Raw genomic sequence first — 72089 nt, forward strand, 5'->3', positions numbered from 1 at the left:
ACTGTGTGCCAGGCATTCTATAAACTGTTTTCCACCTAACTCATTGAATCTTCAGTATATTACTTTGAGATACATACTAATATATACTCCATTTTTTATAGCAGATGAAATGGAGGGTCACAGAGGTCATCAATAGGGCTTGAACTGAGATTTGAACCCAGGATGGTCTGATTCTGATCTGGAACAGAACTCTTAAAAATGATGCTGGCATTTTCTCACATATATATTTCACTTAAATATTTTTTGTATGAAATATTTGGTAAGAGAATCAAATTTAAAAATTGGCTATCAGGTGGTCATCTGGGAAATTCACTGAGGGATTGTCTGCTGAAGACTTTGATGAGTAGGATCGGCCCTCTTCCCGTTAGGCTTTGTTGGGCTTTTTACCCCATGACGAAACTCTGTTAATAGGATGCTAAATCAGTGGAATTTCCACTTGAGATGGGGTCCAGAAAGAGTAATGGAGTAGAGCCTGAAATAAGTTCACAGCCGCATGATAAACAAAGTGGAAAAAGACGTAGATGATAAATATAACCCTCTCTCTCAAAGCTAATAAACTACTTACATTTGTACAGTTACCTGTTCCCTGATCTTGCTCAGTCTCAATAAAACCCACTCTTTGACAAGAGTTGCCAATTGTACAGGTCCTGGTCAGTTCAGAAAAGGGGCCTGTGGGACCTATTTATCTATATGAAAATCCAATATACTAATTGAACTCCTCCTTCTTCAGAGGTAAAAACAGAAAATAACGGTTTCCCCAGTACTCCAGGCAATCCAAGAGCATGACATAAGAGAACCAGGGTACTCAAACAGAACAATTGAGCCAGCGGGAACAGAAATAAAACAGGGAAAGGAAGACAATTTAAAAATATTCTGAGAGATGTTAGAGAATATTGCATCCACAAAGGAGAACAATGTGAAGTTATAGGCGCACCCAGAGAAGTAAGGAGAGATCTTGGAAACTAATAACAACATTTCTGAAGCAAATCAAAAATCAAAATAAATGAGCAACAGAAAGTGTAGGTAAATACAAAGTTAATGTGTGAGAAAGTGTCAAAAATTACCCAACTATCAGGTAAATACGAGAAAAGAAGAAAAAAGTGAGAAAATTTAAGAGAGGATAAAGAGCTTGAAAAAGTACAATAAGAGATCCAGATGATAGAAAAGGAGAATGGAAGAGAGTGAAAAATTTAATACATAACATTAAAAAACTTTCTATTTTGGGTAAAATTTACCTTCAGGTTAAAAGTTTTCTATACTGGTTGTGTAAGAAAAATAAAAATGAATTTAACACATAGCACATATAAACACATCAGGATGACAAGCCTAAACTCTGGGGGTTAATAAGAAATCTCTAAAATTACAAAGGAGTAAGAAAGTAAAATTTTCACTACAAATCAATAACAATCAGAATAAAGTAGGATTCAAATGAGAGATAACCGACTTTAATGAACATTTTTAAATATTGAGGAGAACCTAAGATGGCAGCTAGGAGAGACAGGGTAAAAAAAACACCTCCATGAAAAATACTAGATAAAAGCCAGAAAGTGACTGAGAATACCAGTTTCAGTGATGCAACATCTGGACAAGTTCTGCTAAATCCACAGGGACCATGCACTTGGTGAAACCGGGAGTCTGTGTTCTGAAAGAGTGAGTAAGCCTGCTGAATATCCGACAGCCAAGCTGCAGTGTGGGGAAACTGGGTTTGTGTTTGGAGGCACACTAGTTCTTTTTTAAAAAAACCCAAAAGCAGCTGCAGATACAGCAGCAAGAACTGCACAGTGAAGTGTGGCAGGAATGGGCTGTACGAATGCCTCAATATGTGGCGTGAAAGATAGCCTTTTGCACACCTGCTGCTAATCGTCTCGGAACCAGGACAGTAGAGGTGAGCCAAAAGGGGGAAATAACCACGCCCCTTGCAGCCATCTTCCCAGCGGGCTGTGAACGCTCCTTCCCAGCACTGGAGCCACAGCCCAGAGCTGCACCAAAAAACACAGTGCAACAGGAAGTGTTTCCAGAAACACACGCACGCACCACAATATTGGGCATGGACACTAGTCTTTCACATACCCACAGCTAATTGTCCTGGAGCTGGGAAGGCAGAGGTGTGCGAAAAGAGGAAAATTAACACCCCCCATACAGCCATCTTTACAGCAAGCTGGGAATGCCCCTGCATGGCCCAGTGGCCCAGAACTTCCCTTGAGGGACAGCGCACACTTGTGATGTAGCACAGCCTTCCCCCAGCAGAGGCCCTGGGAGGGCACAGCTTGGAAGAGGGACCCACTCTGAAATCCCAGGAACCATATGCCAATACCAAGGACTTGTGGGTCAGCAGCAGAGAGAATCTGTGGAGAGACTGAAATGAAGGTTTAGACTCTTGCAACAGACTTAAATCTCCAGTAATACCTGGGAGGTTTGATTGTTAAATCTGCCCTCCCTCCCTAACTGCTCAGACCCACACCCCACACTCAGGGTGGATGCCACAAGAACACACCCAAACTTGGTGCACCAATTGGACCCCACAAGAATCAAACTCCACACACCACAAAGCCAAAGTTGGGGGGAACTGACTTGAGGGGAACAGGTGACTGGTGGATGCCATCTGCTGGTTAGTCAGAGAAAGTGTACTCCACCAAGCTGTAGATTTGAAAAATTAGAGATTAGTCTTTGAATAATCCTACATATCCTAAAAGAGCCCTATCAAGTAAAGAAAATGCCAAGAGGCCAAAAACAACAGAAAATTTTAAAGCATATGAAAAACCCAGACGATGTGGATAACCCAAACCAAAACACCCAAATCAAAAGATCAGAAGAGACACAGTACTTGGAGCAATTAATCAAAGAACTAAAGACAAACAGTGAGAGCATGGCACAGGATATAAAGGACATGAAGAGCATGGCACAGGATATAAAGGACATGCATGAAGAAGACCCCAGAAGAGCATAAAGAAGAAATTGCAAGAGTAAATAAAAAAATAGATGATCTTATGGAAATAAAAGAAACTGTTGACCAAATTAAAAAGATTCTGGATACCCACAGTACAAGACTAGAGGAAGCTGAAAAACAAATCAGCGACCTCAAGGGCCACAGAATGGAAAATGAAAGAACAAAAGAAATAATGGTGAAAAAAATAAAAATAAATTGAAATGGACCTCAGGGATATGATAGGTAATATAAAATATCCAAATATAAGACTCATTGGTGACCCAGAAGGGAAAGAGAAGGGTAAAGGTCTAGAAAGAGTATTCAAAGAAATTGTCGGGGAAAACTTCCCAAATCTTCTACACAATATAAATATGCAAAGCATAAATGCCCAGCAAACTCCAAATAGAATAAATCCAAATAAACCCACCCCAAGACATATTCTGATCAGACTGTCAAATACTGAGGAGAAGGAGCAAGTTCTGAAAGCAGCAAGAGAAAAGCAATTCACTACATACAAAGGAAACAACATAAGACTAAGTAGTGACTACTCAGCAGCCACCATGGAGGCGAGAAGGCAGTGGCATGACATATTTAAAATTCTGAGAGAAAAATTTCCAACCAAGAATACTTTATCCAGCAAAGCTCTCCTTCAAATTTGAGGGAGAGCTTACATTTTTTCACAGACAAACAAATGCTGAGAGATTTTGCTAATAAAAGACCTGCCCTACTTCAGATACTAAAGGCAGCCCTACTGACAGAGAAACAAAGAAAGGAGAGAGAGATATGGAGAAAGGTTCAGTACTAAAGAGATTCAATATTTGTTCACTAAAGGACAAGAGAGAGAGGGAAAAAATATATCTGACAAACATAAACCAAAGGATAGGATGGCTGATTCAAGAACTGCCTTCACAGCAATAATGTTGAATGTAAATGGATTAAACTCCCCAATTAAAAGATACAGATTCGCAGAATGGATCAAAAAAAATGAACCATCAATATGTTGCATACAAGAGACTCATCTTAGACACAGGGACACAAAGAAATTGAAAGTAGTATGGAAAAAATATTTCATGCAAGCTACAGCCAAAAGAAAGCAGGAGTAGCAATATTAATCTCAGATAAAAGAGATTTTAAAAGCAAGGATGTTATGACAGACAAAGAAGACCACTACATACTAATAAAAAGGGCAATTCAACAAGAAGAAATAACAATTATAAATGTTTATGCACCTAAGCATGGTGCCACAAAATACGTGAGACAAACACTGGCAAAACTAAAGAAAGCAATTGATGTTTCCACAATAATTGTGGGAGACTTCAGCACATCACTCTCTCCTATAGATAGATCAACCAGAGAGAAGACCAATAAGGAAACTGATAACCTAAGCAATCTTATAAATGAATTGGATTTAACAGACATATATAGAACATTACATCCCAAATCACCAGGATACACATTCTTCTCTAGTGATCATGGAACTTTCTCCAGAATAGACCATATGTTGGGACATAAAACAAGCCTCAATAAATTTAAAAAAAATTGAAATTATTCAAAGTGCATTCTCTGACCACAGTGGAATACAGTTAGAAGTCAATAACCATCAGAGACTTAGAAAATTCACAAACACCTAGAGGTTAAACAACACACTCCTAAAATAAATGGTTTATAACGTAGAATGTAGGGGAACTAGCGAGAAAGAGCAATCAATGAAGAGGGAATGATAACCCAATAAAAACAGATAAGCTATCGTGGGTAAATTTAATGTTCTGGGAATGCCCAGGAATGACTATGGTTTGTTAATTTCTGATAGGTATGGTAGGAACAAGTTCAGAGAAATGTTGCTATATTAGGTTATTTTCTTGTGGTAGAGTAGGAACATGTTGGACTCCCTTGTTATGGTTTATTTGAAATGTTTTTTTATTGTTTTTTTTTTTTTTTATATAGCTGATTTTAAAAAAGAGAGTTACTGTCCTCTCCCCTACATGGGATCTGACACCTAGGGGAGTGAATCTCCCTGGCAACATGTAATAGGACTCCCGGGGAGGAATCTGGACCCAGCGTCGTGAGATGGAGAACATCTTCTTGACCAAAAGGGGGATGTGAAAGGAAATGAAATAAGCTTCAGTGGCAGAGAGATTCCAAAAGGAGCTGAGAGGTCACTCTGGTGGGCACTCTTACGCACAATATAGACAATGCTTTTTGGGTTCTAATGAATTGGAATAGCTAGCGGTAAATACCTGAAACTATGAAACTACAACCCAGAACCCATGAATCTTGAAGACAATTGTATAAAAATTTAGCTTATGAGGGGTAACAATGTCATTGGGAAAGCCATATGGACCACACTCCCCTTTGTCTAGTTTATGGATGGATGAGTAGAAAAAATGGGGAAGAAAAAAAAAAGGCTCCCAGTGTTCTTTTATAATTTAATCATTCTTTATTCTTTGTTCTTTATTGTTATTTTTGTGTGTGTGGTAATGAAAATTTCAAAAATTAATTTTGATGATGAATGCACAACTACGTAATTGTACTGTAAACAATTGAATGTATGCTTTGTTTTGTATGACTGCATGGTATGTGAATATATCTCAATAAATATGAATAAATAAATAAATAAATAACGAATATGTTATACATAAAATCTAGCCACTTCTCTGAATTGTATGTTTAACAATCAATTGCATATTTCTATAATTTTACTACTTAATGTTTGCTTCCCTGAGATTGACATATGTTGTGTATATTTTTAAATTATATCCAGATGGAACTGTTCTCTCTGTATTTCTCTATTACTTACTCCTTTTTTCCTCAAAATTGCATTTGTGAGATTAATTATGTGTACATGTGTAATGCCCCTTCATTCATTTTTCTGTTGCACACAATTGCATTTTGTGACTGTAACACAATTGATATATCCTGCTCCCTTTCAACAAATATCAATATGGCTACTCCAGCTCTCTTTTGATAAGTTTGCATGGCACACATTTTTTATTATTATTATTTTACTTTCAATCCATCTGTTTCTTTGAATTTAAGGTATGTCTCTTACAGACATATTACTGATTCTTTCTTATCAGTCTAGCCTCAAAAATCACTGCCTTTGGTAGGAATTTGAGTCCTTACACATTCAACATAATCATTGGTATGTTTGAATTTATGTCTATCATTTTCCATCTGATTTTACATGCTTCAAAATTTTTGGATCTTCTATATTTCCTTTGTTGTCTTCTTTTAAAAATATTTTTAATATATCGTTTTAAGTTATATGATGATTTTCTAGCTATATTTTGTGCCATTTATAGTGGTTTCTCTAAAGATTATTATTTGCATGTTTGATTTGGCACAATGGTCTTGAACTTTGCACAAAAATAGTGTTGCCCCAAATTCTTGTGCCATCAGTACTATGTAAATTTCAGCTATATGTTATAAAGAAAACCATACCAGATTCCACTTTTTGTTTTAAAGAATCTCATGCTTTTTACAAAGAAACTAAGAAAACTAAATGTCTGTTTGTATACATGTATATGTGTACATGTGCATACACACACTCACACACACTCTTTTATATTTACCCAGATAATTACCATTGCCAACGTATTTCATTCATTCTTGTAGATTTCCTTTCAGCCAGCGGGACAGGCTTTAATGTATCTTCAAGGCAGATCTGCTAACAATGCAACAATGCAAACAATGTTGTTTGTGTGGAATGTCTTTATATTACCTTCATTCTGAAGGACAGTTTCACTGGATATAGAACTCTTGGTTTACAGATTTTAAAAAAATCTTTCAGCAGTTAAATACTATTTGCCATTTCACTGACTTATGCCTACCAGTGTTTCCTATGAGCAGTCTTTAAAAGCATTATTGTTTTCTTCTTTGTGATGAGACATTTTCCCTTCCTGCTTTCAGTAAAGCTGTTTAGTCTCTGTATTTCAACAATCTGACCATGTTGTGTTAGGCTTGGCTTTCTTTGTATTTATTGCATTGTGGCATCTTGACTTTCTTGGATCTGTAAGTTTCATTTAAATCAAACCGAGAAAAATTTCCTGCATTATATCTTCAGTTATTCTTTTCTGTCTCTTTCTCTGTTCACCCTCTGAGATCCCTATAATCCATAGGTTGGCACATTTGATATTATTTTACAGGTCACTGAGTTCCTGTTCACTTTCCTTTAATCTTTTCCTGTCTGTGGTTAAGACTGGATATTTTCTATTGATCTTTCTTCAAGTTCACTGGATCTTTCCTCTGGCAACTCAGTTCTATTAAGACCATCTAGTAAATTTTTTATTTTGGTTTTTATACACTCCATGATTTCCAATTTCTTTTTTAGTTTCCATCCCTATTTAACAGATTGTTAGCATATTTTCCATTAATTAAATATGTTCTCATTTACTACTTTGAACATATTTATAATTGTGGCTCTGAAGTTTTTGTTACATCCAGCAACTGGACCCACTTAAATGCAATTTTTATTGATTTTTTTTTTTCCTGAGGATAGGTCATATTTTCTGTTTCTTTGTAAATCTTTTATTTTGGTTGAAAATTGGACATGTTAGATATTAGATTTTAGCAATCATCAATTCTGTTTTATTTTCCTGAGGGATGTTGTTTATTTTTAGTTAAGTGTCTTGCCTGGATTTAAGATACAGAATCTGTCTCCTTGCTGTGTGAAGGTGCTAATATCTTGACTCAGCTTTTCTGTGTGTTTTTAATTTAAATTTTATTATTATTTTTTCCTCTGTCCCTAGGGTAGCACCTATTTATCTACATAGTTCAGTGCTCATTTCTTGATTTTTATATAGATTATGCTTTGAGTATCTTGAGACTGTAAAATTTCTAAAAACCTCTGACAACTGAACCACATATAAGTTGTGGAATGCATTCAAATATGTAGCCAGCTCCAGTCTGTAAGAAAGGAATAAGTTTCGTTTTCACATAGAGACAGCATGGAATAAGGGAAATGGAGGCAAAACCAGTTTAAACAAGCCCCAGACAAAGAGAAGAGAGAATCTGCCTGATGTAAAGAGACATGAGGTAGTATCAGAGGCGGGAACTCACAGCAAAAAAAAAAATAAATAAAAAATTTGGGGGGGCATTGGCTAATCAGTTCAAAATCTCAATAATGAGCTAGTTGGCTCTCTGGGATTGGCTGTACAAATTAAAATCTCAAAAGATGAATTAGTTAGTGTTCTCGGATAGGCTGTAACCTCTGTAGTACCCAGTCAATGGGGAAACAGGGGAGGGACTTGCGAATTAGGAGTAGGAGATTTAAACATCGCCATTCTCTTCCTCTGGGGCGCCAGCCTTCCGCGTGTTTGGCTGGACGCCCCATCTTGCAAGATCGTAAATAAATTCTTTTCTCCTCCAGAACCGAGAGAGCGTTTATTCCCTTACAGGTACCGCTTTATTTCCGACACAGTCTCCCTTATCTTTCACTTTTTCCTTTTACTCTTAGTCTCCTTCCTACATCTATGCATAATTTAACAGTAAGCCAGGGATGTGTGGATAACTTATCTCAGACCTCTCTTTGTTAAACATCTGGCTGATCTACTGCTTGTCCTGAATCAGACCTGAAAACCTGGGCTAGTGCAGCTGTGGTATTCCCCTGTATCTTCCAAAGTAAGTCTTCCCTTTGAAGCTGGTAAATTTCTCTGTTCACTGACCCCTTCCCTAAATGGAAGCCACCACCTCTCACCACTTGCCCACTGTTTGCTGCTGCTGGCCCCATATTGGAAAACCTCAAGTTTTTGCCCATCAAGTAGAGGCAAGAACTCCAAGGCAAGAAGCCCATGAACTTCTGTTGTTCTTATCAAACAAGAACCAATGCTTGTTTCTTTATGTCTTCCTTTGGTCAAGTCTTAAGGTTGCAAAATGTTCTTTTGCTTTGTTCTTGTTGTTGGCCAATTAGTCTGGTTTTGTATTTGTTTTCATTCGAGGGGAACTGTCCACCTACATTATGTCATCTTTAGTAGAAGTCCTTCACTCCCTCCACCAGTTTTGATGAGAGTCTCAAACTTACTGCAGTCTCGAGGGAAATTTCACAGTAGTAATCACAATTAATATTATGCGTGATATTGAGTGCAGTTCTATTTCTAAGCATCTATCCAGAAATATTTAAAGGAGTGTTAACTGAAGTATTTTGATACTTATACCTGAAAAAAAAATGTGTGTGTGTGTGTGTGTGTATGAGTGGATAGAAAGATAGATGGATAGATAAAAACTTGTGGAAGAATGCACAGTAAATAGTTAACCTTTTAAACAAATTTTGGGGATGAAAGAAAAGAAATGTTATGGTCATTGTAATTTTCAGTGAACACTAAGTATTTATCTAAATATCTAAAAAAATAATGAATAAATAAATATCTAAAAATATGAAGAAATATTGAAATATTTCTCCAATGTTTAAAATTATTATGATGGGAATAAATTATTTTAAAGTTAAAAACTAGTAAAACAAATGGGAACACATAAAAGTATTTGTGTCCTGCATCATCTCATCAATCCTGTTGAGTCCATGTGATTAGGAAAATGTAAGAAAATTGTGCTTCAGTTTATACAAAGCTAAGGAAAACTCATGCACCATGCTGTATGTATCCTCACAAGATTTTGCCTTCTAGAATAGCTAGCAGAGACTTTCCTTTGATATCATACTTTAAAGAGGATATTGTGTATGGGAAAGTTCAAAACAGCAGCTGACTTCACTCTAGTTCACTCCTAGAGATGCGTGTTGGCTTCATCTCCTAAACCTTTTCCACATTGGCCTTTGAGTAGGGTTTGCTTTAACACTGGATCTTCACATTTGCAATCTGTTAGAAGGCAGGAGAACATAGAATGCTGGGATGCTTCTGCAGTTGGTTATTGATGTATTGGCTCCGTTCCACAATGACTGAAAGATGTGCATGCTTTGTCTAGAGGCAGCAGCCTCTGAATGCTTTGTCTCAAATGACATTTGGGACCTTCACCTATAGCTTTCTTTGGAGAACCTCTCTTGCTTCAGCATCTTTATTTATTATCTCAAGCCTGGTTCATTTAAGTATCTTTCTTTTACTAAAATTTTGAGTCTTTCAATAGACACAAAGTTGAGTTTTGAGGGAGTTATTGGCCCTGTTTGCTTTCCACCTCTGGGTAGATATTAATATAATATACAAAACAGGCTAATTGACTTTTCTCACAGAAAAGCTGTATTTGCCAATATCTAGAGCATGTATCTCTTGAGTTAAACAGTAACATGAATAATAGGTTAGATACTTATCAATTATTTAACTTTTGAATTTTCTTCTCTACAATAACCATTAAAAATTCAAGCTCAGACTATTGATATTGAAGAGTTGGAAGCTAGATTTTGTAGTAATTTATTTCTCATTATTCTTTAAATGTTATTTTCACCTAGTGTTAGAACAATAGAAAACTACAAAACTGAGAGATATTACCAACAAGTTGCTCTCAGAATTGAGAAATTTTATTTTACCCTTTGGGGAAAATGTTACAATTTCTTGAAATGGGCAATGGAAGCTACATAAGTCATTATAATTTCTATTTTATCTGAAAAGTGTGTTCAAATGTAATATATTTTTCTTAGTATAGTTTTATAGTATGATGATTTATTTTCCTTTCTTGTTCCTCAAATGTACCTTTTATTTTAATTCTTAATGAATTCAAACTGTTTTGTAAGAAAACTGCATATGATCAATACATATCTTTAAAAATTGTCTTTTCAATATATATTTAGTGAACTAGTGATATTTATAATTATCAACATCATCAGTGTTGTAGACCAATACAGCCCTTATTCTCTTATCCTTTCTGAACTTTTCTTATATCTACAACCACCTCATCTATATCTCAATTCTCTAGAAATATTTACCAAACACTAAATATTCTTGTGTCCAGAATATCACTATTTTATTATAGTACTTTTGCACATCTAGTTCTGAGTGCAGAAACTGATACATTTATTTTAATAATAACTACAGGATGCAAACTTCCTTCTTGTTTTCAAAACATATTTATATATATTCTCTTAGAAATCACGAGAATGTGATATTTCCATTTTTCAGATAATGAAATGGAGTCTTAAGAACTTAAATAATACTGACCAAAAGTCACTGAGTTTAACTGCCAGGGCCTTTTATTCTAAAGGCCCAAATGTTCCATTTTCATTCTTAAAATAATACTTAGTATACAATTTATAAAGAAATTCTTTAACTTAAAAAAAGTCCATTTTACAAATGGAGCTACCAAGGCATATTGAAGATTATGATTCTACTCTGCCTACACCACTTCTACCCTAGAGTGTTGCCTTCAGTTCCAGGTGCCCTTGTTTAGAATGGATCAAGTTTAGAAGAATGTAACTCAGCTGGTGCATGTGTTGATTTTACAAGCATCTTCTGTTTCTCCCAGGTTGAACACTTAGCAGAGACTGTGGAAGTCTTAAGGGTCCATAAACCCTCCTTGAGTGAGTCTTTAGCTTGCTTTCTTTAAGTCCCTTGAATGCCTCCTCTTGTTTTTCTCTTTGAGCTTCCTCATGCACTTGACTGCATTTTGGCTAATGTGGCCGTTAGTCATTCCTTGTCTTCATGTAGTGAGACTGAGGTGTGCAGAGCCTTGGCCCTGAGAAGCAGTATGGCTCCTCGTATTTTACTAACAGCATTGCAAAGCTCCTCACCTTTCAGGGCAGAATGCACAGGTGCACATAAACCACAAAGGAACAGCTGAAGGAATTCTACATGCATGATCTAGTAATGAGAACAAATGCTGACGGTGGGGGTAGGATATGAAACATGAGATTTTATATATATGTATATGTATACACATACACACACACACACATACATATACACTTGTCATGTGCAAAATCTTATTCTGTATGGCCTGTTGAAGGAAATAAGGCCCAGGAAGGATGAGGAGAGAGACAGGTTTCAAATCAAAATAAAGAAAGAACTTCTCTGTTTTGAAGTGAGCCACTCTTGCTGAGATGAAGGAATATCACAGTGGACTTCGGTCATGAGACAAGGTGTGAAAGCTTGCATGCATCTTCAGAACTTATTTCTTTTCCTTCACCTCCAAATTTTTTAAAAGGTTAACTATTTAATGTGTATATTTCAAAAGATTTTTCCATCTATCATCTATCTATCTAATTATCTATCATCTATGTTTATCTATTTATCTCCACACACACATTTCCTTATTTCCATGCATGTGTATGACTAAATAAAATACTTAGGTTAACATTCTTTACAGAAGTTTTATAATATATCAAATTATATAGGTATAGAACATCATAAAACACCTACTATCAGGCTTTGAGTTTTTTCCCTTTTATTTAGCATTCAATAATGATCTAATTAATATCTTGTTCTGGTTTGCTAATGCTGCCATTATGCAAAATACCAGAAATGGATTGGCTTTTATAAAGGGGAGTTATTTGGTTACAAAGTTACAGTCTTAAGGCTATAAAAGTATCCAAGATAAGGCATCAACAATACAGTACCTTCAGAGAAGAATGACCAATGGCGCCTGGAACAGCTCTGTGATCTGGGAAGGCACCTGACGGGCATCTCCTTCCTTTACTCCCAGGTTGTGTTTCAAAATGGCACTCTCCAAAGTATCTTTCTTCTCTGCAGCTGCTTTAAGGTCCTTCTGTTTGTGAGCTTTTATAGGGCTCCAGTAAACTAATCAAGACCCATGCTGAATCGGCAGGGCCACACCTCCATGGAAATAATCTGATCAAACGTATTACTCACATTTGGGTGGGTCACATCTCCATGAACACAGACTAATCCAGAGATTCCAACCTAATCAATAGTAACATGTCTGCCCCCACAAGACTGCATTAAAGAACATGGTGTTTGGGGGGACATAATACATCCAAAGTGGCATCTATCTATTTTTTTTCTTTCACACATGTAAATATTTCTGGAAAGATGCTTAGAAATAGAACTGGGTCTAATGTCATGTATAATATAAATTGTAATTATTTCTGTGAAATTTCCCTCAAGATCACAGTAACTTTGAGACTCTTATCAAAACTGGTGGAGAGAGTAAAGGACTTCTATGATTGATGGCGTAAATAAGCCGGATGAGTCCCCTCCTCAGAAAGTAAGTACAAAATCAGACCAAGTGAAAAAACAAGATTTGATGCTGTAGGTGCCATTTAAAAAGACAAAACTGAGATGTTCAAAGGCACAATTGAATTTGAGCATTGAGTGTTTTGTGAAGATTGGAAAGGAATTTGTTATGAACAAATACGTGTGAGAGGCTTACTGAGTAGGTCACATCTTGGGCCATTTCAGCTTTTCCAGAGCACTGCAAGGTACCTTTATCAGGGGTTGGGAGATGAATGATGGGTCATCAGAAAAGTATAAATGAAGTTTAATAGATCCTTCCAGATGAACTAACAGGCCAAAAGGGAATCAGTTTTGCTTCTGGAGAAGTGATTTTTTTTTCATCGTAAGTATTTATACAAAAACATAATAAGTGCTATGTTTTTGGTAGGTGTTTGCAAGGAGGGGGAAATGTTGCAAGAACTGGGTAGATGATGAGGTCACGTGGTATATAATGACTTTTTAAACATTGACGTTATTGGATCTTTGATACGTTCTCCACATATTAAAATAAAATTCCACTGTGTGGTCTCAAATTTATTTGGTTGTAATCACCAATGCATTGTTCCATATAACTATATGAACTGGAATGAGGTTCATATCCTTCATTCAGTAACTGCTTTATGTCTTTCAAAGACTCTCCAATTAGTTCTTATTTATATGACTTTAAAGTTTTTTCAGCTTGCTCTTACTTATAGCATGTTTGTGGTACCTTCAAACCCTCAGAATTTAGAGCTCTAGAATGCTCTGAAGTGAGGAACTGAATAAATACAGCCTGAGACTAATTTCATGAAGTATTAATCACTCCATTGGAACGTCCATTTGGAAAGTAATTAACTTATAACTGAGTTGAGGGCCTTGGCATCATCCATCTTTTTATCTTCCCTAAACACATGCAAAACATTTCAATAACTGTTAGGCAAGAAATATTTGTGAAAGACATTTATTAATTATTATTTTTAGTATTTTTGACCAATTTATCTTAATGCATTCTCCACAATTACAAATTATATTGTACATTCTCCACAATTACAAATTAATTTCCTATACAACTTCACTTACTAATAAAAAATGTGGAACCTAATTCCCAAATCATATTACAAATGAGTTTACAAGCATTGGAATCATTTAGATAAGTCTTACAGTTTCAGCTTTGATCGTCTAAACTAAACTGAGCTGTTATAATATAAATCCCAATGAGCTAAGGAACCTTTCTTTTTTTTTTCCCCACACTGGGCCTGCCCTGCAATACCAGCTAATGCTTTTTTAATAAAGTATTGCTATTATAAAAAATGCAAGGAAGTCATTACTACTCTGTAACAATTTGTATGGATTTATTACTTAATTAGTTTTTTACCTTTATTTGACAGGGGTTATTGAGTGCTGCTTATGCTTCCATAAAACCAGAACAAAATCTAAGTAATCTTTTATAGGGAGGGACTCACATTAAAATGCAATATAACCAGGCAGTAAAATGTATTAACACACCTCAGAGAGTTTTCAATATTTCATATCTTTTGAGCAGTTGGGAAGATGTGTATTCAAGAAATGATGTATTTCCTAAGAGAGAACAAAATGACTGAACATGAAAATGTGATCAATTATTTCTACCCAATTAATTGTAAGTAGTCAACACCTACACAATACCGTGCTACACTGTACCAAAGCTAAGGAGCTTCATAAGCAAACAGAAATGGAGATCAGGTAATTATTGGAGAGACTAAAATTAACCATAACATAGTGCACGTTGAAGATAATTTACTGAGAAGCCTGGTCCCAAGTCTGATAGACAGTTGGAGTTCAGTAATTTAATCAGTGCTGTTGTGATTATTATCTTCATATTTATCTATATTACCTAGGGGGTGGTTTGAGGCTGTATGTTACCCAGAAAAACATGTTCTTAAATGTAATCATTCCCTGTGGGTGTGAACACATTGTAAGTTGGAACTTTGAAAGAAGTTTTGACCCACCTCAATCAGGATGAGTGGTAATCTTGTTACTGGAGCCCTTTTTAAGCAGAGTGAAATTCAGAAAGGTGGAGAGACAGACACAGGAAGTAAGAGGCTGGACCTTGACAGAAACCAGAAGAGAAGGGAGAAACCAGAAGATGCCAACATGTTCCTTGCCATGTGACAGAGGAACCAAGGATCATTGGCAGTCAGTCCCAGAACACCACAGTCTTTAGGGAGAAAGAATCACCTTAATGTTGCCTTGATTTGGACTTTATTTTAGCCTCAAAACTGGAAGCTAAAAAATTCCCATTGTTTAAGCCAACCCATTTCATGGTATTTGCTTGAGCAGCTGAGGAAACTAAAACACATAATAATGAGTAGTAGGACAAGGACCCTTGAGGCAATCATTGCAGAGAAATAAAAACATCCCAAGATAAAATAGTCAATGTAAAAATGATCATAATTTGGATATAAATATCTGTTTGCCAAAAAATGGTTACCATAGACTGCACCAGCCATCAGGCATTCCTCAGGATACCTGAGATTTACCCACAAAACAGAAACTGAAAACTACCCTTTTGGCATCCACTGAATAACCCATTAAGCTTTCCAGGAGTATTTCATGGTGATTTCCAGTTTTCTTAAGGCAACTTTAGGTTTTTGTTTGTTTGTTTTTTCTTTTTTCTTTTTTTCTTTTTTAATCATGAATGGGTGTTGGATTTTGCCAAATGATTATTCTGATGCTGTAGAAATGACCATGTGTCTGTTGTCCTTTAATCCTATATAGTCCTACAATTCAATAAAAACACAAAAAATCCAGTTTTTTAAAAGGGCAAATGTTTTACCACCAGGAAGTGTGACTCCATCAACTTCATTCTTCTTTTTTTATTTGGTTTTGGCTATTTGGGTCACCTCACCCTTCCAAAAAACCTTGATAATATGATTTTCCATTTCTGCAAAGAAGACCGTTGACATTTAGATTGGAATTTCATTAAATCTGTAAATCACTTTGGTTAGAATTGACAGCTAGATAATATTTTCTCTTCCAATCCATGAGCACAGACTGTCTTTCCATTTATTTGAGTCTTGTTTGATTTATTTTAGCAATGTCTTGTAGTTTTCTGTACATAAGTTGTGCTGGTTTGAATCTGTTATGTACCTCAAAAAAGACTATCTTCTAATTCACTCTTGTGGGGGCAGACCTATTGTGGGTGGGATCCTTTGATTAGGTTTTTTTCCATGGAGATGTGACCCTGACCATTCAAGATGGGTCTTAATTAGTCTACTGTAATCCTTAAGAGAGCTCAGGGAAAGAGACAGAGAGCTCAGAGCCAACACAAATCCAGAAGCATGGAGAGGCAGACAGAAGGATGTATGGAGATGTTAAGCTAAGAGATGAAGCCCAGAGTTTGCCCCAGAGAAGCTAAGTGAGAACCCACAGATGCTTAAGGAGAAAGCCACTGGAATCAGAAGCTGAAAGCAATGCAACCCAGGAGCAAAGGACCAGCAGATGCCAGCCATGTGCCTTCCCAGCTTACAGAGGTGTTCTGGACACAATCAGCCTTTCTTCAGTGACGGTATCCATACTGATGCTTTAATTTGGACACTTTTATTGCCTTAGACCTGTAATTTTGTAACCTAATAAATCCCCTTTATAAAGGCCAATCTGTTTCCAGTATATTGCATTCTGATAGCTTTAGCAAACCAGAACGTAAGTCCTTTGCATCCTTGGTTAAATTTATTTCTAGATATTCCATTCTTTTAATTGCTACTGTAAATGGAATTCTTGATTTTCTCTCAAATTGTTCATTTCAAGGGTATAGAAACACTGCTGATTTTTGTTTGTTTGATCTTGTACCCCGCCATGTTGCTAAATTTGTTTAGTTCTATAGTGTTTGTTTATTTCTACAGAGTTTTCAGGATTTTCTATAAATAAGATCATGTTGTCTGAAAATAATGAAAGTTTTACTTCTTCTTTAAAATTTAGATGCCTTTTATTTCCTTTTTTGCTGAACTGCTCTGGCTAGAACTTCCAGTATAATGTTGAATAACAGTTATGACAGCATCCTTGTCTTGTTCCGAAACTTAGAGGAAAATCTTTCAGTCTGTCACCTTTGAATATGATGTTAGCCATAGGTTTTTAAATATGTGTTTTTTATCATTTTGAGGAAATTTCCTTCTATTCCTAATTTTCCAAGTGTTTTTATGATGAAGGGTTGCTGGATCTTGTCAAATGCCATTTTGCTTAAACGGTTTTTTCCCCCTTTCCTTCATTCTATTAGTGTGGTATATTACATCAATTGATTTCTTTTTTTATGTTGAACCATCCTTGTATGCCTGGGTTAAATCCCACTTGAAGATGATGTATAATTCTTTTAATGTGCTCTTTGATTCAGTTTGCTAGCATTTTGTTAAGGATTTTTGCATCTTTATTCATAAAGAATATTGGTCTGTAATTTTCTTTTCTTGTGGTATCTTAATCTGACTTTGGTAAAAGGGTGATGGAATGAGTTGGAGAGTGTTATCTCCTCTTCAATTTTTTGGAAGAGTTTGAGGAATATTAGTGTTAATTATTCTTGGAATATTTGGTAAAATTCACCTGAGAATCCATCTGGTCCATCTTTGTTTTGGGGTTTCTGATTACTGATTCAATCACCTGTTTTGTTATTGGTCTGAGGTCTCCTACTTCCTCTTGTGTCATTTCAGGTAGTTTGTGTATTTTTAGGAATTTGTTCATATCATCAAAATTAAAGTAGTTTGAACATCAAATAAATTCATCATTAAAATAAAAAGATAACCTACAGAATGGAAGAAAATATTTGGAAACTGAATATCTCATAAGCTTTTAATAACCAGAATTTATAAAGAATTCCTGCAATTCAACAACAATAAGACAAAAAACCCAATGTAAAAAATGGGCAAAAGACCTGAACAGACAATTCTCTAAAGAAGATACACTGATGGCCAAAATGCGCATGAAAAGATGCTTATCATTAGCCTTTAGTGTGATGCAAATTAAAACTACAATGAGTTGTCATTTCATATCCACTAGAATAGCTGCTAATAAAAACAGCAACAACAAAAGTAGGAAATGCTGGAGTGGATATGGAGAAATAGGAACATTCATTCATTTTTGATGGGAATGTAAAATGATGTAACCAGTATGAAAAGCAGTTTGAGTGCTCCCAGAAAGTTAATTATAGAATTCCCATCAGACCCAGGAACCCCAATTCTAAGTATATACCCCAGAGAATTGAAAGCAAGGACTTGAACAGATATTTGCATAATGATGTTAATAGCAGCATTATTCACAATTGCCAAAATATGTAAGCAACTCAGGTGTCCATCAACAGATTATGGGATAAACAAAATGTGGTATTTATGTACAATGGAATATCATTCGTCCATGAAAATTAATGAAGTTCTGATATATGCAACAACATGAATGGCCATCAAAGACCTCATGTTGAGTGAAATAAGCTAAACACAGAATACACATACAAATTTCATATGTCACTGATATGAAATAATTAGAATATGCAAATTCAAAGAGCCAGAAGCAAGAATACAGGTTATCAGGGGCTGGGGTAGGGCTAGGGAATAGAGAGTTAATTCTTAATTGGTACAGAGTTTCTTGTTGGTAAGATGGAAAAGTTTTGGTAATATATAATGATGATGGTAACACAACATCATGAATGTAGTTATATACCGTCATGTGGTTAAAAGAGGAAATTTTAGGTGGTATGTATGTTGCTGGAACAAAAGCTAAAAAAACAAAACTATAGGACTGTACAATATAAATAGTGAAAACCAATGTAAACTATGGACTATGGTTCATAGGAAATTATGATAATATTCTCTCATCAGTCATAACAAATGTATCACACCACTGCAAAATGTTAAAAATGGGGGTGCGTATATAGGAACTCTGTATTTTCTGCACAATCTTTCTGAAAACTTACTTCTCTAATAAAAAAAAAATAAGAAAATGTGCAAAAGAATTGAACAGACATTTCTCCAAGAAAGATATACAAATGACCAATAAGTACATGAAAAGTCATTTAACATCAAGTCATCAGGGAAATTAAAATCAAAACCACAATGAGATAACACGGTGTAACTACTAAGATGGTTGGAATCAAAAGGTCAGCTAATTACAAGTATAGAGAGTGAGAAGAAAATGGAAACTTCATACACTACTGGTGGTAATGTAACATAGTGCAGACAAGCAGCTTGTCAAACGATTAAACATAGAGTTAACATTTGACCCATCATTATACTCCTAAGTATATGGCCAAATGAACTGAAAACACATGACCATACAAAAACTTGTGTGCAAATGTTCATAACAGCACTATTCATGCCAAAAAGTGGAAACCATCCAAATGTCCATCCAATGTTAAGTGGATATGTACTATTCACTATATCCATTCAGTGGAATATTTGGCCATAAAAGTAAATAAAATTCTTATACATGTTGTAACATGTATGAATGTTGAAAACACACAAAGTGAAAGGAGACAGTCATGTAAGTACATATATTATGATTCCATTTTTATGAAACGTCTAGAACAGGCAAATACATCGAGACGCATAATGGATAAATGACTGCCAGGGACTGGTGACTGCCAGTGGGTGCAAAGTTTCATTTCAGGTGATACAAATGTTCTAAAATTAGATTATGGTAGTAGTTGTGCAACTTTGTAAATGTACTTAAAACTACTGAATTTTACACTTTAAATGGGTGTGATGTGTGCTATATAAACTATAACTCAATAAAGATATTAAAATGTAGAACAGGTTATGCTGTCAACTTCTTATTCCTTCTTCCAAGAATTTTTCTTGTTTTTCTTTAGTCAATGGTAAGCCATTGTTGCATCTCATTTGCACAAATGTTAGTTTCTTAGAGCAGTATCCTGTACTCTCAGGATATAGTGTTGGATATTTCATATACAGAAAAAGCTCATAGTTTATGAGTTACGGATATGAATTATGGGCTATGAACACATAATTATGTAACTAGATACTTGAATTACACAATTGTTTCTCTTGGAATGAATTTCTTCTAATTAAATTAGCCGAGCTATAATGACCCCTTTAAACTTTTAAAAACAGAAACTTGTAACCATTTCCTGAGGAGCTGAGTTTTAAAATAACAATGATGATATACAAAAGAGCTGAAGCCGTCCTCATATGAAAATAGTTCCAAAAAGAACTTACTCAGTTTGAAAAATGAATTGGGTATGTTAAAAATACCTTGGATGTCAAATATCTTTTGAAATGAAGGTACAATTATGTGCTTCAATCCTGAATGACAAAACTCAGAGAAATCTGTGATGCTTAGGAAGAAAAGTGAAGTTAGGACACTGAATCAGGGGAGCTTTTATTTGTATATATTATTTTGTGTGAAATCTGTGAAAAGGTTTTCTAATGAATCTTACTATTATCACAAAGTTTAAGCCCACCTACATGTTGAATTAATATAGACCACTCATCCCCATATTCCCAGTGATTTGAGATAAAATCAGATACAAAGGCAAAAGGCACCTCATAAGATATCCTGTGGAGACTTGCCTTCTTTTGAGCCCTTTGTGAGTTCAGTGCTGCATCGTCCATTGAGTCCTGGTGAAAAGTGAGCTGACTGTCCAAAATAAATATTCTGCCTTCTAATGTGTGTCAATTTTGAAACCACAAAGAAAGTTCCCAATAGAAAATTCATATAAGAACAAAAAATTTCTATTTTTTGTAAACTGGAAGAAAAAAAAAGAGTGGGAGTCCCCAACTCTTCTTATGAAGTGAATGTAATCTTCATTCTAACATCAAATAGAAATGATACAAGAAATAAAACTGAGATCAACCTCATTTATGAAAACAAATGTAAAAATTCTGAATAAAATATTCTGAAGGACAATGTATAAAATTCTAAACAGCAATGTATAAAAATACATCATTTCTGTATATAAAAAACTCAGTGTGAACCTGTGAACATCTTCTTCAACAGATTGAAGCACACAAATCATATAGTCAATCATGTAGATGCAGGAAAATCATACAAAAACTAATACCTGTTCACGTCGAAAAGTATTAATAAATTAGGTCTACAAAGAATTGCCCTTCAGTTGATGGCAAACATTGTATGTAATGGCAACTGGGTCAGGAAAGGAATGCAGCTCTATTACTAGTCACTGTTGCCCTTGAAGTTCTGGTTAAATAAATAAAAAAAAGAAACAAAGTCAAGAGATAAACAGAATGACTTTATAAAGGAAAAACGCAAACTCCTTTTTTTTTCCCAAGGGAAAAAACAACTAAGTGGGGAAAATCTTGGAATTAACCAAAGACTTTAACAAAGGTATCAGGAAACAAGAGATGAATATCTAAAAGATTCACAGCATTCTTGTATAGCAGCCATCAGCAAATAAAACATTTAATAGAATAAAGGATTCTATTTACAATAACAACATCATTTTGTGGTCTATTAAGTTTTAAAATGGTAAGATAACATAGAGCATAACCAAAGTTAATAGTAGTGCTTCAGACTAGCAGAAAATATTTTTAAGCATATATCTAACAAAATATTTTTTATTCAGAATTATATAAAGAACATCAACAAATCATTAAGGAAAAAAAATCACTTAACAGGAAAGTTGGCCAGGGCTAAGAATAGCCACTTTTCAGAGGAATAGATCAATGGTCAAAAATTCTGTATGTGTAACTCCTGCAGTAGTTAGTAAAATACAAATTAATATATAAATAAACCATTTTACATTAACATAATTTGCAAAACTTCATGTCTAATAAAACTGAGCGTTGCCAAGGATGAAGAGAAATATAAGCTCTACAGCATTTCTGAAGGGAGTGTAAATTGATGCAAAAATTTTGGAAAGTAATTTAGTATCCAGAACCACCCTGTAGTGAAGTGGCAGTAAATACTGTAAGGATCAGCAATAGGAGAGGGTTCTTTCTCTGCACAGCCCACAAACTCCAGCAAAGCTAGGTTTCGGTTCTTATCTTCAGGGTGACGGTAAGGGTGGCAGGCAACAGGGAAATGGGAAGGTGGAGTGGAGGTCAAGTGGGGGTGAGGACAAGAGGCTGACACCTTCTTGGGAGAAACTGGAGGCAAATTCGATATATGTCTTCTCCCACCTCAGTCTCAATGGTTCAGACCAACAAGATGCATCAATAATCAGGGGATTAGTGGGATCACTGAAGATGTGCTTCAAGGACTTGGAATTGCATCTGTCAATAGCAAAGCCAAAGCAATTACTATAATATGAGGCCAGACCCCTTCTGTATCAGGGATGGATGCAAATCAAGCAGCCAGTCCCCTAGAATTTTGAGCAAGCCAGCTGTCCAGGCTTGACCCAATCATTTAACGAGCCTCAGAATAATTCCTTTCTGAAATTTACACAATTTAAATTTTGGACTCCATAATTGAGTAATATGGGATTTTAGGTTTTCTGATTAACTTGAAGTCATTCTTTTTCTATATCCCAATAATTTCACTTCTAAGAAGAGACCCCAGAGAAACCCTTGTGTATGTGTGCAAGGAATCATATATAGGAAAATTCACACTAATGAGTGTGGTAGCAAAAGACTGGAAACAACCTAAATTCTCATGAGCAGAAGAAAGGGTAAATGAATCATTGAAAATTAATACACTGAAATTTTATACAGAAGTTAAATAGCATATTGTTGCTAAGATGTGGCCCTCTCTCTCTAGCTAAGCCAACTTGGCAGGTGAAATCACTGCCCTCCCCTATACGTGGGATCTGACACCCAGGGGTGTCAATAACCCTGACAACATGGAACATGACTCCCAGGGAGGAATCTGGACACAGCATCGTGGGATGGAGAACATCTTCTTGACCAAAAGGGAGATGTGAAAGGAAATGAAATAAGCTTCAGTGGCTGAGAGATTCCAAAAGTAGCCATGAGGTCACTCTGGTAAGCACTCTTACACACAATATAGACAACCCTTTTTAGGTTCTAATGAACTGAAATAGCTAGAAGTAAATACATGAAACTATCAAAATACAACCCAGAATCCTTGAATCTTAAAAATGATTGTATAAAAATGTAGCTTGTGAGGGGTGACAATGTGTGCCAGTTTGAGTGTATTATGTCACCCCAAACACCATTATGTTTGATGTAATCTTGTGTGGGCAGACCTATTAGTGTTAATTAGATTGCAATTCTTTGAGTGTTTGCATGGAAATGTGCTCCACCCAACTGTAGGTGATAACTCTGATGAGATAATATCCATGGAGGCATGGCCCCACCCATTCAGGGTGGGCCTTGATCAGTGGAGCCATATAAATGGGCTGACAAACAGAAGGAACTCAGTGCAGCTGTGAGTGATGTTTTGAAGAGGAGCTACAACTAAGAGGGACACTTTGAAGAAAGCACAGGAGCTGCAGATGAGAGACAGTTTGAAGACAGCTGTTGAAAGCAGACTCTTGCTCCAGAGAAGCTAAGAGAGGACAAATATCCCAAGTGCAACTCAGAGTGACATTTTTGAGGAACTGCAGCCTAGAGAGGAACGTCCTGGGAGAAAGCCATTTTGAAACCAGAACTTGGAGCAGACACACCAGCCACGTGCCTTCCCAGCTAACAGAGGTTTTCCGGACATCATTGGCTATCTTCCAATGAAGGTACCCGATTGTTGATGACTTACCTGGGACACTTTATGGCCTTAAGACTGTAACTTTGTAACCAAATAACCCCCCTTTAAAAAAGCCGATCCATTTCTGGTGTTTTGCATTCTGTCAGCATTAGCAAACTAGAACACAATGTGATTGGGAAAGTCGTGTGGATCACACACCCCTTTGTCCAGTGTATGGATGGATGAGTAGAAAAACAGGACCAAAAAAAAAAAAAAAAAAAAAAACCACCCAGTGTTCTTTTTTACTTTAATTGTTCTTTTTCACTTTAATTTTCATTCCTATTACTTTTGTGTGTGTGGTGATGAGATGTTCAAAAATTAATTTTGGTGGTGGACACGCAACTATATGGTGGTACTGTGAACAATGTATGGTTTGTATGACTGCATGATATGTGAATATATCTCAATAAAAATGAATTATTTTAGAAAAATAGCATAGATCTACACACTTTATATGGACAAATTGCTGAAAATGCAATTGCAAAATAATATATGCATTTTTAATGTTTATGAAAAACTTAAATATACATAATATGTTTTGTTTATATACATGCAATAGAAGTATAAAAACTTTAAGGGCAAATAATATTGCCAGAAAATTTATTTCTGGGATGATATTTGAAATATTTAACCTCTGCTACAGCAGGGACACTAATTAATCGGAATAGATGCTGATCATGCATTGAAGCCAGATGGTTGAGTCTCCTGCTAGATCAGACACAATTCATTTAGTTTAGGGGTTCAGAATAGAGGATCAAAGTGACCAGGGTGCAGTCTGCCAACTGAGTGGGGAGGGGGATGGCAAGAACTTGGGTAATTTTATTTTATATACAATGTACTCTCATGGACGTATTTCAGTGTTTTAATGTCTGATCTGGCCATACTACCTGAATATCAACTTTGATGGTAGAAGGAAACTGACTGGGGAAGATTTACCAAGGGATATGTGTGCTTTTGTGTGTGTGTGTGTGTGTGTGTGTGTGTGTGTGTTTTGTTTTTAAAAGCTCTAATACTCATATAGCAACATGTTGGTATTTGGGTTAAAAAGGGTTTTAGAAAGGGTTTTAAAGTTATTCTTCTTTATATTTGAAAACTTTAATTAGGATTTCCAGTAAAATTAGTACAAAATATCATGTTTTAAAACACTCCAATAGATAAATTTGTTTTAGGAATTATAACTAAAAAAGCATAACTGAACCCAAAAGGAAGAATGTCACTGCCAGGGACACAGGGGAACATAGAAACAGAAACCTCTGAACTAGAATTGTGCCATGGGCCTGCCAGACATGGGAACTAGAAACCAGGAGTGGCAGCCAAGAATCAGGCTCCTGCAGAGCAAAAGTGTTCCCATTTGCATCAGAAACCAGACAAAAAAGGCCATTCTCATAATTCATTCAACCAAAGAGGTACGTAACCAATACGATGAAACAAGAAAAGGAAATGCAAATGTATAAACAAGTGAAAAGACAAGGTTGAATGGTCTGTATTGGAAGATGATAAAATTGTATGCATAGAAAATGCAATAAGATATAAAGAAAATCCATTAGAAATAAAAGTTCAGCAAGTTTCATGAAAATAAGATTGGTATACACATATAAAACAATATTAAATGTTAAAATGCAATAGTGAGAGCTTTCATTCAAATAGCAATAGAACTGACACAAGTAACTATAAAAATGATTTTTGAAAAAAACATTGGGTAAAAATGACAAACTAATATTGAAGAAATAACTTCAAATTGCAAGTTGAATAGGAATATATACATGGTTTATGTGAAATGAATGTGAAAAATGCTTTAAAATGATAACAATTTTCTCTAAATTAATTTATGAATTTAATTAATTCCACTCAAATTTCCCAATGGTTATTTTTCTGGTATTTATGGAGTGGTTTCCTATATTTATAGAGAAGAAAGAACTAATAATTGAGAAAAAACATTGGGATTTTCCTTAAAATATATCAAGATTTATTATAGACCCACATTATGTAATAGCGTTGCAGTGACACAGGAATTTTAAAAAGGCATATGTGAGTGGATACGGTTTATCATAGATGTGGCATCATAGTGCAGAGAGAAAATAACAGAATATATAATAAATGGTGCTAGGGCCACTCGTGGTTTATCTGAAAATGAAAAATTAAAGTAGATTTCTAAGGTACATTGATTAAGACAAAATTAAGAAGCATTAAAAACCTGCTATCTTAAAAATAAACACTTATGTTTTAGACATTGTCCCAAGCTCTTCACATATATTACTAGCATTCATTTAATTGTCATAACTGTACTTTTATATAGGTGCTCTTGTAATCATACCATCTTCATCCTCTTTTTACAGATGAGTCAGTTGAGGAAAATGTAAAAGCAAAACTTTAAAATCATAAGAGATAATTTTTGGACTTCCTAGTAGGGAAATGTATCTCTAAAAATATTCAGAAAGCAAAAATCATAAAGAAAAAAAATGAAACACTTGACTATATTAAAATCAAAACCTCTGTTTTTCAAAAATAAGGCAAATTGTTTAAAAAACAAATCAAATCTTGAGCGTGAGCTATTTCACTGCAAATTACCAATGAAGTGATAGTATCCAGAATTTGTAAAGAATTTGCAAAGAACCCCTACAGAATCCTAAAGAAAAAAATATATAGGCAAAACAAGAAATTCAGGGAAAAGAAAAAAAACGGTTAAGAAATACATCAAAATATGCTAAGCTTCAGTAGCATTGAGAAAATGCAAATAAAAGCCACAGTGGGATTCCATTTCACATTCACTGTAAAAAGTAAAAAAGCTCAAAAATATGACAAATATTGGAGACAATCAGGATAAGCTGGAAGGCACCGATAGTGGAGTATAAAAAGGTCTGACCAATTTGGATAGAGCAATTAGGCAGGCTCTCATAAAACTGAAAAAATAAAAGAAAACTCTTTCCTGTAGTCTGAGGTAATTCTAAGGGGGTTGGATGGTATCTACATCTCTAGTCTTTGTAGCAACACTAGAAACAGCAAACACACACACACACACACACACACACACACATATTTAGCTTTATAGGGAAATAATTAAACTTAATTTTACATTGATATTTTGTTGAACATGTAAAAGAGCTTCAGATATTGGGAACCACCATGGACAGTATCAAAGCCTATTTAAGCTTGTTCAAGAAAGACATCAGTATTTCAAAAGCTGTCACTTGTTCTAAAATGGTTTGCAAAGATACTCGTTAAGAGGGAAGCTGCAATGGGATTGGGAAAGCCATAAGGACCACACTCCACTTTGTCTAGTTTATGGATGGATGAGTAGAAAAATAGGGGAAGGAAACAAACAAACAAACAGACAAAGGTACCCAGTGTTCTTTTTTACTTCAATTGCTCTTTTTCACTTTAATTATTATTCTGGTTATTTTTGTGTGTGTGGTAATGAAGGTGTCAGGGATTGATTTAGGTGATGAATGTACAACTATGCAATGGTACTGTGAACAATCGAATGTACGATTTGTTTTGTATGACTACGTGGTATGTGAATATATCTCAATAAAATGAAGATTAAAATAATAATAATAATAATTGTACCTACTCCAGAAAGTTGTTGAAAAGATTAAATGGGAAAGTGTAAGTCAAGCACTTAATATAGTGCCAGGCTCACTATAAACTACTAGCTTTTGTTATTATTCCTACTACTACTGATTAAGTTACTTGCCCAGCAAGAAAAGAAATAACTTTGGTCCTAACAATAGTGAGAAAGTTTGCATTTTTAGCTCAGCAATGCTGAAAGGCCAATATTTTCTGTCTTCTTGCTTTGGTTTTAGGAAGAAGCTGTTATCTCTGGCTTATTTTGCTGCAGGCACTTGTTCAGAGTTCAGGAACAAGTAATGCAATTTTAGACTCCAAGTTCAAATACTTCTGTCCTTGGTAGGGAACGTATTTGAGGGAAGTCTCATTAAGAACTCTTCTTTGTTTCCTAAGGTTGAGAGGGGCTAATTTTCCATTTGTACCTACTTTGTTCCTTCAAATTGCTTTCCTTTTCTTCCACGTGGTACCAACACAGCACAGAATAGACAGATTACTATGATACCATTCCAAGCAATGAGGCTAATGAGAACCAGCCCCATTTTCAAGGTGTGACTGGTCTGCGAAACTTGGGCAACACATGCTACATGAACGCCATCTTGCAGTGTCTCTGCAGCATCTCACCGCTGGTGGAATATTTTCTCTCTGGAAAATACATTACTGCTCTTCAAAAGTAAGACCATTCATGTACCCTGAAGCCCAGCCCCTACCCCGAGCCCCTAAGGTGAGGTTAGGGAGGAATCATCTTGAGTCCTGGTAAGGGCTAAACAAAATCAGAAGGGGTGCAGCTACCCAACCGACATATATAGGCTGAGTAAAGCGGGAAGGTCAACCAAGAAATGAAAGAAACTCCATTTTTTATCTGATAGCCCATGCTCAAGTTTTTAGGTGCTTTCTTTTCATTACATCAGCCAGAAACATGCCCCTTCCTTCTTCCAAGGGATTGTGGTGAGGTTGCCACTGCTTTTGCCTACGTGATGACAGACGTGTGGTTTGGAGACTCAGACCGTGTCTCACCAGAAATATTTCGGTCAGCTCTTGGCAACCTCTACCCAGCATTTATGAAAAAGACACAAGATGCTCAGGAATTCTTGATTTATGTCCTATGAACTTCACGAAGCTCTGGAAAAGTACCACCAAAGAAGATCGCACGAGAAAAGGTCTACTCAAAGATGCTGCAGGAAAGTGATCACCAATGAGTCGTCCATCATCATCCGGCTATTTGAAAGACAGCTCAATCATGAGATCATATGTTTGAAGTGTGAAAACTGCACCTATAAGAATGAAGTCTTCACTGTTCTCTCCCTCCTCATTCCATCAGGATGTGAATGCTCTCTTCAGGACTGTCTCCAATGTTTTTTTCAACAAGACACATTGACCTGGAATAACCAAATTCATTGCTCCTTTTGCGAAACCAAGCAAGAAACAGCTGTGAGGGCCAGTATTTCCAAAGCACCAAAAATAGTAATTTTTCACTTAAAAAGGTTTGACATTCAAGGTACAATGAAAAGGAAACTGAGAACAGATATTCATTATCCGCTCACCAACTTGGACCTTACTCCTTGTATTTGTCCAATTTTCCGGAAACATCCTAAATACAACCTCTGTGCAGTGGTGAACCACTTTGGTGATCTGGATGGTGGCCACTACACTGCTTTCTGCAAGAACTCAGTTACGCAGGCCTGGTATAGCTTTGATGACACACAAGTCAGCGAGATTCCAGATACTTCAGTTCAAACTGCGACAGCCTACCTCTTGGTCTATAGCTGCCAGCCCTTTTCTATCCCTATACAAAAACACAAGAGCTAGGAAAATAATGTTTTCTGAAAACTGCAGAACAAACAGTCAGAAATTGGCAATTAAGTTTTGCTTTGTCATTAAACTCTTGCTTCACTAAAACTTTTAAGTCTTTCTGGTATATTATGCAGCCTCTTATAATCGGGCAGGTCTTATCAAAGAAGATGCTTCCTGGCCCACTGACAAATATAGAGTGAAAATAATGCAATGCTAAGTGGAAGCGCGCCTTAAAAGCAGTGCATATTATGCACTGAGTTCAGGTTTCAAAATCCAATGTTTGTTAGGGTGGATTTTCTTTCATAAGATCTTATAAATATTTTCCAAAGATTTTTTGTGGGGCTAAACCAAAATAATTTTTGTTTAAATGGTTCTCTGAGCTTAAGAATGTAATATTTAATTTAAGAATGAAAATATTTAATCCAGAAAATAGTTTAGTCATGAAGCTACAAGACTCTTAGACTAATAGTAGAACCTGAGAAGTTGTCAGCTATACAATTCAAAACCCATCTTTTTGTCTTCTCCCAGAGATTCACTAATGGTGATATCTTTCAAAAGCACTTTTAGAATCTTATTTTCACATGGAATGTTTTTTATTGACTTCATCATAGGAACATCCCCTAAGGTACATAATAAATTCTATGTTCCTCTATCCATTTTAATACACCACTTTGTAAAGTGGTTCATAATGCAGTTCATTTTGCAATCATGCTTGGCTCCTACTCCTTTTTACCTTAATCCTAAGAATTCTACTACTCCTGATAGAATGAGTCTGAGTACTAGTTGTTATATCTTACTTTGACTTCCAATTCTGAGAACCATAAGTGTCATGTAAAGTTCCAGTTCCATTGTCAAGTTGAAGGTAGAATGGAATTAAGTCCTGATGCTATAGGATAAAATAAACTAAATTTTAAGTCCAACGTAAAAAAAAAAAAAAAAAAAAAAAAAAAGGGACGCTGGCCCCTTGGAGCAGCACATTATCTATAAAGGTGTCTGATAACCCAAATCTACCCAACAGAAGGAAAGAAGGCCATGTTCATGGAGACAATGAACTAAGAATTAAGCCTATTGTTCAATTCTAAGTGAAATAAAGGGTCGGGGACTCTGTTTTCCCCAAAAATTGGCTCATGGTGATGGAATGGGGTAAACCCTTGAACAAAGCATCTACAGGTAACAGCCTGTCCCCAAACAAGGCATCTTCTGCCTGCCTCCTTGAGATCTTCTGAGAACAGAGCCCCTAATACAGGACTTTACTGTTCATTTTCAAAGCAGTCTTCAGGTGTGAATTGAGCCATAGTCTGTATACTTGGCCATCTCTTTGCCATCCAGCAAAAACAACACTAGTTTTATTGTGAAGTCCATGCTTCTCCAGTGTGTGATGAAATTTGACAGTAACCTGCAGAGAAGTATTTCTCCATGTCACTTGTCTTAGTCCTCTATGTTGTGCATATTTTCCTTAATGCTGATAGCTTTCTCTGGTTCTACATTTATTTCATTTATTTAATAAATATTTAATATTTATTATTGAAATTGATTATAGGATGATGCTTAAAATCATTAATGAAAGATTTCAGTATAAGATATATGTTAAATATAAATATAAAACCAGCTAGTGCACAGCTAGAATTGCACAGTTTTCTTACATTTCCCACTCAATTTCTATAGCTGACAAATAGAGGTTCTAGAAGTTTCTCTTTAGATGTGAGAACTTTCTTCCATTACTGGGGAACTATTTATGGTCTCTCTTTAAATTGGGGCTCCATCTTCATACTTCTTTTCTGTTTTCAAAGCTAGAGGTGGTGGAATTTTCCTGAAATCCATTTTACTCTGAGCTTCAGAAGATCTCTCATTCTAAAAACACTATCATTTTCCAGGATTTTAGATCAACCTTTCTTTTTTTTGTTGTTATAAAACATATTACACACATTCTATTGGACAATAGAAAAAAGAAATGTGCATATCCTCACTCCTGGTCCTGCGGTTGTGAATTTTTTGGAAATAGGGTCTCTGAAGGAGTTATTTGTTAAGATGAGGCCAAATTTGCTTAGGGTGGGCCCTAACCGATATGCCGGGTGTCCCTATTAGAAGGCGAGAATTGGACCTAGAGACAGACAGAGGAGAGACCGCCACCTGACCACCGACACAGAGACCCCCACAGCTTGCTGTCAAGCTACAGCCATAAGCCAGAAAAGAGCATGAAATAGATTCTTCTCTACAGACTTCAGAGGGAGTGTGGCACTGCTGATGCCTTGATTTTGGATTTCTGGACTCCAGAACTGTGGGACAATAAATTCCTTTTGTCTTAAGCCATCCAGTTTGTAGTATTTTTTTTTATGGCAACCCTAGGAAACTAAGACAACAATTTATACATCACCCAAAAATTTTACATGTAGGAGTTAACTGATGGGTATACTCCAAAAGTATGTGCAAACAAAATTCTGGGATTAACTAAAATGCTTTTCAGGAGAAAACTGGTTATGTAGTGGAATAGCTAGAAGGAAATACCTGAAACTGTTAAACTGCAACCCAGTAGCCTTGATTCTTGAACACAGTTGTGTAACTATATAGCTTACATGGTGTGAAAACCTTGTGGCTCACACTCCCTTTATCCAGTGTGTGGATGGATGAGTAGAAAAATGGGGACAAAAACTAAATGAATAATGGGGGGGGTTGAGGATGGGATGTTTTGGGTTATCTCTACTTGTTATTTTTATTCTTTTTCTATTTTTTTTATTATTTATCTATTTATTTATTTTTTGGAGTAATGAAAATGTTCAAAAATTAATTTTGGTGATGAATGCACAACTATACAATGGTACTGTGAACAACTGATTGTACACTGTGGATGACTGTAGGGTATGTGAATATATCTCAACAAAACTGAATTTAAATAAAAAAGAATTATACACCAAAAACTATGCTGCTGCTATGCCATTTGTTGTACGTATATATTCATAGCTTTTATATTTTCATTGAGGATTATACTCTTTTGTTACAATGATTTTTTTCCTTGAAATCTGCTTTTTAAATATTGTTATTCCTGTTATTTCTAAATTTTCATTTGCCTGGTATTTCTTTGTCCATCATTTTATTTTTAACATTAAAGTAACAGTTTTTAGATGTGAATAAAAGAGTGAAAACTGGTTATAAAATTAGATTGTACCCATACCATTAAATAGTGGATGTACGACCAAGTAATTTGTATGTGATGATATGGATATACACACAAAATACATGTTTTAAGATATGAAAGAAAGGTTCAGAAAAAAATATGTATAGTGTGATATCTCATTGTCAATAAAAAGGTGTGGGAGAAAGGAAGAGGGATAGGTACATACTTACACCAAAATTATAAATACAGCTTTATATACCACATCATTTTTATTTCTTTTTAAGGAAGGAATGAATGGAAAATTACATTATAATCAACTTTGGGATAAAGGAGGGGGTGGGGGAAAGGGAGACTTTTCACTTTGCTCATTTTTACTTTCTATTTTTATTTTATGATGATGATGATGATGATTTGCTTATCCACTGAATTACTTAGTCTTCAGTATTATGCACCAAGCTTTGTTTTGTTTTTACTTCCTAGTGTTAAAATATAAAGAAATGTTGCTGAGCATACACACAAGTAAATAAATATAACTCTCTGGTGGCCTGATATCATGCAAAACTTAAATCTAATCTAGAGTGGTAGATGGTCTGCAAATTTCAGCCATGCATGTCTTGAATCTTTGCTAAGTTCTCTAGCCTGTAAAAAGTCCCTTCCTCTTGGCTTCTATATTGCCTCATGTTCCCCATATATTCAGTCTCACTGTCCATCCAACAACACTGGACCCAGACACCATGAAAGCAGCATCGCTATATGTCTCCTGTGTTTTGCTCTCCGGCCCTAGCGAGTACCTGCTACATAGTAAGTATTCTATAATATGGCATTGAACAAATAATTGAATGCATATATTCTCTGTAATTTTACTGTCCCCACCTGTAACCACCTGTGAAGGGATTGTTTTACAGTGAGACAATGAGTTGAAGAGCCTTTGGCCTTGAGGAATGGCTGGTTTCCTGGTAGAGACATATCCTCAACCCATACATCTATGGATGAACCAGTATCTGAGAGAAGAGTAGGGCATATTTGATATGAGACATAAGCATCCATTTAAAACTGATAATGTCCATTCAGATAAATAAGCTCTTGCACTTTGGTTTCTGATGGGACACATTACTTGGATTAGGTAAGTGTAGAGAACTCCATTACTTGGTTAGCTCTGGTTTACTTCTTTATTTCAGAGCTCTGGGATCAACTCAATGCACAATTTGATGATAAATCCATTCCTGGATTTCCCTCCAGAGTTTCATAAAGAAACTCCATAGTGGCAGACTCTATGCAAGAAGTAAGGATTGAGAATGAATTTTTGAGCAATAATTAATTTTTCCCCACAAAAGAAAAGAAGTAAAACTACATATATGTCTCCACTTGGAGACTTTGTGTGTTTTCCTCAACAGAGAAAATGCATATGAGGCACACTTGGGTATTTTTTTCCCTTAGGGAGGGTCTCTCCCTTATATTCTTTGGTATTTGATTTATATAGTTTTGCCATTTGAGTGGTTTTATGGTAGAAGCCTTCTCAAATACTTAAGGAGTTTCAATATTTTATGGGTCCACTGACTCCATTCTGTTCTGAATAGAAAATCCTTCATTATGGATCTGACCAAGCACTATTCTTCAGATCTTTGTGCTGTATGTTATAGGTGCAATGATCTTATTGTAGGTATTTTACTATTGAACCAAAGAGCATAATTGATATTTGAATGTTTTGATCTACACAAATGTCAATTTCAGATGACTCAATGCTCCCTACCAAAATAAGGTCATACTGAGCCTGTCTCTTGGAGGTTTCTCCCCAAACCTGCCCTTTACCTTGTTAAATTCTGTGCTCTGTTTGGGTTTTAGTTCCACTGCTGTCTCCTCACAGAACCATGTGTGAGTACCTCATCTCTGTGAGTTCATTTCTCACACAGCCCCCTAGCTTCCTTCAGGTCATCTGATGCAAATATTCGATTCATGCCCCTATTCACGAAAAAGCAGTAAAATCTGTAACATTTGGCCCAGTTTTGTTTTTACTTCTTAGTTCACTATTCCAAATGGGCAGAGCATACCTCATTTTATTATGATTTGCTTTACTGTACTTCACAGATATTGCATATTTTACAAATTGAAGGTTGGTGGCAACCCTATGTTGAACAAGCCTATCAAGCACAATTTTTTTCAACAGCATGAGCTCACTTCGTGTCTCTGTGTCACATTTTGGTAATTCTTGCAATATTTCAAACTTTTTCATTAGTATTTTTTTCTGTTATGATGATCTGTGATCAGTGATCTTTGATGTTACTATTGTAATTGTTTTAGGTTGCCACAACTGTGCCCATATAAGGCAGTAAACAATCAAAAAATGTTGTGTGTTCTGACTGCTCTGCCAATTGGCTGTGCCCTTCTCTCTCACTCTTTTCAGACTTCCCTATTCCCTAAGACTCAGTGATATTGAAATTAGGCCAATCAATAACCCTACAATTGCTTCTAAATGTTCCAGTGGAAGGAAGTTGCCCACCTCTCAGTTTAAAACAAAAGCTACAAATGATTAAGCTTAGTGAAGAAAACAACTCAAATGCAGAAATAGGCTGAAAACTAGTCCTCTCAAGTCAGTTAATCAATTTTGAATGAAAAGGAAAAGTTCTTGAAGGAAATTAAAAGTGCTACTCCAGTGAATACGAATGATAAGAAAGTGAAACAACCTTATTGCTGGCATGGAGAAAGATTGTGTGGTCTAGATAGAAGACCAAACCAGTCACAACATCCCCTTAGCCAAAGTCTAATTGAGAGCAAGGCTCTAACTCTCTTCAAATCTATGAAGGCTAAGCGAGGTAAGGAAACTTCAGAAGACAAGTTTGAAGCTAGCAGAGGTTGGTTCACAAGGTTTAAGGAAAGAAGCCATTCTCTATCACATAAAAGGACAAGGTAAAGTAGCAAGTGCTAATAAGGATCTCGCTAACATAATTGATGCAGGTGGCCACAATTAAACAACAGATTTTCAATGTAGACAAAACAGCCTTATTTTGGAAGAGCATGTGATCTAGGATCTTCATAGCTAGAGAGGAGAAGTAATATCTGGTTTCAAAGCTTCAAAGGATAGGCTGACTCTCTTGTTAGGGGCTAATACAGCTGATGACTTTAAGTTGAATCCAGTGTTCACTTAACATTCTGAAAAATTTAGGACCCTTAAGAATTATGCTAAATCTTCTGCCTGCTGCTCTACAAATGGAAAAACAAAGCCTGGATGACAGAATATCTGTTTACGACACGTTTTATTGAATATTTTAAGCCTGCTGTTGAGAACTACTGCTCAGGAAAAAAGATTACTTTAAAAATAAATATGACTGCTCATTGACAATGTACCTGGTCTCATGAGAGCTCTGAGATGTACAATGAGATTAATGTTGTTTTCATTCTGCGAGCACAACATCAATTCTGCAGCACATGGATCACAGAGTCATTTCAACTTTCTGGTCTTATTATTCAAGAAATACATCTTGTATGGTTGTAGCTGCCATAGATAGTGAATCCAATGAGGGATCTGGTAAAGTAAATTAAAAACTACTTTCTTCTGGAAAGGACTCACCATTCTAGATGCCATTAGGAACCCTCGTGATTCATGGCAGGAGGTCAAAATATCAACATTAACAGGAGTTTGGAAGTAGTTAATTCCAACCCTTATGGATGGTTTTGAGGGGTTCAAGTCTTCAGTGGAAGAAGTAGCTACAGATGTGGAGGAAATATCAAGGGAACTAGAATTAGAAGTGGAAACTGAGGATGGGAACTGAATTGCTATAATCTCCTGATAAAAATTAAACAAATGAGGAGTGGCTTCTTATGGATGAGGAAAGAAAGTAGTTTCTTGAGATGGAATCTACTCCTGAGGAAGAGACTATGAATATCACTGAAGGAACACTAAAAATTTACAATATTACCTAAATTTGGTTGCTAGAGCAGCTGATGGGGTTGAGAAGATTGACTCAAATTTTGAAAGAAGTTCTACTGTGGGTAAAATGCTATCAAACAGATTGGCATGCTGCAGAGAAATCTTTTGTGAAAGGTAGAGTTAATCGATGAAGCAAACTTCATTATTTTCTTATTTTAAGAAATTGCCACAGCTACCTCAAACTTCAGCAACCACCACCCCGATTCATCAGCAGCCATCAACACTGAGGCAAGACCCTCCACCAGCAAAAAGATTATGGTGCACTGAAAGGTCAGATGATGGTTAGCACTTTTTAGCAAAAATCTATTTTAAAACTAAGGGATGTACATTGTTTTTTCAGATATAATGCTATTGCACACTTAATAGATTTAATCAAGTGTAAATATAACTTTTATATGCAAAACATTCATGTGACTTGCTTTTCTGGGGTATTCATTTTATTGTGACAGTCTGAAACCAAACCCACAATATCTCAGAGGTATGTCTGTAATCAAACCCAGTGTTGGGGATTGAATCATGTCCCCCACCAGAAGGCATGCTCAAGTCCCAATCCCTGGTCCTGTGGGTGTGAACCCATTTTTAAATAGGACCTTTGAAGATGTTATTAGTTAATGTGTGGCCAAACTGAATGAGGTGGGCCTTAATCCAATATGGCTGAAGTTCCTATAAGTTCCTATAAGCAAAGTAAATTGGACACAGGAAAAAAAAGCCATGGAAAGCAGCCAGCAGCTCGAAGTCACCAAAACACAGAATAGAAAGGGGAAGACATCACCATGTACATTGTCATATGACGGAAAAGCCAAGGAAGGACCAAGTTTTGCCAGCAGTCAGCCCGAGTGCCTCAACTTTGCACTTATCCTAAACTCAAAACCATGAGCCACTAAGCTGCCATTGTTGAAGCTAACCCATTGTATGATGTTTGTTTTAACAACTGGGGAATTAAGACACCTAGGAATCAAAGTTGATACCTGATGCAGTGCAAGTGTTACATAAGTTTGTATTGCATAGATGAAATTTTAAGCCTATAGTCTCTTTCAGAGAGATTTATATGTGAAAGGGCCTCATATGTTTATTTAGTGTACCTCTTCATTTTACAGAGAAAAAAATGCTTAAAGAATATAATTGAGTTACAAAGCATATACTTGATAATGGGTGGAATTCAGCAATAACTTTGTGTGTTTTAACTCCAAGTGTCAGGATTTTTCTCCATTATTTCATATTATATAAAAATTACTTCACTAGGTTATGTATAAATTGGTGCACAATACAATCCTTGGAGAGAACCTATGATTTAACAGATTTATCATTCCTTCTGCACATATTGATGGAGTATAAGGGGCGTTCTGAGGGGCACTGGGACTGATGCCAATGCCTGCCTTGCCCAGGTCCTCATTGAGAATATTCACCTTCTGGGTAGGGGGAGACAAATAACTAGAACAAAATGCAATAAGTATCAAAAGGCAGGTGAAAATAATGTGTCCCAGGTGTACACTCATTTTGTAGTCAGGAAAATTGTCATAAACTCCCTATTTCCTGAAATTTCAGTGTATGAAACAAGAGAACAGCATTTAAATTTTTTAACTTGTCTTTTGAATTTCCAGCCCCAAACTAAATATTCTGTGTGCATTGATCCCTTACTGAATTTTGGAATAGTACCTGAATATTCGCTAACCCGAATCTCCTTTGTCCATTGGCACTTACCCTGAGGGGACTCTGAACAGCCGTGAAATCTTTTGTATCTAAGGGAAAGGACCAAAATATCAGATACAAAATAATGAACCCCTATAACTAAAATGTTAGAAATAACTTAATTCCAGGGTAATTGTGAGCTGCTTGGGGTGACTTAAAATTGCCTGCACAATAGCAGACTTGAATTTCAGATTGAAAATACCAAGTCCAGGAATTTGATAGTGAAATATCTGCTTTCACCAAAATGCTTGGCATAGTTAAAGGCTGGGTCCTAGTAACAGATGCACTCGTGAGCAAAAAAAGCATGTGCTAAAGGCCTTGCCTGACTGTGTTAGATTAAATTTAGGTGACTGATGCACAGATGCTGAGAAGTAGGGAAATTTCCCTTGACCTAGGTTTCTCCAAAGGTAAAGTCCTGGCTGACCTCTGAATAAGTAGAAAAAAAATGATGAATATAGAGGATAATGACGACAATAAAATTACATTACTATTTATTGGAAAGTGTCACACATCATTTTATTATTTTACCAATAACTCAAGGAGATATTCCAACAATCCAAAGATGGACATCGTAACCCTCAAATCTTCTTACTGATTTGGCCATGATTACTTAGCTAGTGAGTTGCAAAATTGTGTGTGCATAGAAACAATGTATTGGGAGAGAAATTATGGAATGTGGCTGGTGTGATAATTACAGTGGTAGAGGAGGAACATCTGGCCATATGATGATTTAGATAGATAAACAGTGTGGGGGAAGCATGATCTCTTCTCCTGTCCATTTCAGGCTATTTTAACAAAGACAATCTCAAACATGGAAACACCCCACATTCTACATTATGCCAGCAGTAAAGTTCTCAGGGATAGTGATGGGAGTCCAGAGCACATTAATCTGAAGTCCAAAGAAGTGAGTTGACAGAACCTTGGAAATTTCTTGACCCTGAGATTTTCTCTACAGACAGGATTCAGAGGAAGGGATTTAAGTATTTGGGTGTGGATGAAAAGAAAAGGGAGGTAAGAAGTAAACAGGACATTCTAGCAATGACCAAGGCAGAAACTTAACTATAAGAACTAAGAGTTGGGGGGGAGTGTTTGAGCTGAGAGCAGGGTGAAGGGATTCTCTGGTCAGAGCTGGGCTGTGGAGAGCAGGACTGAAATATGGGAAAGCATGAGGGGGCAGTAACCAATGTTAGGTCACCATGTCCGGGAAAACTAGCCAGCCAGAGGATGAGAAAATAACCATGATTGAGAGTTACTGGGCCAGCAACTCTGCTAGGTGGTTTATATACCTTCTCTTATATTGTAATCCATTCAATGCTTTTACCAGGTAGTTGTCACCACCATTTTGCACTTGACAACAATAAAACTGATCCTAAGAAAAATTAAGTAAATGCCTTCTAACTGATAAATAATGCACCTAGATTTTTATATCCAAGACCCCCTGGGGTCCAAAATGTCTGTTCTTTCTAACATATGGAAGGTAAGTTAGTGGGACTTGACATGGTGAAACCAGGGTAGCCATAAGTAGGGGAAATAAGGCAGGTACTGGAAAAGGAGGAAATATTGGGGAGCTTGCTGATGAAGATGCTGTTGCCGATGATGAAGAAGATAAAGATAATCATTAACATTAACTGAACTCAGTACCTGGGTTCTTATACTGGCTCCAGAAATTTCTATCTATGTGAATGTAACAAAATTATTGCAATTATCCATGCCTCAGTCTCCTTATATAAAAACTGGATTCTCCAGCAGAAAGATTTTTGATGCTCAGATTGGCTTATCAGTGATAAAATGCATTCACATACCAAAAGGCCCAAGGAAAATGGGCTCCAGGCACTGTATATCAGCCCCTGGTTCTAGTTCTCTTGCCTCCTCTCAGTAGCCTTTGTCAAAAGGCAAATTCTGAGTCAAATTGCAGTTTACAGTATTTTATTGAGGACACCAAGATTGCTGCAGCAAGGAAACCATTTGCCTGCAAAAGTGAAAGCAGCTTTGAGGCTGGGGAGCTTGTGGACAGTTTTATAAACAGAAAGAAGGAAGTTGGCGAGGCTTGGTTGATTGCAGCAGGGGCTTTTCTGTCTTAAAAAGGTGGGTTACGTGTAAGCAAGGCTTTATTTTTAATAGGCTAGGTGAGCTTCAGTAGGGGCTTAATTGGGTTTTGGGGGTTGAACATCCTGGTAGGGACTTTCCAAAGAGGATGTTTGTCACATAATTCTATGCTAGTTAAGGGAATTTAACTTTTGTGCTAGTTCTGAGAAAACTCAATAGTACTTTTTGATTATATTTATCGCCTTCATACTCAGACCTAGGAATGCAGTTATGCTTGTCATCACATTCAGATTGTCAGAATCCAGAGAAAGGAAATACACTTGTCAACGTCCATCTCATAAAGAGCAAGGAATCCTTTCTCAAAAGACTTCAGCAGGCCCTCTCGTTGGAAGACTGACCTTTCGACTAGCCAAAATTATGCCACAAGCTCTTTCCTTAGTCCGTCATTCGTAAGGTAGATGGACTGCCACCATTGGTGTAGCAAATCATCCTTCACCTTTGGGGCTGGCCTGATACCGTCTTCTCCTAAGACAAGTAAAGATGGCTTGGAACAAAGTTGTTTGGTTTTTAGGGGTGGAGAAATGGACAATGGACAGGCACATAGTACATATTTCAGGTAGTTGTTGAGAAGCTTAAAATACGTAACATGTTTAAAGGGCTAAAATAGGTTCTGGCACATAACATTTCCTCATTTAAAGTTAGCCATTATTATAATCATCTGCCCAACAGAGAGGCAGAACTTGGTGCCATTTAACCATAAAAAAGATTATGAAATCTTTAAAACTCTTTTCCATTTTATAAATGAAGTAACAGAGCTCAAAGTCACAAATATAGAAAAGGAAAAATCTGGAATTCTCATCTAGATCTGTCAGAATGCAAAATCCATGACCCACAATGATTTGCTTAATCTCCTCTCCCAAATGAAAGCATGTATAAGCATTAACATGCTTATGAATGGAGCCACCCCTTTCCTCACAGAGTACTATATTCAGCCTCCCATAAAAAGAAGAAGAAACACTCAGACCCACATCTACTAGACAACCAGAAGTGCTAACAGAGCCTCACTTCAGTTGCATATTTCCTTCACAGATCATTTTTCTGTTGTTGAAAAGTACTGCAGGAGAGACTCTCATTTTCTGATTATTTCTGATTACCAAGGTGCACAGAATTTTGTCTGTTATTTTCATTCCCTTTTTAATGAAAATAAGATTCAGTATCGTGCATTTCACAGCAAAAGATTATGCAGGGACACAACAAACTTACTGGTTAATAACAAAGAAATGTGAATGTTCTACACTCATTTTAGGATACTTTGCAAGAAGACCTGAAAACATCCATAATTTTTACTCTGTTAAAATTCAGGAGATTTACAAGGTCAATTGCCCACCTGCACATGAGAAGCATTGCAATTATTTAGCAGCCTGTGAAATATTGCAGGTTTTTAAGGTTCAACTCTCTCCTTGATAAGCTGTTATTTTACTCATTCAATAAACAGTGAAAGTAACACATCTGGAAGCGCCAATGCAATCACTGAGTAAGCCCCAAAAGGAACACATTTGCCTTCATAAATGACTTCTAATTAGAAATAATATTGCAATGATTCAGAGTTGGTAACTACAGACATTTGCATAAAAAAATTCACTTCCCCATAAAAAGTGGTCTAACAACAAGGATCACAAATTTCGTAAGGTCAGTATTTCAAATACAGCCTGACCCCAATGTCATTTTGATCTATGTAGCATATTTTCTCAGGAAAAGACACGTTTCTACAGGGTAAGAAATAAGTAAGTGGATACAATTCACTTTCAAAGTAACTTCAAGATTTGAGTTTAAAAGTTTTGAATTTTACCTTGAAGTCATCCAAAAGACAATTATGAAATTCTACCACCTGTGCAGATTTTATCCCTATTAGCAAAATGATCTCATTCTGTGATTTCTTCTTTGGACTCACTTTGTTCCATCAACTTTTGCCATATTTCTGTCTGTCAACCATTTTCATGCTTGTCTCTATTTCAATACCTGTGCACATGTCTCCCTCGGTCTAAAATGTTCTCTTACCAGACATTCTTGTGGTTGATTCCCCACTATTTGGTGATCTAGACGATAGTCACCTCTTCAAAGAGTACTCTTTGAACACCCACGTTGAAGTATTCTCCTTCTTGAGCCTCAATCATTGTCAATATCATTGACCTCTATTATTGTTACTCTAAAAAGACCCATCCAAAGAGTACTATCATCACTATTTTGCAGAAAAGAGAGGTAAGAATAGAAGAAAAATTTATGTTTTCTTCTAGACCTTGTGAATGGGGAGAAAGAAGAGATATTGCCATGATGGTAGGATTACACCATCTTGAATCCTTCTTCACCTCACATTTTTCTTCTGACTCACATTAAACCCCGGGTACAATGAGAAATTGAGAACTTCTTGGGTCACCTCTACTCATGGAAAAATACATGCTCAAAGATGTGAAGTCTGGTCAATTTCTTAGAACTGGGTTTCCTCAGCAACCCTACAGATATAGTTTGATCTTGGTGCAGTGTACACCAGCAGTCTTAGTCCCAGCATCTGGTTTGAGGTGGAGTTAGGACATACTGATAAAAAGCATGGTGTCTGTGACAGCTCAGACATGGTCCCTGCTCTTTTCAAATCTTTGTGCTCCTCATCCTCAACCACTTGGATCCACTCACAGCCTAGTCTCATTTGACATTTCTGCAATTAAAAATAACCTTTGCACTGAAACCCTGGGTCAAGTTTTAGTCCATTTGGCTGAAATCTGAAGCCCTGCTTAGCTCTGGCCAATCCCTCCACATGAGTCCAGTTCCAGCAGACTGTTCTTGTAGCAAGTGATTGGGGACATTCTAAAAGTGACAGATTTTTCACATATTTATTATCACCTTTCTGTTTTTTTCCCAAAAAAATTTACAGCTACATAAAATAAAATCAGTCAATTTAAAACTATATGAGTTCTGACAAATGTGTAGAACAATGTAATCACCACTGCACTCAAGATATAATATAATTTCTCCTCCCCTTTAAGTTTCCTCCTGACATTGTGCAGTCACTCTCTAATCTGCCATGTCCTGGCTCTTGACAACCACAGATAGACTTTATATTATTTTTGTTTAATCTTTTCTAAAATTTCATATAGTTGGAATTGTACATTACATAGGCTTTTCTGCCTGGATAATAAAATAAATAAGAATATCTACATAAGAATTATCTATGATAACCAGTTACAATGAACAGATTTCCCATCATTTTCATGATAAGCTGAAACAGTATTTACTAGAGGTTTCCACAATACTTAATAGGCATGCCAATTCAGTATGCAGATACTTTGGAGAAGAAAACACAAGGTATAAATATATTAAAAGTTTAAAGAGAAAGGCATTTATATAGATGAAAGAACATGATTACATTTTTTAAAATTCACAAAATATTTGAAAGCCTACATGTTCTTTTCAAAAAGCTTCTTGTTTCACTCATAGTGATCATAAATTGATTTTGCTGGGTAGCAGTTGCTTTTGATTGTGTAAGATTCAAAGGGAAAACTTTCGGTAGATTTTCAAATGAAGAAACATAAAGTGAGAATGTTTTCTACACTCATTTGCAGCCAATTTGGCCTGGGTTTCCCCAAGGTACTTTAGGTTATCCGTGACAATGGAAACTATTCTCAGTGAAGCAGTGCTTCTGTAATGAGATTCAGTTCAATTTGACTGAGGAAAATGAATTTTAACACATGCACTGTTTAAGCTCAAGAATTTCAATACATTCAAAGTTATGGAAACCTCTCCAAATAAAATAAAACAATCCCAATTAGATGTCATTAGTAAAGTGAATAAAAGGAACAGGAGAACTCCATAGTTTAAGGCTAGTGTCACCTACCTTCAGAAACATACCTGAAATTTAAAATACAGAATTCTTTTTATCAGTCATAATTGTTTCCTTGAAAAGCATCTGCAAGATTTCTTGTTTTGTTTTTGGTTTGGTTTGGTTTGGATTTCAGAAAAACACATCTTACTTCTTTTTATCGACTCACTGGCATTTTATTTTTCTGAGTTGGCCAATTCAAACTTTTCTTCACGCAGCAATAAATGGTGCCTTATTGCATGATTTTTTTTTTTTTTCGTTTTAGCTTTTAGAGCTATTAGATGCTAGTATTAAACACTCATTGGAACTCTGACTAGATTCACTACAGTTTAATGGAAAGACATAGGATTGGAGATGGACTAGGGTTCACACCTGTTCTCTGCAAGTCATAAATATCATAGAGTAGAAGTTATGACTTAATATTTCTGACCATAAATTATAGTCATCATGAAGACCTGTTGTAGGATTATTAGATAATGTAAGTATTTTGCATGCAAAATAATAGCTGTCCAAAAATGCCCATGTCCAAATTCCCAGAACCTGGGAATATTTTACCATATGTGGCCAAAGGGACTTTGATGCTGCGATTAATTTAGGGATCTTGAGATGGGAAGAACATCCCAGATAATAGAGGTGGGCCCAGTCGTCACAAGGGTTCTTACAACTGGGAGTCCAGATGGTCAAAGGGAGAGTAGACGTAATGTTGGAAGCAAGAGGTTGGAGTGATGAGAGGAAGTAGTCAACAGCCAAGAAATGCAGATGGCTTCTAAAAGCTAAAAAGAACAAGGAAATAAATTCTCCCCAGAGTCTCCAGAAGGAACCAGCTCTGCCAACACCTTGACTTCAGCCTGTGAGACTGATTTTGGATTTGTGATCTCCAAAAATGTAAGAGAATAAACTTGTGCTGTTTTAGGCCATTAAGTTTGTGGTTATTTGTTACAGCAGCAGTAGAAAACTAATATAAGTACCTAGTTCAGAGCTTGGCCCACTCTGTAGCTGTTTCAACAACAGTGAGTGAAACAAGAATTCAGCTGAATGAAAGAGGCCAAAGGGCTAGAGAACATCTACTAAAAATCTGGCTATCAAAAGCTCCTTAAACAAGCAAAATAAATCCATTTCAAATTAGGATTACTTTATTATTTCAGAATAGTATAGTCTTAATACAGGTTCAGTTCAGTGCAAGACAAAAAAAACTCCTATTTATTCATGACTCACTTATATACAAATCTCTGGACACAAGTGATCCATCTGTCCACTGCCCCTTCCCCTATATATCCAATGCCCCATAACAAGACTTCCTGACACTGTCTACAATTGCTGCCTTCTGCATATGACTATACTGCATACCCTCTGCTCCTTATTTTCTATCATGTTAGTGCTGAAAGTCCAGATACCCACTTTTTATTGTCAAAACTTAGACATTGGGATCAGAGCTGTTGTGACATCAACATAGATACATGCCATGACCATGTTTGCCATAGCCTGCCAAAAACTATTAAATGTGATTAGTGTGTTTCAGGAAAATCTTGGCATTCCCTCTTTCTGATTCATAACCTATTCCTAGAATACCCCATTATATATTCTTAGAGTATTATGCCTCAGTTGTTACAGTCCTAATCTTTGTATGCTGCATCCCAATCATTTTGAGCTATTTTATTTCCCTGAATTCCCTGATGTTTTTGTGGTCTAGCCTAGAATCCCACTATTTATATTCATTCTTTCCTTCACTTCTTCATTCATCATATACATGTATCTAGATATATACATATATTTCTACTGGAAAATTAGATATGGATTCCAAACAACCTATTTACAACCTTTGGAACTCAATTGATTAGGTGCTTGCAGAGTAATATATATTTTCAGCAAATAGTTTGTGGTTTGGTTTCCCAGGCTGCTTAAGCAAATACCATGAAATAGATCTGGTTAAAACAATGGGAATTTATTCATTCACTCATGGTTCTGAGGCCAGGACAATGTCCAAATCAAGGCATCATCAAGGAGATTCTTTCTCCCTGAAAACTGTGGGGTTTGGGGGCTGGTTGCTGGTGATCCTTGGTTCCTCAGTCACATGGAAAGGCACATGGTGCTTCTCCTGATCTCTTCCTTCTCTTCTGGGTTCCATTTCAGCTCCTTGCTTCTTGTGGCTTTTTCTCTCTGTATGTGTATTCATTCCCTTATACAGGACTCCAGTAATAGGATTAAGACCTGTTCTGAGTGGGCTGGGCCAAATACACCCTAACTGAAGTAACCTCATCAATAGGTCCTATTAACAATAGGTTCACACCCGCAGGAACGGATTAGATTTAAGAACATTTTTTCTGGGATACATTCAGCTTCAATACACTTAATGTTAAAATTTAATTACCAGTTATAATTCTTTAATATTTCTGATACTTTCTGGAATTATTCTTTAAAAGTAAAAACCAATCTATATTCTGACCAAACCAGAGGCAATTTTATATTTACATTTTAATTGGTAACTGCTTTAATAAATGGCTATGCCAGATTGGTTATATTACGTCCCCCATAAAAAGCCATGTTCTTGACTGCAATTTTGTGGGGGCAGATGTATTAGTGTTGATTAGGTTGGAACCTATTGATTGAGTGTTTCCATGGAGATGTGACCCAATCAACTGTGGGTGAGAACTTTGATTAGGTAATTTCCATGGAGGTATGACCCCCACCCATTCAGGTGGGTCTTGATTTAATCACTGGAGTCCTGTAAAAGAGCTCACAAACAGAAGGACCTCAGAACACCTGAGAGACACATTTTGGAGACAGCTGTTGAAAGCAGAATTTTGCTGATGCTTTGGAGAAGCTAAGAAAGGAACAAACACCCCAAGAGCAACATTTTTAAGAATGCACAGGAGTTGAGAGAGGAGCTGGAACACAACCTAGGATCAGCAGATGCCAGCCACCTGCCTTTCCAGCTAACAGAGGTTTTCTGGACACCGTTGGCCTTCCTTTGGTGAAGGTTATACTCATGTTGATGCCTTAATTTGGATATTTTCATGGCCTGCAGACTGTAAATTTGTAACTAAATAACCCCCCTGTTTTAGTTTGCTAATGCTGCTGGAATGCAAAACACCAGAGACGGATTGGCTTTTATACAAGAGGGTTTATTTAGTTACGCAGTTACAGTCTTAAGGCCATAAAGTGTCCAACGCAACACATCAGCAATTGGGTAACTTCACTAGAGGATGGCCAATGGTGTCTGGAAAAACTCTGTTAGCTGGGAAGTCACATGACTGGCGTCTGCTCCAAAGTTCTGGTTTCAAAATGGCTTTCTACCAGGACATTCCTCTTTAGGCTGCAGTTCCTCAAAAATGTCACTCTTAGTTGCACTTGGGGTATTTGTCCTCTCTCAGCTTCTCCAGAGCAGGAGTCTGCTTTCAATGGCTGTTTTCAAAATGTCTCTCATCTGCAGCTCCTGTGCTTTCAAGTGTTTCTCTTGGCTGTAGCTTCTCTTCAAAACATCACTCACAGCTGCACTGAGTTCCCTCTGCCTGTCAGCTCATTTATACAGTTCCACTGATCAAGGCCCACCCTGAATGGCTGGGGCCACGACTCCTTGGAAATATCTAATCAGAGTTATCACCCACAGTTGGGTGGGGCACATCTCCATGGAAACACTCAAAGAATTCCAATCTAATCAGCACTAAAATGTCTGCCCCACAAGATTGCATCAAAGATAATGGGATTTGGGGGACATAATACATTCAAACCAGCACACCCCCTTTATAAAAGTCAATCCATTTCTGATATTTTGCATGATGGCAGCATTAGCAAACTGGAACAGTATCCTAGCAAATACTTTACAATTGCTCTGTTATTTTTCAAAACCACTTTAAGTTTCTTACATTTCTAATCCAATTATATTTCTGAAGTACCTGTCATTTATGTAGTTATCTTATGTTGAGTTTAGAGGTAGAGATCTATATTTACATTTATCTCATATCTCTAATACATGTTTATATCCAAAGCCACATATAAACACATATCTGTATCAATCCCTCCCCCAGAAACTTATTTGCTTCCTCATGCATCATTTATTACCAACCCTTATATCTGGATCTTCAGTTTTACCCTTTCTGCTGACTCTTTTTTCCCTGAACAAACACATAGTCAAAACAGTCAAACAATAAGCAAAGCAAATGTGCAGACAAGAAAAAAGCTTTATGAGAACTCAATATTCTCAACCAATTTACCTCTTTCATTTCCTGTATAGCTCAGCTGATAGAAAAATCAGTCTTCACATCCTCCATCTATACTTTTTCATGCATGCATGCCAAAATGCCACCAATATACTAAAAACTTCCTTCCCCAGTGCCTTTGACAAATTTATTAAGAGATTCAATTAGCCCATTAAGTGATTATCTTATTTAACTCACCTGCAGTGTTTGAAACTCTTCATCTCTTTCTTAAAATGTCCTCCTCCAGTGGATTTCTGGACACTGTTCTCTTGCAGTTTTTATCCCACAGTGAGTGCTGCCATGAACTACATACTTAAAATGTGCCAGGCTGTATATTCAGTGTTTTATTTCATGATCTTATTTAAGCTTTGTGGTCAATGATTGAGGTAGTTATGCTCTGCTTTTTCCAAATGGGAAACTGAGGTTTAGAATAGGTAAGTAACACTAAAGTTCACATAGGTTAGTGGTGACGGAAGGATTCTAACATAACTACCCACTCCTGTAATGTCCACACTCCCCTCCTGCAGCCACTGCTCAATGTGGTTCTAACCCCTAGTTCCAATCTCTTTTCACTCTGCATTCTCCCTCATCCATAGGCACAACTGCACCTACCAGATCTATACATTTGATTCCCATTCCTAGAGCCCTAGTCCAGACTGCACTTGAACTTCACACGCATGTGTGAGAAATCCCATACCACAAAAATTCCCTGGGCCATTTGGCATCTCAAATCCAACAGTGCCAAAACTGAACTTACTCTAAGTCTCATAAACCTGCAATCCGAGCCTGTATCCCTGATCTACTTGGTCATGCCTAACCAAGTCCCAAACCTGGAAGCAATCTGCATTCATCTTTCTCTCTTTCCCTCACCCCATCAGTCTCCAAGTGTTTTGTCTGAGACTATCTCTTAAGTTCCTCAAGAATCCTTCTGATTCTCTCCTCCTTAGGTTTAGAGACTCATTGCTTCTTACTTTCTCTACTGCAAATAGGATCAGGCCCCAGTTCCTTAGTTAACTTATTGAATAATTCCAGGCAAGTTTCTTCTCCTTTGTGGACCTCTGTTATCACATCCATATAGGAGAAAAGTAATCATAATTACACTCAACATTCATAGATAATTTTCTCTGTGTCTAAGAGCTTCATGTATGTCAACTCATTGAATTCTGAAATGAGATTGGCACTTTCAGCAGCACCTATATGGTGCAGCACCTAATGGATGAGGATGCCCACTTCTAAATATGGTAAGGAAATATCCTATGCTCACACAGCTTTTAAAGGGGTATTGGGATTCCATCCCAGATACACTCATTCCGGCCCCCACTCTTTTTTTTTTTAATTAAATTCAGTTTTATTGAGATATATTCACATACCATACAATCATCCATGGTGTACAAACTGTTCACAGTACCATCATATAGTTGTGCATTCATCACCCTAATCTATTTCTGAACTTTTTCCTTAAATCAGAAAGAATCAGAATAAGAATAAAAAATAAAAGTAAAAAAGAACATCCAAATCATACCCCCATCCCACCCTATTTTTCCTTTAGTTTTTGTCCCCATTTTTCTACTCATCCATCCATACACTGGATAAAGGAAGTGTGGTCCACAAGGTTTTCACAATCACACTGTCACCCCTTGCAAGCTACATTATTATACACTCGTCTTTAGGAGTCCAGACTCCAGCCCCCACTCTTAACACAGCACTGGATGATTTCTAAGGCAGAATTTTGTGCTTTTGTGTAGCTTCTTGGAAAGAGCATGCACTTAGGTCGAATACATATAAATTGTTTGATTTGGGGAAATAACTTTTCTTTTTGAGTTTCAAGTTTTCTTGATAAAATGAGGGTAATAATACCTATTTCATAGGATTTGTATCAGAAATTGCAAGTTATTCTTCATTATTAATTTTCTCTCCCTTTCTTGGTAATAGAAGCTCTGATTTTTAGCAGGCATGAGACCATCAGAATACATTTCCCTCAAAGCTAGATGAGACCATATGAGTAAGTTCTCTCCAAGGATATTAAGAGGAAGTGGCATGCGGTAGTTTGTAGAAGTGTTCCTTAAACAATTTCTGAAAAGTATCTCTTTTTTTGGTCTCTTTTTCGTTCTTATGGCAGGAATGTAGATATGATGGCTGAAGCTAAAGCATCTTTTCTGGACCATGCTGTGACTTTTTGAATGGAGGTCAGGCAGAGCATCAAGGGAAAGAAGGCTTGGATTTCAGTGACTTATTAGTGTAGTCAGTACCCACCTTTGAGTTTGTACATGAGAGGAAAATACACCCCATATTTTTTAAGACATAATTAATTGGCCTCTATTACTCTCAATCAAACCTGATGGTCTAACATATCCCAGGTGGGATTCAGTTCATTTCTAGGCTTGCCTGCTTCACTAGGAAGACAGACTTGTTCTAATGTTCTAGCATCTTGGAATATGCTGCTTCTGATCTTCTTTTCCTAGTCCTTTAACATCAGTCAATCAGAACCTGATTTTCACACTTTGCTTTATTTTTTTGAAATATATTTTAAAGAGATTGCTTTTCAGTTAATAAAAATGGTGTTCTAGGAGGCAGAAGTGAAACCTAGCAGTGTGGCACCTGAAAAAGAAAATAGCTGGCATCTCCAGGCCTTTGCTACTTTCCAGAGAGCTGGGGAACTTTAGAGTGACGTGGTGGATTTGTTGTTGCTGTGTTTGCATATGCATAGGGAAGTGGTGATGGGGAAACTCAGACAAAGATAATCAAGTTACGCTTTTCAGAACATTTCACATAATCATAAATGCTTAGATTCAGACCCCTGTATTATCTGTCTATGTAGTCATCTATGTATTTGTCTATTTCTATCTATCTATCCATCTACCTATCTAATCTGTTTATCTATCTACATATCTATCGATCTATCTAATCTTTCTATCTATATCTATCTTTCTATCTATCTATCTATCTATCTATCTATCATCTATCTATCTTTCTATCAATCTTCATTTCCTGGCTTCTAAAACAAATACTGTATAATGAGTTAGCTTGAACACTGAGAATTTATTGGCTCTTGGTTTTGAGACTAGGAGAAGTTCAAAATTGAGTGCCATGAAGGTGATGCTTTCTCTTTGAAGACTGTGGCATTCTGGGGCTGGCTGCTGGTAATTGTTGGGTCCTAACCTATCCTGTCACATGGTGGTGTCTTTTCCTTTCTCTTTCGGGTTCCGTTGACTTTCAGCTTCTGCCTGCTCCTATGTTTTCTCTCTCTCTCTGTCTGAATTTCACTCTGCATATAAGGTATTCCCGTGGTCTGGATTAAAGCCCAACCTGGTTCAGTTGAGCCACACCTTAACTGAAGTAACGTCTTGAGGAGATCTCATTTACAATGGGTCCACTCCCACGAGAATGTGAAGACCAAGACCAAGTCCAAATGAGTCAGGATTCAACCTGCCACACTATAATCTATCCAGCTATCTATCATCTATCTAGTTGTAATTTAACCACTTCATTCCCATTTCCCATGCCCCTTTATCTCCCCTCTTTTAGACAAAAATTCTGCTGTATTTAATGTTATCTTTTTGTTTGTATGTTTTCTTGAAAAAGTTGTTCACCCCTTATGATCATTTTTGTTTGTATTTTCCTGTATATGACCTAAAATTTTGTTTCATATTTGCTATTATCATTGACTTATTGCATAATTTACTATAAATTTTGTCATTATTCCTGTCTTTATTTGCAGTGTATCTCTTGTATGCAAACTTTTGCTGGATCTCAAATTTATAATAGGAATTTTGTGACTCCACTTTAGTTAAGTTTAACTAATTTACCTTTATTAAAATATTGCTGATTAGTACTTAATTCTGCCATCTTATTTCATAAGTTTCACTTTTCTTGGCTTATAGTCTCCTTTTCAGCCTTCCATAATATTGGTTTTCTTCTGTGGTTAATGAATTATGCATTTTTAGTTTTTGTTCTTTTGGTAGTTGCTCAAGTCTCAAGCTTATGTTTATTTACCTGTTTTGATTACTTGAATTCATTAATGTCCATATCTTTCCTTAACATGTAAAACACTTCAGCAGTTCAACATCCTCCCCAAATATGCCATCATAATAATATGAGAAAACAGGTTAGTTATGGGTATTTCTGGATATAATTTCTTGATATGTTTTCTTTTTTTTCCTTTGGTTATATATTTTTCAGACAACCATAAATTGTATGAAATTGGATTATTCTTACTTGGAACATCCCTTGAGATGGCTTTTCTTCTTATTTGACTAAGAATATCTTTATTATGTCATAACATTTGGAAGATATTTTTTCTGGATATAAAATTATAGCTTCATCTTTTTCTTCTTCACTATTTTAAAAATATGACTGCAGTGTCTTTTGGCATCTGGTGCTGCTATTTGGACGTCTGCCATCAGTATGATTCCAATTAATTCTTTTGTGATCTCCTCTTTCTGTCACACTTTCAGAATTTTCTCTTTGTTTTTGGTTACCTTAAATTTCATTTCACTATAACTCACCCATTCATGGACTTTTCTCATTTCTCCACATAGATTTTTTAATTACCCATGGATTATTCTCATTTTCCTGAAAGTGGGGATGGTCAGTGGGGTTTAGAGCACAGGTTCTGGCTCTCAGGTTTGCTATTTGTTAGTTGACCTTTGACAAATGACCTACACTCTTCATGACACAGTTTTCTCATGTGTAAAATTGAGAAAACAAATTTTGAGGTTCCATATTGTTGAATAAAGTTGATTATTGTGAGAAATAAATGCAATAATATTTCCCACATATTTCCCAATGTTTAGTTCTTTCCTTCCTTCTACTTACAAATCCCTTATATGGCTTTTCTGATCTTCATTCTCTTAGCCTACCTTTCAAGAAATCAGAAGGAAAAAAACTGCAGAGGTTTAATTTCTAGAGGAGACAAATTGATATGTCTGATTCTTTACATTGAAAGAGCAATCACTTTAAACACACAGGATTTATAACTTTTAAATTAAAATTTTACATATCAAACCTCTTTTAAATAACAGATTCAATTTTATTTCTTTCTTGTCTTACCACCATGAGTCTCTACTCTATAAGTTGTAGTTAGTTTGAGAATAACATTTATGGGGGTAAACTTAGTAATCCCTTTGGTCTTTCCACAATATTTAGTCCTCATGTGCACACAGGTAAAAGGAAGATTTTGGCATGAACAGAATGTCCTCAGAGCAACAAAGTGTTATGTTTCCAGTATCCATTTTGTGAAAGACTCTTCGAATATAGCATGTTTCATCAACATGGGACCCATCACACATAATGTAAATGATGAAATAGAGGCATGCATTACTAAAAACTTTCACAGCATTGAAACGCACATAATTTGAAGACGACAAATAATAAGGTAGATTCTTGGTTGAAATTTTCACCATCAATAAGGTATTTTCTGTGTCATAGAGTATACTGAAAGCCAGAAAACAAATATGATTGCAACCCAAAGTAAACACTAATGTAAAAAAAAAACAAAATTCATGTCAATGGAATCATGAGCTTAGTTTTACATTTTGTGGAAACAAAGGAATTTTTTAATGGTTATATTATTTTTCTAGTAATAATTTAGTTATTGGAAATTTTCATATAGTCATGTCTACATTTCATTATACTATATTCAACCTTAAGTAGTCTCTTTGGCTGAAAAAGGATATCTCTCCATCATATCATTTCATTCACAATAACTGCTAGAATTTAATTTCTCATTACCTAGGCCAATAGTTGTAAACTTTAAGGTGTATCAGAATTACCTGGAGGGCTTGTTAAACAATGAGTCCTGAGAAGCTTTGTGAGTTTCTGCTTCAGTAGGTCTGAAATAGCATTTTAATACATTTCCAAGTGATGGTGATGCTTAGTCTAAAACTCCCCTTCAAAAATCACTTGCCTAGATTCTAAGATATTGATGGGTCCTTAGTAATTATTGCAATTTTTTATTTTAACTTTTTCTTACATTCTACATGTGAAAAACTTGCAGATCAAGAAACAGTTTGGGGTGAAAGAGTTTGTGTGAGAGTCAAGGCTCTCTTATCAAATGATCTGGCTTCAATCTCATACTTCCTTAGCTTGAGTTTATTATATGTGTCTCCTTACTGCTCAGCCTCTACTGAAAATTCCACTAATTTCCATCTAGTTATAACTTCAGTCTCGACAGTTTAATTTTCAGTAAGTTCCGACAAACCTTAAATGGCTTCTCCTTAAACATCAAATTAAACAAACATTTTATATTATGTAGTAGAGTAGTAGGAAGTATGAAGGTGCATGGCCATTTTCGAGTTCATGGAAAAAGCAGAATGATTAGCTTTTTAAGGACTGAAACATATGGGGCCTGAGTTAGCATTAAAACAAGGAGACCGTCATGGTCCTATGGCTGGAGTAGGAACTTTTGGAGGCCAAGTGACAGAATTCTGGCCCAATTTATTATAACTGCAGACCCACCATATTATGTGTCTCTTTCCTGAGCATATAATTAAGTTAAATAGGCTTAGGAGGCAGAAGCCTTACATTTTGATGCTGATTCTTTGAGTCTTCCTAGAGACTGCATACTCAGTCATAGGATACCGAGTGTTTTAGTGACCAGAACTACCCAATATGTGCTAGATATTATCATATGTTTGATCCTGAACAATCCGAAGTATATATGCTCATGTTTAAGCATCAGCAAGACAAACTATCGGATGAAATGGCATATAGATCCACAGAGGCACAGGAACAGGGTGTCAAGATCCTGCAGAAGATCAAGACTGGGACTGTGTAACTTAATGAAACCTAGAGGGGACAATGGTTGTTATTAAATGTACAAATATGTTTTTACATGTGGGAGAACAAATGAATGTCATTAAAAATAGGGTGGTATTGGGGAAAAATACAATCAATGCAAACTGGAGTTCTATAGTTAACAGTAACATTGTAATATGCTTTCATTAATTGTTACAAAGGCAAATATACCAAAGCTAAAAGTCTATAAGAGGGGGATATAAGGGAGATTGTATTTTATTTCAATTTTATCTTTTGTTGCTTTTTAGTTGTCATTTTTTTATTTTACTTTTTTCACCTCTACCTCTTTCTTTGTGGAAGAAATGGAAATGTCCTTATATACATAGTGTTGGTGCATGCATAACTATGTGATTATACAGGGAACCATTGATTGTTTACTTAGGGTGAAATGTATGGTGTATGAATAAACCTGTCTAAATGTGGAGAAAATGTGGAGAAAGGGATACACCTAATCACCATTGGTGGAGAAGTAGAATAGTGCAGCCCATCTGTAGGGCAGTGTGATGGTTTCACAGGAAGCTAAACATGGGGTTGCCATATGGTTCTGCAAATTGGTTATTGGGTATATACTTGAAAGAACTGAAAAGAGAAAGAATGGACATTTGCACAGTGGGGTTTATGGTGTCAGTTTTCATGATTTGCAGTGGATGGAGGTGGCCTAAAGGTACACTGACTGATGAACGGAATGGCAAACTGTGGTGTAAACATACAAGGAAATATTGAGCTGCTACAAGAAGGAGTGAAGTTGTGAGGTGAATGGACATTGAGAACAGTATGTTGAGTGAAAAAACCAGAAATGAAAAGAAAAACATTATAATGCCTCACTAATATGGACTAAATATAACATATATGCTCTGAGACTGGAGTCTGAGAGCACAGGTTATCAGGGGAAGGCTTATGGTAAAGGTTCCTAGACTGTAAGCTCTTAGAGCAGTTATATCTATTTCTAGGTTGTAATAGTTATTTTGAAATTCTGAGATGCTGAGCTCTTTGTATGTAATCTGGTCAATCCCTGGAACTTTGGGGATCTGTGTAACACCTGAGATTCAGAGCCAGAGTCTGGCAGCTATGAGTGTCAGCATTATCCCATACAGCAAATGTTAAGGAGTCTGAAAAAAGAGATCAGCTTCAACTAAAGATATGAATGAAATGGACTTGATTAGGGGTAAGGTAAATTAAATTAAAGGGTAAAGGACGATATTGACAGTGTTGTTTAAAACTTCAACTTCTGTGTGAGACCAAAGGAAGAGATGTTTATTAGACTTGTATGGTCAGTTTATTCAAACAACATAATTACATGAAATGTTGAATAGGGATTGAAATCGTGTTGGTTTGTACAGGTTAGTGTGAAGCCCTGATACATCTCAGAGTAATTTGGACAGAGAATAAAGATGTATTTGTAAAGGCCCCTTGAGGGACTGGGGGAAAATGTGGGAATACTAAATTTCCCCACCTGGGGAATTAATGATACGCTCACAAGCATTGGGGACTACCAATTTAGAAGGCTGAGACCTGGATCTTGGGGCTTGCCCTTGTGAAGTATGCTACTGCAAAGGAAAGGCTAAGCCTACTTAAAATTCTGCCTAAGAGTCACTTCCAGAGAACCTCTTTTGTTGCTCAAATGTGGCCTCTCTCTCTAAGCCAACTCTGCACATAAACTCACTGACCTCTCTTCTACGTGGGACATGACTCCCAGGGGTGTAAGTCTCCCTGGCAATGTGGGTCATGCTTTGCAGGGATGAGCTCAGCCCTGGCATCATGGGCTTGCAAAAGCCTTCTTGGACCAAAAGAGGGAAGAGAAAGGAAACAAAATAAAGTTTCAGCTGCTGAGAGATCTCAAATAGAGTCAAAAGGTCATTCTGGAGGTTATTCTTATGCATTTTATAGATATCTCATTTTAGTTTTAGTGTATTGGAATAACTAGAAGGAAATAGCTGAAAATGTTGAACTGCAACCCAGTTGCTTGATTCTTGAAGACGATTGTATAACTATATAGCTTACACTGTGTGACCATGTGATTGTGAACACTTTGCGGCTCCCACTCCCTTTATACAGTGTATGGACAGATGAATAGACAAATGAGGACAAAAAGTAAATGAATAATAGGGAGAGGTGGGGGGTGGGATGATTTGGGTGTTCTTTTTTACTTTAATGTTTATTCTTATTCTTTTTTGTGTGTGGTAATGAAGATGTTCAAAAATTGATTGTGGTGATGATGATTGCGGTGATATAATGGTATTGTCGTACATCATGGATGATTGCATGGTGTGTGAGTATGTCCCAATAAAATTGAATTTAAAAAGGAGGCTCCTGTAGCCTCTACTTGTGTTTGAACAACTCTTTCTCAATTATCATATGTGTTGCATTAGAATTCAAGTCTCTAAGAGAAGCTAATAAAGGAAAAAAGAACCAGGACCAGGTACACAGATGAACTGGCAAGATAATTAGGGGTTTCTCTAAACAGCAGTGGAGAAATCTTTCCAGCTCTGAAACAATAGATGGCATGTGGTACTGAGGCCTTAGCAGCTAAAATAGACAAGGCCATGAATCAAAGAATGGAAGGAAGGTTGTCCCTTTTCAGCATTGCTCCCAGTGTCTCACCTGAGGAACAGGTATTTCATGTTTTCTTCCCTTGAGGCTCAGATGGATTAGAGGTCCTGTTTCTCAGGACACTTGCTTCAACAGGGGGTATGGAAAGGGTTGCTACAATGATACTTTGGGTTCTTCAAACCAGGAGAATAGTGAAGGAAATATCCTGCTCACTGGGAGAAACTCAGATTAATATTGTACAACATCAAGGAAAAGCACATCAGGAACCCATGCCATCACCCCCTGGAGTGTCTCTTGGGTCTTCCTTCCCCAGTGATGTTAGAGAAGGAAGGCCCCCAACGGGCAAGAAAACAGAAGGCTCAGATCCATCAAAGATAACGTTCAAGCCATCTCTCAAAGCCTCTCTCTCTAAGCCAGCTCTGCACATAAACTCGCTGACCTCCCCTCCACATGGGACATGACTCCCAAGGCTGAGTGAAATGCAGAATGGGTAAAGGAGGAAGGATATAATAAGTATCTGTTAAGTCTCAGGTCCAGATTCAACAACAAGAGCTATGAGTTTTTTACTTACCTGTTTGCCTTAGTGCATAGGAGCTGGATCCAAGGAAGGGAAAAAGCAGATCTGAACAGTACAAGGAGTAGACTGTTCCAGACACCTCTTCTACACCATGTCAGATACTCGTAGCCTCACTTGTCTCTTTTTCTCACCACAACTTGTTCTGTGTGGGTTTCCCTCAGCTTCAACCAGGCCTTGGGCTATGCCATGTATGTTTCTGAAGCTGCACGTTCTACATCTTCTCTCTTGACACCAAGGCATGTCGTGCTGTGGGAATTCTGGGCCCATGCATGTACAATCCTGACTGTGGGACAGTTAACAAAATAAGGGACAAAATGGAGACCATGCATAAATCATTCATAAGTTCTCAGATAGTCCAAAACTATTAAATAACAAGATACCCATTTGATGATCAACTTGATAACTCTTATTGCCACTGATTCTCTCTCATAGCCTGCTTTGTGTTTTCCTATCACTCATTCTTGCTCCCTGGGATGGGTCTTCCCAATTAAGTACTATACAGGAGTCTTTGTCTGAGATTCTGCTTTTCAGCAAATGTGGATTAATAAAATGCTGGTGATTTATTATTAAATGCAAAAAGGCAAGCTTTATAATATCATATAGTATATTTCTACTATGAAGTAATCGCTAGTACAGACACATAGAGAGAGAAAGAGAGAAAGATAAAAAACAGGAGGGGGGTGGAGTGAACAGAGATGCAGAAACCAATATAGAGATATACGTCCCCAGATTTTATATCAAACTCTTATGATTTTTTTCCGAGGGAGACAGACTGGATTTTGGGGGAATTAAAATATTTTAACATTTATGTGTAGTTAGAATACTTTAATAAAATGAATAAATTTAAATTCTTTATAAACTAGAATTTTTAAAATGGGGTCTAAGTTTCCAGGACAAAGTGAATGAAATAAGCAGGAGATGGTCACCTAACTCATGATAATATATATAAGACTATGAATTGAAATAGCCTTAATCCAGAGAGGAGGTGATGAGGAAAAAGACTATTTCTTTTTTTATTTTTTTAATTGAAGACATCACCTTAAGACTATTTCTTGATCACGGTCTTTTTCTTGGAAAGTAAGCTAAATGATTTATTCTTTTATTTTTGCCTCAGCATCACCCTGTTGTGTAAGAATTACAGTACCTTTGTACAGATAATGACATTATGTGTAAAAGATGAGTTAACTTAGCAACTGATAAATGACATAGTTGAATGTTTGATACCAAATTAAGTTTCCTTTTATCCTACGTCTCATTAGGCCTAGTTCAAAGGTGAAATAACTAGAATGTGAGACCTGAGAATGGTTTCTTCAAGTGACTATGTGAACTAGCACAAAATGCCCAAATTGTCTGAGAGCAGTGTGGGGAATTAGATTAGTGTGTTAGTCCTCAAGGTTTTCTTAATTAGTTTTGTAACCTTGAGCAATACATGAACCAACCTGGTTTTTAGCTTTCTCACCTGTGAAATTAAGTGTTTGAACCAGATTTTCTCTGAGCCAAATTACTTCTGGTCTAACATTATTTGATTCTGTGGTTATAAAGCCAATCATCATACAGCTCCTACGTATTATAAAAGCTGGACTTGAAAAACAAAATACTTGTCAGAATTCATCAGCGGTGGTTCAAATATATTTAACATACCATTTTCCATTTTGATAAGGAAAGAAAGGTGAGTCATAAATGGTAAGCAAGCAGAAGGAAATCTGAAGGAATACCAAACGTCGAATCAAATGAAATTTAAGTGGTGAAATAAGGAGAAAAATACCTCTGAGCTCTAGCTATGATTAAAGATAATGCTGAAAGAAGAAAGACACTGAGACAAGATAAAACGCTTTGGGCATTTTTTACCAACTAGATTGTATTGTTTCCTTTTCCCTGATAATCTTAAACTATTTATTGCTATCACACACACCTGAAAAACCAATCAGAAAAAAAAAAAAATGTTTCTTAGAAATCCCAAGGGAGCAAATTTATTTGCTTATTTTTCCTTCTGCTTTCATATTTCTATATGATTGAGAGTCACTTTCACACCATCTCAGGCAGCACTCCTCAGTGGGAAGTGTATGTAGAATACACCAGAGAAGGGAAGAATTAAGTATTGTTTTAAATGAATTACTGGAGCCAGCTTTGGCTTGTTTTCTTATTTGTGTGATTTTCTGGCCTCTGCATAACCAATCTATGAGGTTCACTTTAGAAGGCTTGCAACGTCAATAAAATTCAGGTCTCTCCTCCTAAGGGTTATTGTGCACGTATTTTAGAGAGGGAATTAATCTTTGTGCAATTATCTTTCTAAAGATGAACTAAGATGATATATTTAATTAATATGCCAATTTGTGTTACACCAAAATAATGAAAAACAAACACCAATTAATTAATTCAACAAATATATGTTGGAATCTACTATACACCAATGACCGTGAAATTTAACACAGAGAAGAAAAAGCAACTTGCCTTGCCATCAAACTGTTCCCACTCTAGCCAGGAGAACGTACAGGCAAAGAATTAACTATCACAAAATATTCATAAGAGGTGTGTCCAATGGGAGATAAACTGACCACAGACATGTAAAAGTTCATGTATCTTTTCAACTGGTTATGAAAAATTAAGTAAAATTCTTCCATGTGTTTTAGAGTGAAAGGGAATTTCAAGCCACTTGCAAAGTCAATGACGTGTAATTATTGTTTGCAGAATTGTGAACGGCATATGGAAAACTGGAGAAGGGATGGCTTTGGTGACAAGAGATTTTGGCTGCCTGGTAAACTGAGGCCTGATTGAGAAAAGCCTTGTTTGCCAAAACAAGTAGTCTGGGCTTTTCTTGGACACTTTTGGGGACCACTGGAATTTTCAAAGTGGAGAAGAGTCATAATTTAACTTTCTTTTGGAGACGATTTTACAGGGCAATGTCAAGGCAACCTGCTAGCTTAAAAAGAACAATGGCTTCGAAAACTAAGTAATAAAAGGTTCAAATCTTGATACTTTTAATTTCCTTTGGAACCCTAAGCACATGACTCCAAGCAATTTACTTACTAAATCTGTGCCTTAATATCCCATCCATAAAATGTGTAAACACACACAAACAAATACATATATAAAATCATACTGCTTTTGGTCTGTTGTACATTTAAGTGATTTTTGGAGTAAGACATCGCACAGTAATTTAGTGTGTCTTTGTCTGGCAAATATCCAATGCTCAGAAAGTGTTTATTATTTTCCTATGAAGAAACTGAAGGCAAAGGATCCAAACAGTAGATAACAGGAAATCAGTTGTGTGGGAGTTTCATGAGCAGAGCTTTGCCAGTAGCCATTGGCCAGGCAAGAGTGGCTGTGGGCAATCACTGAGCTCAGCCCAATCCCCCAGGAGCTGAGCCTGCCTTTGTCCTTTGCACTTGAGATTCCTTCCAGTCTCCCTAGCATCAAGAAGCATGTTCCTTGCACTGCTGAGCATTCAGCTAGGAAAGGACTATTGTCCCCTAAAGCTCTGCCTTTTCTCATTCCATCACATTATATAACCCCTCCATGTCCATAAACAGTGCTTGGCAGGCACATTCTTCTCCCCAGGCCCTGTGCCATCCACCAGATGACAGTGGCTATTATTTAAAACCCCAATCCTTGTTTCTTGCTTTCTAATACAGGAAAATATGCTCTCTGACTTTTAGTTTGCCTGCATTTGGTAAAAAATAAGCATTTGTTCAGTGTCTACTTATTCAAGTCGAGATAAAGAAAGCCAATCCTTACCCATAAGATTATCACAGACTAACAGGTGAGAAAGAAACATGTAGAAATAATAATAATGGAGGATCAGATGTAAGTACAAGAAGCAAATTATAAGCATCTGTGATGGTTTGAAGTTGTATATACCCCAGAAAATCTTGTTCTTAAATTTAATCCATTTCTGTGAGTGTGGATCCATTCTAGATAGTATCTTAAATTAAATGAAGATGTGGCTCACCTCATTCAGGGAGGGTCTTAATCCTCTTACTGGAGTCCTATATAAGAGGATGAAATTCAGAGAAACACACAGAAACAGAAAGAAGGACACAGAAACAGAGAGAAAGGCACAGAAACTGAGTGAGAAAGACAGAAACAGAGAGGAAACCACTGAAGCCAGAAGCTGGAAGCAACGAAACCCAGAAGAGAAGAGAGAGATGAGCAGACGCCACCATGTGCCTTGTCATGTGACAGAGGAGTCCTGGATTTCTGACAGCCTGTTTTCAAGAAGAAGGTGTCATCTTGATAATGCCTAGATTTGGACATTTTCATGTGCTCAGAACTCTAAGCCTATAAACTAAATAAATCCCCATTGTTAAAAGCTAAAGCATTTTATGGTAATTGCATTTCAGCATCTTTAGTGAACTAAAACAGCACTGTATGCTGGAAATACCAAGGAGCTAAATATTGGTTCTAAGGGAAGTGGGGAAGACTTTATGAAGCGGCTACCCATGAGCTGAGCTTGGCCTGAGTGATGACATTCTTTCTCAAATGAATGTGTTGGGGGGGGGGGGTGGAAGTGGGGCAGAGCAAAGTTAGGAGAAAATCAAGAAGCAAGAAAGTTGAGGCAAGCTGGAGCCACCCTGGAATGTGTGGTTAAACATACCTGCAGATGAATTGTTTGGGGGTGGGATGCTACTTGCATAATATTTCACAGCTACAAAGAGCCAGGTCAAGTTCTTTGACTCTCAGGAAAGTGCTGCATCTAATAATAATACTCAGTCTGCTATATATGGCATCCCTACTATGTTCCAATATTTAACATATAAATGTCATACAATCATTAATAAGGCATTATATTCTGATTTCACTGTTAAGGAAAATGAAAAGCAGAGGGTTAGATGACTCTCTAAATCAGAAGGACAGCAGGTCAATGGCAGAGGAAAGCTCGGAGCTTCATTTACCTGACAAGACTGGACTGTCTCCATCCTTCACTTCTGAGCAAGTGTTGTTTCCATCACAATCAGCTCCCTATTCTCAGTTAGTTATTGTGGGGAACTCGTGGGTTAATAGCTGGGTAATTGAAATCTGGGCAGCAAGGAGCATAATAATCTCACCACACCCAGGTTTATACCAGGACAAATAAACACTAGAAATAGTATTAAAATAAACATTTATTTTCAGAAAAATATGTTACTTGGTTCTATCTGGTAGAAAAGAGCCCTAAGATTTGTCTTAATGAACACACCATGGAAGTTAAGAAAAAACCACATACAAAAAAAATCCTGACTTATTTTAGAAATAGAATGCTAAACAAGTAAATAAAATTGATACACAAACAAATAAAAATGCTTAATGATTAGACATATCTAGCTAAGTATTAAATATTTGTCAATGATTCACTGCTTGAAAGAATAACATCTCTAGTAACAAAAGTAAAAGCCTAATTATAAATAATACCTGTGGTGTTACATCCTTTGCACAAAATAAAAGTTAACGCTCCACTTTCCCTGGATGAAGCATTAGCATTCATCCATACAGGGGACATAGGGCCCATTTTTAAATTCAAGAATTACAGGTCAACTAAATATTTATTTCAAATACATTTTATATGTAATAAAAAAGTACATGACATCTTGAATGCTTTGTCATTTACTAAGGAGGGGTGGCATTACTTGACTGATAATAAAAATAATAAAAGAGAGGAAAATGGAAGTTATTTTCATCCATTAAAGCACTTATATCTCATTACTGTGGATAAGAATAAGCAATAGACACTAGTGAATCATCTGTCTTCAGAAGAAATGAAGAAATTGTATTTTATTGTGGACTTTGAGATATGACTTGGAGTTTGAATCTTAGTTCTACCATCAGTGACCAGTGATCACTATTTGGCAAGTCATAAATCATGATTTTCTCATTGAGAACATCGAAATGATAACTGTGTCCAGAAAAGGTTTTGTGAAAGGTAAATGAGCTAATGGAAAGTAAAATACTTTGTAAAGTACATAAAGAAAAAAAGATGTGCATAAAGCTTATAAAGCAAATACAATGCATAAACAACAATGGCAACAGCAAATCCTTTAGAAACAAAAATGTGACCACTAGAAACCTATTTTATTATCTAAGCAGCATCTAATTTAAAATGATTTTATTTTGTACACTGATATCCACTAGCATCTGTTACAACAGTTTTCTCACCAGAATGAACATAGAATTCATCACTCCTTCAAGTTCCTCTCAAAAAGTGCATTCTTACAAAATCCTTCGAGAGCACACTGGTCTCTTTGGATCATTTCAAGAGTCAGATGGAGAAAGAGATTTATATCTTCCAAAGCTCAACCTTAAAATCCATATAAGGCAGTTTTTTAACTTTATTTTTTCTTCCTTTCCCCAAAACAGCTTCCCAGAATCTCTTCTCTCTGTCTTCCAAGATTGCATTCTGGATCTTTGAAAGTCTCTGCTCTGTTTTGCAGTGAAATTAATCTCCAGCCTGATTCTTTCTCTAAATGGATAGTGGTTGTCACTCAATAAAGGCATCGTCTTCCTTAGAAGGCACATCTCTAAAGACACTTCAATGCCCATTCTTTGCTACTCATGCTTGCCCACTGGATCTTACTTCTCAGAGTAAACTCTTTTCAGATAATGTTTTCATTTACCATGCTTTCCACATGAGATATTCTTGTCAATGAAATTTTCCCCATTAATTATCATTTATACTTAAGAAAATAGTCTTTAAATTGGCATTTTTGCAATCCACAATGATGGGTTCATTTCCTAAACTTCCAAAGTGGCTGATATTCTGTAACATAATAAACAAAACAAATTGGAGTAATGAGTATGGAGAACAGAGATCAATGTTTAAAACATCAGAAAATAATAGATAGCAATGGATTTTTCATAAGGAACCAAGAGAATTATAAAGAGTTTTCACTTGTCAATGTGATTTTATGACTTCTATCTTAAAGTCTAGTTCATTCTTAGGCCTAGAAATCATTTTTAAAAAGCTTTTTGCCCACAACTTTTTCTGTTATAAAATCCCCGTGGGAGAAGTCAGCATGGAACTGGTTGTTACTCGCACTATTTCCATTGCATTCTAAAATTAGACCTCAAGTCTCCAGTCTATTCACCTCTAATCTATTGTGTTTTTTGGAGATCCTTCTAAAACACATACCTAATCATATCACTTTTGTGCTTCTGAAACTTCAATGACTTCCTAAGGGTTTCCCAAGGTCTGGCTTAAAACTTCCCTTCCATTTCTGTTCCCTGCCATATTTCTTTCATGTCTTTTAGCCAGCAAAATGACATCATCCACTTTTTCCTTTTACCTATATTTGTTTAGCTTCTCTGCATTTTAAAGTCTCATTAGTTTTCCTGGAATTCCCTTTCTTTTTCTTTCTGTAGAGCATTTGCTTGACCCAAAGACCCAATTCTATTAACGATCTTTTTCTTCTATTCAAACTTTGTTCATTTTCATGCCTCTCTATCCCACTACATTGTGATGTGCTTATGGGTGGAGGAGAGAATTTTAGTTTGTTTCCTCAGCCCCTAGTAGAGTACAGAAATGTAAGAAATAAGAAGATATGTATATCAAACAAGAGAATCTAGGGGTCATATTTCCCACTGGATATGTGAAAAATTGTTTTGTGTACTTATCATTTGCTAGGGAATTGTGCTGGTTTGAACCTGTTATGTACCCCAGAAAAGACTATGTTCTTTTAATCCACTCTTGTGGGGGCAGACCTACTGTAGATGGGACCTTTTGATTAGGTTGTTTCCATGGAGATGTGACCCCGCCCATTCAAGGCAGATCTTGATCCCCTTGCTGGAGTCCTTTATGAAAGGAAAGAAGACAGAGACATTTTGGAGAGATCTCAGAGAAGCTAAGAAACAAAATGCCCTGGGAGAAACAAGAAGGACCCACAGGAGAAGCTGAGACAGAACCCAGAGACATTTTGGAGAAAGCAACTGAAACCACAAGCTAAACCCAGGAGAGAAGGATCAACAGAGCCAGCCATGTGCCTTCCCATGTGACAGAGAAGCCCTGGATGCCATAGGCCTTTCTTCAGAGGTGGTATCATCCTGTTGATGCCTTAATTAGAGCATTTTCAAACCCTTAGAAATGTAAATTTGTGAACTAACAAACCCTCATTGTAAAAGCCAATCCATTTCTGGTATATTGACTTTGGCAGCTTTAGCAAACTGAAACAGGAATACATAAAAACAATCCTTGAGGGGTATTACGTGTAAGAGAGTTGCTTCTAAGCTAGTAAAGGTATTTGCATTTAAATGGTTATCATATGTATTAGTCTACACCAGACAGAATAAAATTGCTAAAGAGTTTGAATACCAAGAAAGAACATAACCATTGAGCACCAGCATAAAATGTTTATGGAATATATACCATTATAGATGACCGTCAAAGGGCAGGTAGGATGTGAACTTCAGTATGTAAGGCACCGAGAAGACCATGGACAAAAGGCACATGAAACACAAAGGACCCCATGTGGAGACTACTAGCTAGTCCATAGTGGGAGGTCAGTCATTTATAAAAGGAGGGGAATGACAGATGTCAGGACAAACAGTCTCAGTCATTTGTCTTCAGTCATGGAGTCCACACGTGCTCCAAGTTCTTCCTCCTGACGTAAGCCCCCTCTGGACTTCCCATCCCCTTGTCATCTCTGCAAATCACATCTCATTCCAAAGGCACATGCAAACCCCTGGCTCAGGAGCCACGAGCACTGCCCCCTTTGACTCATTTATCTGGTACAGCCAACACTGGCCTATTTCTCCACTGGTGAATACGGTGCTGGGTCAAATAGGGGCTTCTTTCAGCACAAGGTCTTAAACTTATCAACCCATGACCCCTTTTGATATATATAATATATACTTAAGCCTCCTTAACTGTTTGGAAATACCACACACTTGCATGATTTTTAAAAAGGCATATAATATATAATATGGCTGGAAAAACATAAGACTGCCCCCAATATTCTCAGCTCCTCCGTATCTGTTTCTATCACTTCCCCTCACCCAGGATTAGTTTTGCCTTTTCTATAACTTCATATACAAGGACTTATACAGCATTTTCTCATGCTATTCTTTTACTTAACACATTGTGGGGTTTTTTGTTTATTTTTTGATTATAAAAGTTGTAGGTTTACAAAAAAAAAAAATGCAGAAAGTAAAGAGCCCCATATCCACAACCACCGATGCACACAGTTTTACCCATTATTAACATTTTGTGTTGGTGTAGTACTTTGTTACAATTGATGAAACAATATTATTATAATTACACTATTACCTATAGTTCACTGTTGATACTAGGGTTGACTGCATTGTACAGGTCTATGGATTTTTTTTTTTAATTATTCTGGTATCATATACACAACCTAAAATTTTCCATCATAACCCTTTCAAATATTCAATTCAGTGGTGTTAATTGCATTTTATTTGTGGTGATGGCAAAGTTTTGTTAACTTATGGTACACAACATTAATATACTGCTTTTATGATTTATTCATGCAGTTGTGTGTCAGTAGTTTGTTTTTTATTGTTGACTAGTAGTCCACTGAATGAATCTGACACAAATTTTACCCAGTATTCTACTGATAAATCTTTGATTGCTTCCAGTTTTTCCTATTGTGAATAAAGCTGCTCTGAACAGTCATTCACAAATCTTTCTGGGGATAGTGGAAATGCTGGGTCATAAAGGTGTTTAACTTTTCAAGAAACTTAAAAACTGACATCCAAAGTGGTCATATCATTCGCCCTTAGTTGTTTCACATTATTACTAATATTTAGTGTTCCCAATCTTGTTAATGAATCTTGTTGATTTTAGCCTCTAAAGTGGCTGTGCCATTGTATCTTAGTGTGGTTTTAATTTACATTTCTGTAATGACTAATGATGAGCACTTTGTCATGTGCTTATTAACTATCCATAGATTTTCCTCTGTGAAGTCTTGGTTCAAGTCTTTGTCCACTCTTTTGGGCTGTTTGTTCCTTTGTTAATGAGTATTTGGAGTTGTTATTACATTCTGGATACAAATAATACCTAATGCTATGAAATATATATTGAAAGTGAATATATATATTGAAAAAATAATTTAACCATTTAGAAATATGTATCAGGATACTGGCTTAGCATCAGTTCTAAAGTTTAAATGAAAACCTGCCTTTCTTACTTTAAGATTAGATTGGATTGAGAGTTTTGCTAGCATAGTTTTCTTAAAGAAAACGAGATGACATTTTTCTTGACTTTGCTCTATTTAATGTTTCTATTTTTTCTCATAGCAATGACACTGAGTATATAACACATACAAAGTTTTACCTTCAAAGTTGCGTAGATACTCACAAGACATTTACAAAGAAATATTTATTTATGCATTTTAAGATGAATTTAAAATTTTCTATTTTCATTTAGAACAATTTAACCATCATTTTGGTTATCCCATTTATAAGATGATCCTACTTCTATCCTTTATACATGATCTCTTCTGTTTCAATAATATGCTAATTCAAAAGGACATCAAGATACATGATTTCCCATGAAACTATGTGAACTTTTTGAACATAACAATCAAGGAGCTAAGGAATTCATTTTCTAAATCAATACACTACAGCTACTGTTCTTATGTGAAGTGACATTTATTTAACATTATGTTTGATTTTTTTCCTAGAGAAAGCATGTTTCCCATTTTAAATGAAAGAATTGTAGGAAAAGGAAAAATCACATATCTCTTTGTTGAATATAGTTGAGGTAATTGACTTTAAGGTTACTTTTGATTTAGAAATCATCACATATTATTTTTTAAAAGCCAAAATTCTGAAAATTAATGGACCCTTGGATGTAATGAAAAATACAGGATTAACTGTAATTCACAGCACTGCCTCTACAGTATTAGTGCTAAAAAAATTCAGTACTCATCTAACAAAACTGTAAGAGTTAATTTACAGGGAAATTCAGAGGATAGCATAACATGTTAAATATCACCATGAGGAAGATTGGCCTGAGACTTGCTTTTTTCCATAAGTCATGAAAGCATGTATGTGAATACCTAACAGGGTACTCTTCTTGTTTAAAGTATATTTAACATCAAAATCCACCAGTGAAACTACATTCCTTCATAATTCTAATAAAGCTATTTAGAAATTTGAGATGTACTGTTCATTAGGCATTAAAAATTATTTGAAGTTTGTCAATTGTGATAATGGTATCTTGGTCATATGAGAAAATGCCTTTTGTTTATGTAGATGTATATTGATGTATTTAAGATTGAAATATCATGATGCATACCATTTACTTTAATGTTTTAAACATTATTAAAAGCTATGATGGAAATACACCAAACTTCTAACAACTTTTAAATCTAGGTTATGAGTATATAGAGTTTTACTATACTATTGTATTTACTTTTACACATTTGAAAATTTTTATAATAAACATATATTTTCCTTTGAGGATGACATTATTTTTTTCATTTTTTTTTTTTTTTTTTTTTGTTAGAGCAGGTCTAGGTTTGCAGAAAAATCATGCAGGAAGTACATCGTTCCCATATATCCTCCCCCCACATTCAGTTTACCCTATTATTAACATTTTGCCCTAGTGTAGTACCTCATTACAAGTGATGAAAAAATATGATTATAATTATGATCTATAATTATAATTATTCTGGTAACATAAATACAACCTAAAATTTTTCCATTTTAACCACGTTCAAGTATACAGTTCAGTGCTGTTAATTACATTTGCAATGTTTTACTACCATCATTAGCATCCGTTACCAAAACGTGTTCAACACCCAAATTGAACTGAGAATTCAGAAATAAACCTCTCATCTGGCTGACTGAATTTTCACACAGTTTCTTATCCACTCAATGGGGAAATAATAGTCTCTTCAAAAAATGATACTGGGAAAACTGAATTTCCGTATGCAAAAGAACAACTATGGACCCTTACCTTACACCATCTATGAAACTTAATTCAAAATGGATCAAAGACCTAAATATAAGAAGCAGAACTATAAAACTCCCAGAAGAAAATATAAGGAAATGTCTTAGGGTTCTTGTGTTAGGCAATGGTTTTTTAGACTAAAGTCTAAAAGCACGGGCAACAACAACAACAAAAATTAGATAAATGAGACTTCATCAAAATAAAAACTTTTGGGCATCAAAGGACTTTGTCATGAAAGTAAAAAGGCAACATTCAAAATGGGAGACAATATTTGGTAATCATGTATCTGATAAGGGTTTAATATCCCAATTATATAAAGAAATCCTACAATTCAACAATAAAAAGACAAGCAATGCAATTAAAAATGGCATAATAAATACTTTTTAAAATACTCATGAGTGCTAATGCATGGTGATTGGGTATTTAGAAGTATGCTACAAATCATCTATAGTTAGAATTACCTCATCCATTTATGCCTGATCAAAAGTAGCTTAGGAATTGGATTACCATTATCTTTAAGGAGTAGGTAAATTCACCCAGTCTGGGGAGATGGGAAAGACAGATTTAAGGCAAGGAAGACAGCAGGACTACATATTTCACGTCATTCTCATTAACGTCTACTTTTACTAAAGATTTGGAGTTCTAATATTTCATTGGAATGTAGTTTTGGTTTCCAGAACATGATCTCTTCTGCATATTGAAATTTCAGTTTTTAGGTACAATGGTGTAGCAATAAAAACGTGCACGATCTAAGTTAGAAAATGCACCATCTGAAGTACAAAACTTTCAGCCCAAATCATAAGAGCCTTGAATATTTAACAGTCCTTGATCCATTACAGAAAATGTTTTCTTTAAAAGAAAGATAGATTTCTTTTAGTAGTTCATATATCAATATACTCAGGTATAACAGAACCTTGACAATTGTATCATTTTTTTTTCTAGGACTCAGTCTTAATCAAATGAGAACCAAGTTTTAATATATATAAATACACAGGCTTAAGTTATGAGATAAACAAAAACTACCTTCTATCCAGTCAGGTGTTAAATGTGGTTTTAATTTAACTGATGGAATAATTTTCTAAAATAAAATCCACATTAGGCTTAGGGAAAGAAATCAGACACAAAAGGCCACAAGCTCTCTGAATCCATTTATGCAAATGTTTGTTTCCTATTGCTATCGTAACAAATTACCACAAAGTTTGTGATTTAAAACAAATGCCATTCCATTATTTTACCATTCCGTAGTTCAGAAATCTGAATTGAGTTTTGTGGGGCTACAACAAGCTTTGGTGTTCCTTCTGGAGGTTCTACACAAGTATCCATTCCTTGACTTTTCTGACTTCCAGAGGCTGCCCATATCCTTTGACTTACAGCCACAGCCTTCCAAATCCTGACTCCATCCTAATCTCCTACTCTCTCTCTCTGATACTCCTGCCCCCACTCTAACAAGGAGTCTGCTTGTGATTACATCAAGCCCACCTGGGATAATCCTGATAATCTTCCCATCTTGGACTTAATCACACCCACAAAGTTCCTTTTGCCATGTAACCTAACACACTCACAGGTTTTGGGATGTAGGATGTGGGTTCCTTTGGTGGGGAGGCTATTATTCTATAACATTCAGGGATGGGCAAAATTGTGAGGACATTGAACAGATCAGTGGTAGCCAAAATTTAGAGGTATTGGCTACAAATGAGCATGAGGAAATTTTCTGCGATGTAGCTGTTCTATGTCTTGATTGTGGTAGTGGTTACCCTTCCACATGTGTTTGTCAAAGCTCATAGAACTGTATTCTAAAAATGGTACATTTTTCTGTGGGTCAATTATATCAATAAAAATTAATTGCAATTAACATTGCATGTTTTGTTTGTTCTCAAACTTCAATCCAGAAAGGATTTGAGACTGCTAACAAGGATGCCTATGGTTAAGAAAGACATAAAGTAATTAGCTGGTAAATAAAAGAAAAGGGTGAGTAAGAATACAAAATAAAATTAATGGAGCCAATTCCTCCTCTGTTAAAATAAACTCAACCAGTCACATATGCATTAGACCCTTGAAGTAGGGTTCATGATATCACCATCATCAAAAGAACAACTGTCAGTTTTGAGCCTCTATCATCTGATATATATTATAAAGACAGATATAAGTATGTAATTAGTTAACTTGCAACATACTGCGAGGTAAGTATTGATATCTCTAATTCACATAAAATGAAACTGAACTTAAGATTAAGTAATTTGTCAAAATCACACTTGGAAGAACTCAAGATTAGGGTTAAAATGCAGGGTTAACTGGCTCCAAAGTCCCCACTGCATTTTACCATGCTCCACTGAAAGCACTATTTTTGCACATTTTACAGTATTCAATAGTGTAGATAAAAATAAATGGATGTAGATAAGAGAAAAATGTGCAATCAGCACCCTATGGAGTGCCAATGGGCCATTAA

At 36.2% G+C, this 72089-nt stretch overlaps 1 protein-coding gene across 1 annotated transcript; it reads left to right on the top strand.

Moving 5' to 3' along the window:
* Positions 1–24914: 24914 nt before the first annotated feature.
* LOC119535488 (putative ubiquitin carboxyl-terminal hydrolase 50) lies at positions 24915–29016 on the top strand. Its single transcript, XM_037837811.1, is given in 4 exon segments — positions 24915–25049; positions 27696–27880; positions 28148–28312; positions 28314–29016. Coding segments are annotated over 4 exon segments (1188 nt in total).
* Positions 29017–72089: the final 43073 nt, after the last annotated feature.

Source organism: Choloepus didactylus, chromosome 5, assembly GCF_015220235.1.
Source record: "Choloepus didactylus isolate mChoDid1 chromosome 5, mChoDid1.pri, whole genome shotgun sequence".
Classification (NCBI taxonomy): domain Eukaryota; kingdom Metazoa; phylum Chordata; class Mammalia; order Pilosa; family Megalonychidae; genus Choloepus; species Choloepus didactylus.